The 71,765-nt window shown below is 34.1% G+C and overlaps 7 protein-coding genes and 1 pseudogene across 8 annotated transcripts; all 8 read right to left on the bottom strand.

Moving 5' to 3' along the window:
* Positions 1 to 13,653: 13,653 nt before the first annotated feature.
* Positions 13,654 to 15,092, bottom strand: LOC25496118 (protein ROH1). Its single transcript, XM_013596389.3, has one exon. The coding sequence runs from the start codon at positions 15,003 to 15,005 to the stop codon at positions 13,872 to 13,874; it is 1,134 nt and encodes a 377-aa protein (XP_013451843.2). The 5' UTR covers positions 15,006 to 15,092; the 3' UTR covers positions 13,654 to 13,871.
* A 14,650-nt stretch (positions 15,093 to 29,742) lies between these two features.
* On the bottom strand, positions 29,743 to 33,010 carry LOC25496117 (probable LRR receptor-like serine/threonine-protein kinase At3g47570). The gene is made up of 3 exons (XM_013596388.2): positions 30,385 to 33,010; positions 29,923 to 30,291; positions 29,743 to 29,762 (listed from the first exon to the last, which is right to left on the bottom strand). Exons 1-3 carry the CDS (start codon positions 33,008 to 33,010, stop codon positions 29,743 to 29,745), a joined length of 3,015 nt encoding a protein of 1,004 aa, XP_013451842.2.
* A 3,943-nt stretch (positions 33,011 to 36,953) lies between these two features.
* Positions 36,954 to 42,174, bottom strand: LOC11414201 (probable LRR receptor-like serine/threonine-protein kinase At3g47570; annotated as a pseudogene).
* A 13,235-nt stretch (positions 42,175 to 55,409) lies between these two features.
* On the bottom strand, positions 55,410 to 58,539 carry LOC11419156 (probable LRR receptor-like serine/threonine-protein kinase At3g47570). Its single transcript, XM_003619042.3, has 2 exons — positions 55,911 to 58,539; positions 55,410 to 55,817 (listed from the first exon to the last, which is right to left on the bottom strand). The coding sequence occupies exons 1-2, from the start codon at positions 58,537 to 58,539 to the stop codon at positions 55,435 to 55,437; spliced, it is 3,012 nt and encodes a 1,003-aa protein (XP_003619090.3). The 3' UTR covers positions 55,410 to 55,434.
* Positions 58,540 to 61,913: 3,374 nt separating this feature from the next.
* Positions 61,914 to 64,145, bottom strand: LOC112422890 (uncharacterized). Of its 2 annotated transcripts, none has more exons than XM_024786669.2 (4): positions 63,992 to 64,145; positions 63,133 to 63,408; positions 62,944 to 63,051; positions 61,914 to 62,438 (listed from the first exon to the last, which is right to left on the bottom strand). In XM_024786669.2, the coding sequence occupies exons 1-4, from the start codon at positions 64,082 to 64,084 to the stop codon at positions 61,989 to 61,991; spliced, it is 927 nt and encodes a 308-aa protein (XP_024642437.1). In that variant the 5' UTR covers positions 64,085 to 64,145; the 3' UTR covers positions 61,914 to 61,988. The 2 variants fall into 2 exon arrangements, with proteins under 2 accessions (XP_024642437.1, XP_039690857.1); XM_039834923.1 differs by having other exon boundaries at positions 63,133 to 63,405; positions 63,992 to 64,133.
* Positions 64,146 to 64,209: 64 nt separating this feature from the next.
* LOC112422754 (rho family-interacting cell polarization regulator 1-like) lies at positions 64,210 to 65,303 on the bottom strand. Its single transcript, XM_024786398.2, has 2 exons — positions 64,751 to 65,303; positions 64,210 to 64,552 (listed from the first exon to the last, which is right to left on the bottom strand). Exons 1-2 carry the CDS (start codon positions 65,269 to 65,271, stop codon positions 64,210 to 64,212), a joined length of 864 nt encoding a protein of 287 aa, XP_024642166.1. The 5' UTR covers positions 65,272 to 65,303.
* Positions 65,304 to 65,481: 178 nt separating this feature from the next.
* On the bottom strand, positions 65,482 to 68,319 carry LOC112419484 (uncharacterized). Its single transcript, XM_039826924.1, has 4 exons — positions 66,917 to 68,319; positions 66,528 to 66,839; positions 66,352 to 66,451; positions 65,482 to 66,273 (listed from the first exon to the last, which is right to left on the bottom strand). Exons 1-4 carry the CDS (start codon positions 68,317 to 68,319, stop codon positions 65,482 to 65,484), a joined length of 2,607 nt encoding a protein of 868 aa, XP_039682858.1.
* A 117-nt stretch (positions 68,320 to 68,436) lies between these two features.
* LOC112422547 (uncharacterized) lies at positions 68,437 to 69,331 on the bottom strand. Its single transcript, XM_024785644.2, has one exon. It carries the CDS (start codon positions 69,208 to 69,210, stop codon positions 68,437 to 68,439), a length of 774 nt encoding a protein of 257 aa, XP_024641412.1. The 5' UTR covers positions 69,211 to 69,331.
* Between the last annotated feature and the right edge of the window lie 2,434 nt (positions 69,332 to 71,765).

The following is a 71,765-nucleotide window of genomic DNA, read 5'->3' as shown; positions in this document are numbered from 1 at the left end:
AACAACCCAGATTTATCAAGAACATGAAGAGCATGCAAGTACACTTGACATGAATAAAAGGTCCAGAAGAGTACATCTGCATGGATCTATCAACAAATAAAGGCATGAACAAGGATCTATGTCAAAAGGATCTTTAATGTTCATCCAAGACTATGAACATTAAAGTACTAGGAATATTCCAAAGAGAATATTGTCCTAGATGATGCATTCACTGCACTTCAGTTGTATCTTACTATTAGGTTTGATTACATTAAAAGTTAAGTCTTACAAATCAACCTAAAGTAAGAACAAATGGAACATTCTGAGATCAGAATGTTCACTTCTGCACATGCTTCCAGCCATGAACAGTGTAGTTGGTGGAAAGATGGAAAAGCTAGCAAAGGAGATCTTGCATCAGAGATAACGTGTACTCTGATATGAATCAAGCAAATCTCTTTGAAGCATGGGCCTGAAGATTGCAGATCCACTATCCCCTCTCTCTCTCTTGCACCAAATCCAAGACAGATTTTATTCAACTTTATCCTACTTTTTCAAGCAACTTTTGATGCATATGGAGAAGTAACTTTTGAAGGATAACACTTGAACAAATCTCATGTCACGTATGGAATGGATCCAGAAACTCATCTGACATTCATCCTTGATGAACCCAGATGAAGAACATCATGAATATCAAACATTCTGATGATCAGAATGTTCAAAGCTTTGCACATGCTTACTTTATGAACAGTACAGTAGGTGAAAAGCAAAAAGCAAAAGCAAAGCAGATCTGTCATCTTCAACAAGAGATAGACACGTATGGGAGTTGGTACTGTACAAGAACAACACAATCCCTCAAAGCATGGGCAATGAAGATGCATAATCCCACTATATCTTCCTGCACCGGTCCCAAGGCAAATCTGGGGAAGGAACATTCTGATGTATGAGGAAAAGTCCATACTTTGGTTGTTGCCCAGAAATTCATATGGAAAGCATATGGCACGCCCATAACTTCATGTGTTCATCCATATATGATGAACCCAGATGAAGATCATCATGAACACAACAACATTCTGATGTTCATCAGAGATCAGAATGTTTGCCCAGAATTTCAAGTTAAAGCTTGTGGGACCCAGGACACATGGCATAACACCATTGGACACCCTACAACGGCTATATGAGCCCAAAGACTCTATAAATAGAGATCAAGGCATTAGCAAAACTTGCACCATTGCAAAGCATACAAGAAAACAACAAAGATTGTTTGAAGCTCTTGCAAATTGAAATTGATCAATCTCTAAGGCTTTTGTTTCCTTAGTGCAAATCAATACTCTTTGTTATCTCGTGCAAAGATAACTTTCTTCCTCCTCCTCTGTTTGATTCTCAAACATTCAAATTCCACAACAAATTGCAAAGCATACAAGAAAACAACTTGATTGTTTGAAGCTCTTGCAAATTGAAATTGATCAATCTCTAAGGTTCTTGTTTCCTTAGTGCACATCAATACTCTTTGTTATCTCTTTAAAGATAACACTTCCTTCCTTTCTTCTCTTGTCTGATTTCAATCATTCAAGCTTCAAACATCTTGTAAAGTCTCAACTAGCTTTAGGGGTACTAAAGTGTTAGTTTGAGCTAAAGGTGCAAAAGTCTAAGTGGGTAACTTAGCAAGAAGAAAAGAAAGTCTCATCTAGCTTTAGGGGTACTAAAGTGTTAGATTGAGCAGAAGGAGCAAAAGTCTAAGTGGGTAACTTAGCAAGAAGAAAAACAAAGTCTCATCTAGCTTTTAGAGGTCCTAAAGTGTTAGGTTGAGCAAAGGTTGTAAAAGTCTAAGTGGTTAACTTAGCAACAAGGTGCAAGCCTGCTGAGGCTTAGAGAATACAGTTGTTGTAATTGTTCAAGTGAACAAGGATTGTAAGGTGCAGGATTTGAGAGGTTATCTCAAGCATCATAGTGGAAACTCTCACAAGATTGTGAGGAGTGGACTAACCCACATTGGGTGAACCACTATAAATTCTCTGTGTGTTGATTCTCTCTTCCCTATACTCTTTACTTACTGCATACACAACACACACAAACACATTTACTTTATTAAACTGTTTTTGCAATCAGACATCAGAACATTCTGAAGTCTGTTTTAACTTAACCATTCCAAGTTTCAACTTGAGAATCAATTTTAAGTCACAGGTTTAATTTTTAAAGGGTCACAATTCAAACCCCCCCTTCCTTGTGACTATTTTATCTACTTCACCTAGCACATCTGAAAACTCGGGGCACATTTGTCTTTTCCTGTTATTATTTTTGGGTAAATCCCGCACTTTTAGCCTAAACCTAGGTAGAAACTTTCACTATAAATATCAGCCTTCTTCATTCAGAATTTCTCGTTCAGAACTGAAGCAGTTCAAGAGGAAAGCTACTTTGGAGCTTCTTGAGAGAATTTATATTCTCTTTAATTTTCTAGGGTATGTTTTTATCTTTTATATCTTGTTTTTTAGTTACCATGTGTAGCTAAATCTCTTAGAGATTAGGTCTGAGATGATTCTGATGTAACCCTAATTGAACCATGTTGCTGTGAAGCTCTATTATTGTGAATATCAATCTAGTTTTATTCAATTCAATATTTCTTAATGCTTTTTATATCCTGATCAAATATAAACATGATTTCGTGAGAATGAATGACTACTGACCATAACTTTCAACTTAGACATAATTGAATTGTTCAAATAAACATGGTTAGTCTAGGAATGGATAATCGTTTATTTGTGATATTAGGTTAGCGTTCTTCAAATCTTCTAAGAATATTAGATCACCTAAGGAATTAGGGACTGTAATATGCGAAGAGGGTCCTAAGTCAAGGGATTGATTAGAGCTATGTATGTTAATCATCGTAAAACTAGAGAAATATTCATGAGGAATAGGTGCAGTGTACCAATTACGGGAACTTAGAGGATTCAAAAGACCTAGTCACATCTCTCTATATTTTATAAACAACTTTATTTTCTACTATTTACTTTTTATGCAAAACAAACCTACTGCCTCGGCCACTAAAATAAACATTACATACTACTCCCTCCGGTCTCGAATGTAAGAAACAAAACAAAAAAATTGTTGGTCTCAAATGTAAGCAAAAGTATACAAAAGTCATCCTATTAAATGTTACTATTCCAATTTTAACCTCATTTACTTTATCCAATTTGTTTCACATTCCCATGTTTAACGCATTCCAAAGATTTTTCATTCGTGGAGTTCAAAAGTCATGTTTCCAAGACAAGGGCATAACAGGAAAAATGATATTTTTTACAATGACTCAATCCACTTTCTTAATATGTGTGATTTTTTTTTTTTGTTTCTTACATTCAAGACCGGAGGGAGTATTTCATAACGCTACTGTTTACTTGAGATTAACACGGTTATTGTTGTAACACCCTAATTCCCACATTTTATTTTTATAATAAAATTGCATTTAAAATAAAGAAAACACACAAGGGTGTCACACATCTTCAAAAATAATAATTTAAAAGTACTTCATTCAAATTAAAAATATTGCAATGGAATAGTTTTCAAAAACTATAAAGTACATGTTGTATCACAATTTTTTATGATTGCAAAATAAACCAAATAAAGAAAAGATTACTTGCCTTTTACCTGATGCATATCACGTTTTTCTTTTTCTTTATGTGATAGAGAATTAATTTGTGTACTTCTATGTAACAATTTATCAATTAAGCTCAGAGAAACAAACATAAATCCCAAAGAAATAAATTCAACAAACTATAATCTAAATAACTCAAATCAAATATATATTTACATCAATATCAAACAACACGTATTTAACAAAGTTAGAAAACAAAGAAAATTAACAACTTTTTACTACCCATATGATAATGCAACTCTTACGGTGAATAGAGACTCCCCCCCATATCTCTAGTTTTTTGAAATTGATGATTCCATACGGTGAAATCTCTCTCTAGGTTCTTCTCGCTATCTGATGACAGTCAATCATTCATTATTTTTAGGGTCTTTTAATTAAGTTTTTTAGTCTATTTCTATTAATCTATCATTTAATTTAAAGTCAATTTGAATAAATTCTTATCTTTGATTTATTGAGTTAGTGACATGAGTTGAAAGAAATCAAAGAATGCTTGGCTATAGGAAATATGGTGATGGCCACGTGAGCAACTTTTTATAGTTGGTGGGAGTATAAATAATGAGACACAAATGGATTCGGTGTATTGGTTTATGGATAGTGAGAGAATGGGCTGCTGACCCGAACCAAGCAAATAGAAGTGCCAGAGCCATATAAAAAGAGGGGTGCTACACAACAGCAGGACATTCACGTTTTGGCAGAAAGCGAATTCACGCTTTGGTACAGTAACCTAAAAGGAGCAGAATCACGTTTTGGGATTAGGATTATTTTGGGAACCAGCTACAGCAGCAACACGAGAGATAGAAGAAGGACTGCTATGGTCCAAAATTTGGCTCTTAACATTTTGAACAACAATGAGCAGCCCCATGATATCAACAAAACCTTTTTGGTGCTTATCCCCAAAAAGAAGAATCCTACTATTCCAAAAGACTTCAGACCGATAAGTCTTTGTAATGTGGCGATGAAGATTGTAACGAAGGTGATAGCTAACAGGCTAAAACAGACTTTGGGTGATGTTATTGATATGGAGCAAAACGCCTTTGTTCAAGGAAGATTGATCACTAATAATGCCTTCATAGCTATGGAGTGTTTCCACTGGTTGAAAAAGAAGAGGAAAGGAAAGAAGGGTGTGATGGCTCTTAAGCTGGATATGTCGAAGGCCTATGACCGTGTAGAGTGGCCCTTTGTGCACCAAGCTCTTATTTCTATGGGTTACCCGCAGCAGATGGCAGACCTCATCTTGAGATGTATCTCATCAGTGTCCTATCAAATCCTTATTAATGGTCAGCCTAGCAAATCTTTTAAGCCAGAAAGAGGGTTGAGACAAGGCGACCCACTCTCACCCTATTTGTTTATTATGTGTGCTGATGTTCTTTCAGGTTTAATTCACAAGGCAGCAGCCTCAAAAGAGATCCATGAAATTAAGGTGGCAAGATCAGCCCCCCAGCTATCTCATTTGTTCTTTGCGGACGACAGTCTCCTATTTACTAGAGCCAATTCCCATGAAGCATCCAAATTCCTCAACATTCTTGCCGCTTACCAACAAGCCTCGGGACAAGTAGTGAACCTTGACAAGTCTGAAGCCTCTTTTAGCCGAAATGTGCATTTAGAAGATAAAAACATGATCTGCAATATGATGGGAGCAAAGGTAGTAGAGGCTCAGTCGAGATACCTTGGTTTTCCCATTCCTTTCCGGAGATCCAAAAAGGCTATCTTTTCTTTTGTCATGGACCGGGTTTGGAAGAAGGTGAAGGGATGGAAGGAACGATTTCTATGAAGGGCGGGGAAGGAAACTCTCATCAAAGCGGTGTTTGTGCGAAAACCGTACAAAATCCGTCTGAAATATATTTTGGACGGAATTTGGGATTAAAATACGATTTGTGACGCGGCTTTTTCGGACAACGCCCAATCTGTCCGAATTCCGTCCAAATTCCGTGGGAAAGTTCCGTAAATTCCGTCCCAAAACCGTCCGAAATTTCGTCCGAAAATGACCTTTTTTTAGTAGTGGTAGCTCAAGCAATTCCCAACTATATTCTTAGTTGCTACCGGATGCCTGTGGGTTGTTGTAAGGAGATTGATTCGATGCTTGCCAAATTTTGGTGGGGAGCCAATAATGACCAAAGGAAAATTCATTGGATGAGTTGGGAGAGACTTTCCAAAGCCAAGGCCGATGGTGGGATGGGATTCAGAGGCATGGGGGAATTCAATAAGGCCCTCTTGGGTAAGCATTGCTGGAGACTTGTGAAAGGTGAATCTTCTTTGCTGGAAAAAATCTTCAAGAGCAGATACTACCCCAATGGAAACTTCTTGACAGCCCATGAGGGTTATCAACCGAGTTTTGCATGGAGAAGCATCATTAGTGCGCGTGAGATGGTGGATAAAGGGGGCTTGTTCCTAAATTGCGAGTTGTTCAAGCTTTCGCTGTTTGCATCGCACCTGGGGTCCCATGTCCCAAGACTAATTGATTTACATGACTGGATTTTGGAATGGCTCACGTGTCAAGACTCGTTGGGAGTACAGTTCTTCTGCACTCTTTTGTGGAAATTCTGGGCAGGGAGGAATGCTGCGGTGTTCAAAGGGGTCCCCTTGAATCCTTCTGTGATTGCAGCTGATGCAATGTCTTATGTTCATGAGTACAATGAGGCTAACCCCCGGAGGAATAGTTGAAGGACTGTGGATACTGAAACAACTCATCCAAACTCAACTCTTTTCTCTATATTTGTTGATGCTGGATGCGGTAATGATGGACCTACGGGATGGGGTCTGGCTGTTTATAACCATGCAGGTGTTAATGTTCTAAATATGTGCAAAAGAGAGAATTTTGTGGCGGATCCCCTCACGGCTGAAGCTTTAGGTGTCAGATGGGCTATCCAAGTTGCGATTGAACACGGTTTTCACTCTGTCTCCATTCATTCAGATGCGAGTAATGTTGTTAACTGTATCAATAGGAGGTCAAAATTTGCAGCAATTGATCTTATAGCTCAAGATTGCAGGGAGCTTATGTCTAGTTTGTTAACTGTTAGTGTTAGTTTTGTTAATAGAAATCAAAATTCTGTTGCCCACAATTTGGATTCTTTGGCAAAAACAGTGGGTGATAGATCATGGGATGGTCCTGTACTTGTTAGTTCTTTGTTCTCTGTTAACGCAACTGCTACTGCTGCTACTTGTGTGTATGATGGCTGTGTTCCAGCTTTGTTTTAATGAAAGTTTGTTTCACTTCAAAAAAAAAAAACAAGAAGAAGGACTTCTATGATAAAAGAAAACTTCACGAGCGTAACATCTCTATTTGTAATTTCTTTTATTCATGTTGTTTAATTCTCTAATTATGAGTAGCTAATTTCTTTGTGGTTGAGACCTAGATGAATCTGATGTAGCTCTATGGAAATCTAATTTGTATTTGTATGAACTCCCTTAAATTTTAATGGAAGTCTAGTTTTAATTCATATTACCTTGTGTTTAATGCTGTCTGTATGTTTATTATATTGAGTACTAGCACTAGCGTTTTTGAATATGCAAACTGATCTTAGAACTTGAATGACCACTAGCCCTGACTTTTGACTCTGATCTAGGTAATATGTTTAACCTAAGTAATTAAGCTAGAGATAGAAAATTATTAGGTTATGACACATGGATTAACGGACTGTTAAAACCTCCAACGGTTTCGAATTCACTTAAGAGATTAAGGGGTTGTCACTTGCGGAGAGAATTCAAGGTCAAGAGATTGGGTAGAATTACTTTGTTAATCTGTCGTTAAACTAGACGAACATTGATTGAATAGGGGTACAGATTTTCATAGGAGAACTTCGGAGGATTCGAAGGTCTTGACCATTTTTCTCTTTAATTTCCAGAACCAAGCTTTTATCGTTTTTAAATAGTTTATTTATAAAAACCAATCCAACTGCCTAGGGCAACATTTGAATTTAATACATCCTTTATTTTAACGTTTTTGCTGAGTAGAAATTGAAACAGCCCCTGTGGATACGAACTTATAAATTTTATTACTTCGATTTATTTTTAGTACACTTGCTAAAAGTTCATCACTATCCCTAATTTTTCTTTTGCCGCTTTGTTTCTCTCTTTCTTGATAAACCTTCTTCTCTAATTTTCTTCTCTATTTATAAGCTCTAATTGAGTTTGCTGCTAAAAAGTTTATCTAAGTTTTGCAGCTATGATAGACAGGTTAGTAGACAGGTTACGCCTTTATGACACAAAAGAGATTGTTACGTTGCAGTATGAGAAATATTTGCTATCTGTGAAGATGAAACATTGCGATGATAAAATCTCAAGATTAAATACGAGATGTGATCTTTATGAGGCAAATCAAACAAATAGTGATTGTGAAGGGAAGAAAGAGGTGGTCAACATAGATTATAACTGTCAACTTCAAAATATTTTAGATGATTTCTTGATTTCAAATCAAGTTTCATTTGAGAAGTTTGATGTTCAATGTGGTAATCTTGTTGAGAAAGCAGATGAGTGTGAAAAGAAATCGGTTGAGATTGAGATGAAGCGACATGCCCTCTTGGTGCAAGCTGAACATTTGAAAAACAAAAGTAGCAACCTAGAAGAAAATCCATGGGTGAGGCGTGTCAATTTGTACTTTAAAATGGAGACTCAATCAATGGGGATGAAAGAAAACATTCATTTGCAAGAAAAGACTTATTCTTCTGTATGGTGGGAGGTCACGATGTCAAGAAGCCTATTGGTGGGTGCATGGGAACATCTACTTCTTTGTGCTAAGTTCATGAAATTCCTACCAAACAAGAGGAAGAAGAAGGATGATATATTTTTTTTTGTCATTTTTTCCACCCTAACAGTGGTTGAAGCGTCAAGCTCAATGACGTAAAAGAAAACGCTTGGTGGGAAGCAACCCATCCTTTTTTTTCTTTCATTCTAATTTTATTTATTTTGCAGGTATTTCTATTCAGTAAAAAAAAAAAACGAAGAAAAGAAGAAAAAAAAAAGTGAAAAGATGGACGAAAAAAAACAGAATCCACATTAGTTCTTATTTTTTTTCAATAACTTGTCTTTGTCAGATGTCAGTCGTGTCAGTTCGATTCTATTTTTATTTTTAGTAACTTTAATTGTTTTCTTGTTTTTTATTAATGAATTTTCTTGTTTCTTGAAATTTTTCAGTTTGATAACAATTTGTTTCACCAATGATAATATCAAAGTTCAAAAGGAGGAGTGACTTGTGCTTCAAAGACAAAGTGTACGACAGTTAAAGATAGATAGTCACAACTCCCATAAATCTAAACATTGTAAGGTTCATGGCCAAATTTTATTTTTTCAATTTACTTATATAGAGTGTTCTATGCATCTACATTTCTAGAACTTGCAATTTTTCTCTATTGTCGATTGATCTTTGTCATTAGCACACTGAGGCAAAATTGCTTGGTCCTTGAGCCTTTTTGAAGCCTACCCTGATTATATTTGAAATGTTATCCTCTTTTTAGCCAAATTGAGCCGGTAGGTTTAGATCTTTTTGTTCGGTGACAAACTACATTATAAGCTTAGAGATTTTTAGGATTTATCCCAAATTTTATTTCTAAGTTAGGCATCGTAGAATGTTGCTAAATAATAAGTTTGGGATTGCTATTGGAATTTGCAACCAACTAAGTTTGGGGTGGGGTACTAGAAAATAAAGAAAGAACATTATCATGAATAATATGCCAAAATGGTGTATTCAAAACAAAAACAAAAAAGAGAGAAAATAGAATGAAAAAAAAAGGACAAAATATTGAAAATCCAAGTAACTTCAAACTCGATTGTCCCAATTGTTACAAATAATCTCTAGTTCCCTTACAAGAATTGTTGTTCCAAAGGTGAATAATGGAATGAATTTGTGCTTTAACTTTCGTAGGAATGCCTAACTCAAAATTTTGTATAGCCTACTTATCGAAATATTATCCCACCTTCACCTAAGCCCCGTTATAACCCTTCAAGACCTCAAAGTGTGCATTGACATTGATTTTGATTGATGTTTAGAAACTTTTCAAGCGTATGGTAATATGTAGATTTGCATGTTGATTGAGTGTGAACCCTTATCATATTGTTGTGTGGAGTTGTGAATGGTGGATGCAAGCAAGTCAAATTAGCTCATCATATGGCTAGTATGGAGATGAACTTTGAGATTATCATTGGTTGGTAAGCTGTTATTTTACTGTCATTTTTCATTTAACAAGTTTGTTCCTTGAGGACAAGTAACATTTTAAGTCTGGGGTTGTGATGACAGTCAGTCATTCACTATTTTTAGAGTCTTTTAATTAAGTTTTTTAGTCTATTTCTATTAATCTATCATTTAATTTAAAGTAAATTTGAATTAATTCATATTACCTTGTGTTTAATGTTGTCTGTATGTTTATTATATTGACTACTAGCACTAGCGTTTTTGAATATGCAAACTGATCTTAGAACTTGAATGACCACTAGCCCTGACTTTTGACTCTGATCTAGGTAATATGTTTAACCTAAGTAATTAAGCTAGAGATAGAAAAGTATTAGGTTATGACTCATGGATTAACGGACTGTTAAAACCTCCAACAATTTCGAATTCACTTAAGAGATTAAGCGGTTGTCACTTGCGGAGAGAATTCTAGGTCAAGAGATTGGGTAGAATTACTTTGTTAATCTGTCGTTAAACTAGACGAACATTGATTGAATAGGGGTACAAATTTTCATAGGAGAACTTCGGAGGATTCGAAGGTCTTGACCATTTTTCTCTTTAATTTTCAGAACCAAGCTTTTATCGTTTTTAAATAGTTTATTTATAAAAACCAATCCAACTGCCTAGGGCAACTTTAGAATTTAATACATCCTTTATTTTAACGTTTTTGCTGAGTAGAAATTGAAACAGTCCATGTGGATACGAACTTATAAATTTTATTACTTCAATTTATTTTTAGTACACTTGCTAAAAGTTCATCACTATCCCTAATTTTTCTTTTGCTGCTTAGTTTCTCTCTTTCTCGATAAACCTTCTTCTCTAATTTTCTTCTCTATTTATAAGCTCTAATTGAGTTTGTTATCAATCTTTTTAGATTTCTATATGTCGTCTAGGTTTGTTACTAATCTTTCAGCTAAGTTTGTTACTAACGATTCCTATCTGCACCTCTCGAATTTGTTACTATTCTTTCAGTAACTACACCGTCTTACTATTCACACTCCCCTCTGCTTAAATCATTAAAGCACTACTCATCTCACTAACTACACCTCTTTTCTATCCAATTTTACTAATCCACCTCTGCTGGCACTCTACTTTCTTATTCTCTCTAAAAAACTATTTTCTTCCTAAATATTATTTTCTCACTCTTTAACCGATTACCCAATCCATCTATTTTCCACTTATCTATTCTCTCAATAAATACGAATAATTAAATTAATAATATCAAACAAATAAATACTATTAATAATATTAATATTAATATAATATTAAAAATTGAGGTGTTACACTCGTGGAAACAAACTTAATTGTATTACTTCGATGGTTTTTAGTACACTTGCTAAATTTCTATCAAGTTTATGGCGCCGCTGCCATTATTTCAACAAGGCAATTGCGCTATAATTTAGGATTTCTGTCATTTATATTTTTGTTTATATATTAAAAAAATATATATATGATTTATGCTCTTCATGTGTATCTCATTGTTCTTTGCTACTAAAAAGTTTATCCAAGTTTTACAGCTATGATAGACAGGTTCTGCCTTTATGACACATAAGATATTGCTACGCTGTTGTATGAAAAATATTTGCTATCTCGCAAGATACCGCATTGGGACGATAATATCTCAATATTAAATGCGATATGTGATCATTATGAGGCAAATCAATCAGGTTGTGACTGTGAAGGGCAGATTTTTGATGATTTCTTGATGTCAAATCAAGTTTCATTTGAGAAGTTTGATGCTTAGTGTAGTGATCTTGTTGAAAAATCATACGAGTCTAAAAAAAAGTTGGTTTAGATGGAGACCAAGTGTCACGAGGTTGTAGTGGAAGACAATCCACAAGTGAGGAATGTTAATTTTTTCCCAAAGTCTGAACCAACGACGGTTAAAGAAATCATTCGTGTGCAAATGGATGCATCTCCTTTTCTAAGGTGGGAGAACTTAAATTCCAAAGGATTAACAATGAATGCATGTTAGTATCTGATTCTTTATGCCAAGTTCGTGGAATTCATGCCAAACAAGAGGAAGAAGAAGGGTGATATATTCTTTCTATCATTTTTGCCACCCTAACAGTGGTTGAAGCGTCAAGCTCAATGACGTAAAAGAAAGCGTTGGGTGGGAGGCAACCCACCATTTTTACTTTTAGGTATTGCTTTATTTTTATTAAATTTTAGTATAAAAATATATATTTTTAGCTGAAACAAAAAAAGAGAGGAAAGAAATTTTTCTTGCAAAATCGTGACACAATTTGGGTACACCGTGACAAGATTTTGCCTCCCTCTGAAGCTCTTAATTTTTTTTCTAAGTCCAAAAAGTTATCCTCACGACATTGTAAAATCGGGACACGATGGCTAATTCGTGTCATGATTTCTGGCACTTAAATTTTTTCAAAATTGGCAATCTTGAGCAATTGGGACACGATGATACCCAATCGTGTCACGATTTGGTGGTTTTTCAAAAATGTGACCGTTACAAACCAAATCGGGACACGATTACACCCAACCGTGCCACCATATCACCAGCCTATAAATAAAACCTTCATTCCACCCATTATCAAAACTTCCATAAGTAAAGTTACTCTCCCAAATTTTCTACAAAACCCTAACCTACAAATTTTAACCCCCTTTTACTCATTTTTCTTCACTTTTCATCCAACTTTCACCTTACATTCTTCATCAATCCTTTCCCAAACTCACAAAAATCAACCTATCTTCACCAACACCCACACATTCGACCCACCTTCATCATACCATCCCCAAAACCTAATTTCTTCCCTTTTTCACTAAACCAAGAAAATGGCCCCGAACACCCTAAACAAACAAGCCACCAATAAAACCCCGAACCATGCCCAAACCACCACCATCTGTTACTACCAGATTCTTGAACAACCAAGTCAGGGACCATTTCAAGAACACCAAGTCATACTGGGTGATTCAAGAAAGGGTCTTTGACCTTCTAAAACTTGTGAGAAACACTGAGTTTGAGGCCGCAATAAGGACACGGGGATGGGATTTGCTAAATGGAATGGTGTTCGAACAAACACACAAGACACTCACTTTGGAGTTTTATGCAAATGCTTGATTCTCGAGAAAGAAGTACGAGTCTTATGCGAGGGGCAATGTGATTGATTATAGACCTGAGTCTATTAATAGGTTGCTAGAGTTAACTCCGCCTGAACAATGTGTTGTTCAGAGGCGGAAGGATGAGGGCAAGGATTGGACTGACGGACAATGGGAAGAGTTGCTTCTCACATTGTGTAGATAGGGAGATCTCCGAGGATTTTAATGGAGATGATGCTAGGTCTAGGTCACATTTTGGGGAGGAGTCCTACATGGATACTGAACAGATGGATACTAGCAACCCCAATAGTTGGATTGACCGTGATCAGATGGGTTGAGTGAACTACTGATGGTTCAACTCACTTTTATGTTCCGCCTTATTTTGTTTCAGCACCTTTATTTTGTTTTTATTTTGTTATTTGAACAATTTCTCTTTAGTTTTTATTTTGGTTAACTCAGTTGTACCCCCTGTTATGTAATTGAATCTCTCCTATTTGAACTACTGATTGGCGGTGCAATAAAATTTGCTCACATCCTCTCCCCTCCCCTCCCCTCCCCTTCTAAAAATTGAACCAAACACTTGAAATTAAAAATCTCCCCTTCCCTCCCCTCGAAAATGTTCGAACCAAACGGACCCCAGCTTGAATGTTGCTCTTCCCACTTTAAAAAATATATGGGAGGGAGGTTAATATAATTTCTTCTAATATAAATCATGTCTCAACCCCACATAAAATATGGATATGCTATTAAGATGCATAAATAAAACTACACGTTAAAAACTGAATATTAACAAATGCACATAGAAAATTGATTATCCAGTAACCAAGATCATGAGACAATAAACCAAGAGACAAAATCAAAGAGCATAGACCACGAAGGCCTAATTCCAAACCTAAATTCTATACCTATTTTTTTTGGGTTACAAAATCTATACAATTTATGTATGTTAAGGTTTTTTTTTACATAACTAAATCTTTTATGGTTATTCCATCAAGTTTATGGCATCTAAATCTAATGTTTTTATTACTCTCAAGCAAGAGAATCAAGCCCTTCCATTCTACCATGAACAATTCTATGAAACACTTCTCTGACTTGTATTTCCAAAGGATCCAATCCATCTTTAAAACTTTCACAAACAATCACCACATCTTCAACTTTAACCCTAACTTCCTCTTCTTTCTCTTCACTCAAAGGAAATTCCAAAGAATCAGCCAATTCATTCATCCCCCTAGCACACTTCTCAATCTCCTGAATCTCCTTCAAAAGTCCGCAACAATTCTTCCTCTCCCTCTTCTTCGACTTCTCCAAAATCCGCTCGTGCAATGACATCATTGGAGCCGCCCATTGAAGCTGCCGTAGAACCGAAAAGTTTAGATGTAATCCCCTATCTTGACAAGGAATTGCAGCCACAAGTGACCACATTGTAAACAATAAAATTGAACTCATTGCATAAATAGTCAATGCAAGACCATTTGTAGCAACAAGTTCATTACTCTTAGGAAAACAAAGATTGGTCCCTAGTGCTTGTAGTTGTTTTGCAGCTGACCAATTCCTTGATACACTCCAAGAAAGTGATCTAAAATGACCAAATTGAGATGAATCTTTATCTTTACTAACATTGTTTCTACTAAATGATCTATTTCTATTACCAAAGGAAGAAACATTATTAGAATCTTTACTACTAGCATCAATCATACCAATTTCTAAATCAACAAGAGCTTTCTTAGCGCGACGAAATTGGCCTTCCCCAATGATTCTTTTATGATCCAATGCACAAAGAACAATCTCTAACGATTTTTTCCATTGTCGAATTTGTTCAACACCATCTCTAATAGCATTGCATACATCCAATGCTTTGACACTCCTCTCATAAAAATCATTCACCAATCGATCCAACGGAGGTTTAGAGACCATTGATCTATGGTTGTGTAAAATCATCTTGAATTCCTCTTGGCAACAAAGGAATGTGTCAAGAAGCTTTCTAACCCAAGAAAGAGATAAGAAATTATCATTTGAAATAGATGATAGTTCATTGAACCTATCAGATACATGTTTTTGAAACAAATCAAGCTCTTTGTCTAAGCTTGAATATTGCATTGAATGAACTTGAGTGGCACGTAGATTCAGAATTGATGAACCTTTATATTTTGTTGCAAAACGCATTCTCAAAGAGAAAATTTATAGAATAAGTGATTTTAAGAATCAAATTTGGAGAATGGATTGAATAGAAAGGAAAAAGTGAGAAAGCAAAGAAGGAAGAGAGTTGAATTTGGAAAAAGAGTTATAATAATGATTGGTTTTATTGTGGAAGATTGGACCGCGTTTAATAACGGTTGTTGGATAATATAAAAGGAAAAGAAATAAAAAATAATAAGTACTACTACGAGTCTAACTAACGATTACGGAAACTCGGTGGGAAAAAGTAATTGGAATTTATAGAGAGATTCTAGATAGAGGTCCTACCATAAAAAGGACTATGGCATCATTAACAAAAAATTAAGTACAAAAATATTAAATTAAAGTTGTTGGGGACCCAATGAGGAGATGGACTAAAAGTGTCTAAAACGTACTTCAATCCGTGATGTCTCCACTGTTTTAAGACTTGAAACATAATAGGTATTTTCATTGGAGCATTTTTTTGGGATCTTTTAAGTCTCATTTAATACCACATTCTTAAGTGGACTTCGCAGTACTTTTTATTAAAATAATCATTATATTTTTAAAATGTAAACGATAAAGAGTTAGTAGTGGAACCGATTCAAACCTTTTGTCAGAGAATCTTCGTTTGATGATGACTATTTGATGAATGGTTGATGATAAACATGATTTTGTTTTGGCGTTGATTGTGACGATGACTTGTTGATTGTATGAATGTAAGTATTTGATAATGCAATTGTTGGTGAATAACATAATTGGTGGTGATTATTATGTTAATGTCTAAGTTAGTGAGTTATGCATTGTCGAGTCCTTATTTGAAGTCCATGCATTCATAGCCTAATGAGGTGATTTGAAGAATGTAATTGATGGTGTTTATTACATAGCTTATGCAGAACATAATTGATGGTGTTTATTATGTTGGACGTGGATTCATTAACGGTAAAATTATATCTGGAATCCTATGGTACCACATGCATCTAGAAATGTCTAGAACATTGCATACATTTATTATTTGGTGAATCGTGTCATAATTCAATATGTGACTTGGTGATTATGTCTTGATTATGAATTGTGAACTTACCCCTAGTGATCGTTTGGTTGACCGTCTTCCTTATCCGTATGGATGGGTAGACGGCGTGCATGAGTTGTTGCTTTGTTTTGCTTTTGTGAGTTGCTGGAGGATATAGCTTGGATGCTACCTCATTTACTACTTTTGGTGTCTTAGACTTTATGGCTCTGATTAGGGGTCGGTCTGTTGTTATCTTTATTATGTCTGTTGGAGATTTTTGAAACTATGTATTGATGATGACATGAGTTGTATGATGACATGGCTATTGGTGACTTATTTTATGTTGGATGACTGTTGAGATATTTTATTTAGGTGTTGATGCCATGATGTAATATTCCGCTCCGATGTTTCGAGAAAAATCTTATTTATGCATGCTTGGTGATTTATTGAAGAAGTAACATCTAGATTCTTGATATGCTCGTATCATTAATGTAGTTTATCGCTTTTAGAGTTAGGGTGTTACATCCACCATCGTGTCAAGAAATATCAACTCAATGTGTATGTTCATCTTATCAGCGAACAACGTACACCCGAGAAGATATAGCATAAAACTTCTAACACAACACAACCTCCGCTTATCTCTCTCATGCAACTCCGCCTATGTTTATGCCACCTCCAACTGTGTAGCTACAATAAGGTGTGCCTTCAAAAGTACTAAAACCATAGCAAAAAATATCATATGATGCTCCGTCATCAAAGACATAAAAATGAATCCTGCTTTATGTGATCTTGGAGCAAGTGTAAACTTGATGCCATCATCAATGTTTAAGAAACTTAAAAAGGTAAAGATGAAACCAACAAACATAACTCTCACATTGTCAGACAGTAAAGTTGAAAACCCTTATGGCATCGTCAAAGATGTAATGGTGAAAGCAAACCAATCTGTATTTCCAGAGGACTTTGTAATTCTAGATATGAAAGAATATCATAAATGTTCACTTCTCCTTGGAATAACATTTTCGACAACAACTAAAGCCCGTATCAAATAGATGTTGTTACCGATGATAAGAAAGTAAAGAAAAATTCAACTGAAACCATCAAACATCACTCTAATATATGCAAGTAGGTGAACTAAAAATTCCACATGGAGAAGTGAAGAACATGGTGATGCAAGGATACAAGCTTTCCTTTCCATGAAATTTTGAGATATTAGAGAGCCAAGAGAAGATGCTTTCAAAGAAAAAGTCTCATTGTTCTCCGATAACGAAGTACACAAATTCCAAATGCTTACAAAATGGATCATTGGAACACTTACCTCTCCATGTCAAATTAATGGAACCTTACCAAACAAGTGGAAGATGATGGGTGATTTGTTCTTTCCTTCCTTTAAGCTACCCTAACAGTGATCGAGGCGTCGAGCTAATGACGTGAAACACGTACTGAATAGGAGGAAACCCATAAATTTATTTTGAGTTATTTCAATTTCATCTCATTTATTTTACACTTACCTCTCCATGTAAAATTAATAGAAGCCTTTCCAAACAAGTGGAAGATGAAGGGTGATGTGTGCTTTCTATCCTATAAGCCACCCTAACAAGGGTCGAGGCGTCGAGCTAATGACGTGAACAAGCACATAGTAAGAGGCAAACCCATAAATTTATTTTCAGTTATTTAAATTTTTGGTCATTTATTTTACAACAATTACATCTAACAATTTCTTAGCTTTTATTGTTTGCTAACTTGCAACTAGGCTCGTTGTTTTTACATGAATTGCATAAACTTTCCTTTTGAAAAAATTCCAAAAATTTTGTTTCAATCTTGGAGAATTATTCCAACCACTAACAACAGAGTGCTACCTTATTTTTGAAGTTGAAGAGCACGATAAATGTTAGGGTTTGATGCGGAAGATAAACAAAAATATTCATCATTTCAATTTTGTATAGCATAACCGGTGAGATTTTGAGCCAAATATATATTCCACTTTCTACTTAATTCTTTCATATATGTGTGTTCCATGTGGTTTTCTATTTTTGCTTGAAATTTCTCTCGCTCTCTAGGGACTATCAGTTATATTATCATACACATGAGGCACTTGTCTTGGTACCTCTATATGTGTGTGGTAATATGTATCTTAAAAGTTTGTTTAGAATTGATTCAATCTCATAGCAAGGTACAATCACATGATGATTGGAGTGTGGCAAATGCCTTGACCAGCACTACTGATTTAAGAAGAACATACATGTATCTTGGAATTTCAAGTAGTTGAAAGTAAGGGTATCTTCTCTAAGCCTGCCCCACTTGCATGGAAGTGGTAAGTTAGCCAAGTCTGAAAGTGGGAATAGCAACAATCTTAGAACCATCTACGGAAAGGTATATTTCAATTTTTAAAATTTATGTAAATTCTAACTTGTTGCTATTTTGGTGCTTTAGAAGAAGCAACAATTTAAGTTTGGGGTAGTGATGATAGAACATCATTTGATATTTTTGGCTATGTTTTTAGTTATTTTCTTTGCATTTGAAGGCAACTAAGAGGTCATTTAGAGGAGTTGTCAATGTTTTACGGAAAATTTTGTATTGCTTTCATTCAAGACGTTGTAATTCAGTTGTATCCTAAATCATGCAACTTCATACGTGTTTTGAGTCTTTTTAGGGAGAAATCATGTAAATCAGAAAACCAAGACATAACGTGAAAGATCGATGATATGAAGATTGAAGATCAATGGTTCTTTGAAGGTATTTTAATACAACAGACATTAAAGACAATTCATTTAAACTTTCAAGGCATTGCAAGACGGAAGAATGCTCGAAAAAGTAACGAAAACTGCAAAATTCGTACAGGAGCTGATGCCTGATATTCTCTTGCGCACATACCATGCACCACTGTGCATGAGACAACATCCAAGGCTGCCTCATGCGCACCTGCTCATCATCCCATGAGCCCTGCACATGCCTTATGGGCAGAATGTTTGCTTGTTTTTCAAGCTGGACCGGTGCAAAAAGCCCAGTTTTCTTCCCTTAACCCCTACGTAATGATGCACTATAAATAGAGACCCTTGCAGACTCTTTTATTCATTAATAAAGTTAACGATACAAGTCATGGGTCAAGTATCTTCAAAGAAGACGATCTTCATCCTCCTCTTGTTCTCTCTATGGTATGTTATATTCTATTGTATTGTAATGATGCATGTTCCCATGTGCAACTAAATTGATTCGGGTTCCATGATAAATCCCTTCTTATTTGTTGGATTCAATGAATAAAGTTCTTATTTAGTATATAATTTTGTCCAAACCCGAAAGTAGTAAATTGCTTAATTTGTAAATTAAATTTTTTGAATCGAATCTAAGTCTGAATTTAGGGCTATGACTCGTCTTAAAGGAATTTCACGATTGTAACTAATTGAATTGCGGCGATATTAAAATTAAGCTTCCGCAGATTCATCACGGCGTCATGTTCTACTTTCTTAAATCGAAAGTTAGGTCATAAACTAATAATCAACCGAGTTAATTCCAACAAATAAGGAAGGGGGATTCAAGGATTCTCTAATCGCCATTATACTTCTGAACCACATAACCTATTCTTGTATTTGACAAGTCAATTAAAACCTCACAAACCACTTCATCTTTTCTAAATTCTCTACTTCTAATAAATTCCGCCAATTACCGAGTTGAATGATAATCCCTACGGAGACGATAACTGACTACTATGTTACACGATATATATTGGTACACTTCCCGAATTTTACACCATCAAGGTGTTTAGGAGGTGTTCGGATTGTATAGTAAAAAAAAAACAAGAACATGCCCTAATTTTTGGGGTTTTCAGATTATAAAATATGAGTTGGTGAAAACACATTTTCCCACCCCAAAATAGGGGTAAAATTCATTTCGGATTATAGAATCCGAAAATCAAATGGTCATTTTTGTAAAAAAAAATAGGGCGTAGGAAAAGGGTACAAGGTGGGAAAAGAAATTCTTAATCAGAAAAGGAGATGTAGTGAAAAAGGCCGGCCTTTTCCAAACAAGATATAAGGAAGGATCCCATATATCCACTATGCTTCTTGGACTCGTGAAGCCCGTTAATGAAACCTAACCTATTTACACCAACAATTCCTCAAATGACCTCTTTATAAATGTGTTCCTAGTTAAACAAACTATTACAATACAAACAATCGGCGCTGCTTACATTCATCCTATCTCTCTCTATATATATATATCTTCCCATGTTATGTTTTATTTGGCTTTTTAATACGAGCTCACATGTATTAATTTGTACAGTGGATTTGGTTATGATATGTAAAGGTGGGATACATCCTTTGTGATTTCATTTGAGTCAAATGAATTATAAGTGTGTATTCAATCTAAGGACTTTTATCATATATTGATATATAGTTTTTATTGGATTATTTTCCCTTCTTTAATCTTATGGTTTTTTTCTACTAGATCTACAGCGAGGTTGACAACAAGATCCGTGGACTATATTTTTAGTTTTTGCGATCTCCATGACAAATCTCTGACGGCTATAATTTGACTAGATAGTGTGTATTTTCATTTTTTGTTTTAGATCCATTTTTTAAAATGAATTTCAATATTTTATGTTAAGATCGAACATACGGCTGTGTGAGTTTGTGGTTATCTTGATTGCATATCGAATGTAATCATATTTACGTTTAATTCAAAAGTTTCTAAATGATATAGTAATATTCTTATGAAAAAAATTCAACAGATACTTGCAACCCCTCCCATGAATTATAATCATGAGAAATATGCGCTCATTACTCCACTAGAAGCTCGAAGATGTTCTCTCACTAAAAGAGCAGAGAATTGGAAAATGGAAATGAGAAAACAAGGTGATAATCAAGCTCAAGATGTCGTAAGATATGACTACAAATTAACAAATATGAATTGTGGTAAATTATTATATGGTACACTTGTTGCATAATTGATTGTGTTGTATGAAATATACCTCGAACACAAAAAAAAATCAGTTCAAAGACTGGACTGATTCAATCATACTTCATACTTTCTTTGAAGTATAAATTGATTTATTGTCTTTTCTTTGATGCCAAGTCGTAGTTTTTCTTCTACTTGTAAGAAGTAACTCAATGTTTCTGGTATCCATGCTGAAAGGGTTTTTACCTTCATTGCTGAAAATGTTGGCTCTCTCCAAGACTTGTGCATTCCATGATACAATATGAACAATTTTGCAGTGCAACAAATAAACCGAAAGCTTTCAATGATTTCCATCTTAGATTTGAGACACCGCATCAACATTGGTGGCAATGCTATATAAACAATCGACAAGAACTACAAATGCTTGGAAGTTTTCAGTCACAATATGCATCTGTTAGAAACTTCTAGAAAACCCTTTGAAGATGTTATCTTCAAAGGGTTTTCTCAAAGTTTCTATCAGATGCATATTACGACATAAAACTTCCAAATGTTTGAAGTTCTTCTCGATTGTTTATATAGAATTACCACCGATTTTGATGCCGTATCTCAAATCTAAGATGGAAATCAATTAAATCTTTTGGTTTATTTGTTCCACTGCATAATCAATGAAGGGGAATTTCACAATTGTAACTAATTGAATTGTGGCGATATTAAAATTAAGCTTCTGCAGATTCATCACGGCAACATGTTCTACTTTCTTAAATCGAAAGTTAGGTCATAAACTAATAATTAACCGAGTTAATTCCAACAAATAATGAAGGGGGATTCAAGGATTCTCTAATCGCGATTATACTTCTGAACCACATACCTATTCTTGTATTTGACAAGTCAATTAAAACCTCACAAACCACTTCATCTTTTCTAAATTCTCTACTTCTAATAAATGCCGCCAATTACCGAGTTGAATGATAATCCCTACGGAGACGATAACTTACTACTATGTTACACGATATATTTTGGTACACTTGCCGAATTTTACACCATCTAGGTGTTTAGGAGGTGTTCAGATTGTACAGTCCAAAAAAAAAAAAAAAAAGAACACGCCCTAATTTTTGGGATTTTGAGATTATAAAATATGAATTGGTGAGAACTCTTTTTTCCACCTCAAAATAGGGGTAAAATTCATTTCGGATTATAGAATCCGAAAATCTCATGGTCATTTTTGTAAAAAAAATAGGGCGTAGGAGAAGGGTACAAGATGGGAAAAGAAATTCTTAATCAGAAAAGGATATGTAGTGAAAAGGTCGGCCTTGTCCAAACAAGATATAATGAAGGAGCCCATATATCCACTATACTTCTTGGACTCGTGAAGCCCGTCAATGAAACCTAACCTATTTACACCAACAACTCCTCAAATGACCTATTTATAAATGTGTTCCTAGGTTATCTGTTACAATACAAGCAATCGGCGCTGCTTACATTCATCCTCTCTCTCTATCTCTATATCTCTCTCTCTCTCTCTCTCTATATATATATATATATATATGCTATACCCTGATTTTGGACCTAAAAATACTCATCCAAATTGCTTTTCCACCACTGATATTTGTCAATTTACTTCTGTTTTACTCTGAATCTTTACTTTGTTTCACCTGCATATTTTACTGTCTCTGTCCCGAAGTATTTTCAATCATGATTTTGTCTTTGATTTTCTTGCATAAAACCATCCAAAGTGTCTTTCTTGCATTTTATTTCAAAGCATCTGCAAAAAATCATACAAAAAGGTATTTTGGTCATTTCCTGCAGTGGAACCCATTTTTGTCCCTGTATTTGTCTCTAAGTCTTTTCAATTCGACTGTATAAATCATTGTTAAGTCTTTGTAAAAAAAAACCCATTTCAAAATTGCATTTGAGTCAGTTTAGTCCCTAGGGGCATTTTGGTCTTTTCCTGTTGAAATTTCGACAAAGAGGTATTTTAAAACACCTCATTTTTGTAATTGGTTCATTTTAGTCCTTTTGTTGATTTTATTCTAGGTTTCTCTTTACGTTTTGTCCAATTTTATTTTAATTGCATTTTAGTCCCTGAAACAGTTTCTAAAATTGCATTTTAGTCCAATACTTTTTAAAATTGCATTTTTTGGTCCTTTTCTGTAAATTGCAGTCCAGTCCTTCAATTTTCTTATTTTGCAGAAAGGTCCCCAAGTCCAAATGGTACAAGGCCGAGTTTGTTATGTCCAAATTACAGGTGTCACCATTTCATTGGTCCAGGATCACACTTGGCAGCTTATAAATAGTGCACAGTGCCACAGAGAGCCACACAATACACGCCACATCACAGACAGAGAGAAATTTCTCTCTCTTTTCAGTTAGGATCAAAATCCAAAATCACCAAGAACGTGAAGAACAATCTTCAAACCCTAGCTTTCCAGAACCACAATTCACCAACAAATTCATCAAATTCGCTACAGTTCTCAGAGATTCATCAAGGAATCATCATCATTGAACCGGTTTCTCTGCAATTCAAGGCGCGAATTCATCACCAATCGGTGATAAACTCCAGCACCGATCACAGAGAATCAGTGAAGAAGAAGAGGGAAAGAAGATGAAGAAATTGAACCGGTGAAGAAGAAGAAGGAACAACACCGATTTATTTTCGGTTTTAAAGTAAGAAATCAACAAACAGAATCAGATTCAAGCTTTTTCTGAAGATTCCGGTTCGAAATCTCCGATTAAAACCACAGGTAACACTTAAACTTCACTTTCTTTCTCAAAAACATCAACAAGACTGAATCAATGTAGATCAGCGGAGTTTCAAGAAGTTTCTTTCAAAAAACCGAAAACCTAAAAAAATCTTTGAAAACCGTAAACAAATTCTCCGATCTACATCGATTCCAAGCTTGCATGCAAATTCTGATATCAAATTCGTGTTTAGAATGAAGAGACGAGTGGTTTAGGGTTAGTTTGGGTTAGATCTGGAAACTTAGGTCAACCGGAACCTGGAGTTCTCGCCGGAGAAGATGAAGATTCCGGCGGACCTTTGAAGGTTCCGGCCGATCTTCATCCTCTCCGGCCGTTTCCTGCAGAAACCGGCGAGGAGAGAAAAGAGAAGACAAGAACCAAGTGAGAGAAGGTGAGAGTTAGAGAGAGAAATGGGAGTAGCAAATGAAATAAACCGGTGCCTCCACATATATATAGGCCACTGAACCGGACCGGTCCAAGTCCGGTCCATTTTCCCTTGATCTTGGCCGTTAGACCTAGGGTTTCATCCCCTGGATCAATCCAACGCTCCCTGAGTGTCCAGGTCCAATAGGCTTGGGCTTGGGCCTTTTTTTTCCCTGTGGTTTCCTGCGTTTTTGCTATTTCTTGCTATGTGCACCCTCTGTTTTGCTATGTGAACCTCCTGTGTGCTCAAATTTTCTTGTAAAAATTCCTAAAAATTTCTATGTGTTTCTTGATGCATTTTTGATATTTTTGTGATGTTTTTACATGTTAAAAAATGATAAAAACATATGTGATGTTTTCTTGATTGATTTGCTCCCTTTCTTTGTCTAAACTTGTGAATTTTCTTGCTATAATTGTTCATGAGATCTTGGCATGGTATGAATGATTGATATGCTATTTTGTGATGAATATGCCTCTGATCATGTGTTTGTTTTACTGTTTTTGATGTGATTTGTTAGTTTCTTGTGTTGCAAGTAATGTGTTTCTTTTTTACATTTTGGTTATTGTTGACATTTTTACCGTTTATCTCGTATTCCTTTGCTCACTTGTTCTATCATTTTACACCCCATTTTACTAACCTTTTTACTTCATGTTTCATGCATTTCATAAGCATTCTACCACCTCCATCTCAATTTCTTGTAGTTTAGGCATTTTTACCCTTCAATTTCTATGTTAAAGTTGGCATGTAAATTTAGGTAGTTTCAATTTCTCTTTTTTAATTTCTTGCAAGACCATAGAATGTAAACTAGGGCCAATGTAACGGACAATGGACTCTAATGATGTACACCGACACAAGCACCGACACGCACACACGTTGTATGATGATTTACCGCTTTAGATGTATGCTTAGGGAACGCGATACTTAGGAAAATATTCTTTTTTAAATAAGCAAATTCCATCACTTGAATTATTTTTTTTCATAATAAAGCTTGGAGTCGAAACTCCATTGAATTTTCCCTTCATTTTCTTAAGAAAAACTCAAATGAACTCTAATTCCAACTTAGACTTTTTTTAATAATTGAACCAACCATTCACCATTTTCTTCTCTCATGCCTTTACGGCCTCTTTCCCTTCTTTAAAACCATTTTTTCAAAACTTAAAATCAATTGAAACACACAAAAATATTTTTGAGAGAGAACTACATGGAATTTTGATCCCTTAAAAGGGTATGTAGGCAAGAGGTCAAAACCTCTCCAAGTCCAATAAAATAAAATCTCAAACGTTTCCTCCCTCCATTCTTAAACAAAATAAACTTTCTTTTCAATAAATAAGCATAAAAATAAAGCGTAGACATAAAGCTAGGAAAGCGGTTCCTATAGAATACTATAGTCGTTACGGGTGCCTAACACCTTCCCGTAACGAAAACGACCCCCGAACTTAGAGTTTCTAAAGGTTTTCTCAATTTTACCCTTCCCAAGAAAAAATAGAGAATATCAAAGATTGAAAGGTTCAAGCCTAATTAATGACTTGATACCCCAAAATCGTGATAACAATATATATATACAAGTGTGTATTCAACCTAAGGACTTTTATCTTATTTAGTCATATATTGATATATAGTTTTTATTGGATTATTTTCCCTTCTTTAATCTTATGGTTTTTTTCTACTAGATCTACAGCGAGGAGACAACAAGATCCGTGGACTATATTTTTAGTTTTTGCGATCTCCATGACAAATCTCTGACGGCTATAATTTATTTGATTAAATATCGGAAAAAGGTAAGCCTAAAAGAAACATTATTTGATTTAAATTTTTAATAATTATTAAATTAATATATAATCTCCTAAATCTATTATATTTTATTTTGAATTAATTTATTTTATGATAATTTAGAAATTATGATCAATTTAAAAGCATCAATCCTCTGCTTGATTTATAATTATTGTAATGTTTTTGATCCTATTTTGACTAGATAGTGTGTATTTTCATTTTTTGTTTTAGATCCATTTTTTAAAATGAATTTCAATATTTATGTTAAGATCGAACATACGGTTGTGTAAATTTGTGATTATCTTGATTGCATATCGAATGTGTGAAGGTTCCTAGATCATTCAATTAAGATCATAATCATAGATATGTTTAATTCAAAAGTTTCTAAATGATATAGTAATATTCTTATGAAAAAAATTCAACAGATACTTGCAACCAACCCCTCCCATGAATTATAATCATGAGAAAGATGCGCTCATTACTCAACTAGAAGCTCGAAGATGTTCTCTCACAAAAAGAGGAAATGAGCAAACGGGGTGATAATCAAGCTCAAGATGTTGTAAGATATGGATATAAATTAACAAATATGAATTGTGGTAAAATATTATATGGTACACTTGTTATATAATTGATTGTGTTGTATGAATACCTCGTACAAAAAAAAACCAGTTCAAAGACTCGACTGATTCAATCATACTTCATATTTTCTTTGATGTATAAATTGATTTATTGTCTTTTCTTTGATGCCAAGTCGTAGTTTTTCTTCTATTTGTAAGAAGTAACTCAATGTTTCTGGTATCCATGCTGAAAGGGTTTTTACCTCCATTACTGAAAATGTTGGCTCTCTCCAAGACTTGTGCATTCCATGATACAATATGAACAATTTTGCAGTGCAACAAATAAACCGAAAGCTTTCAATGATTTCCATCTTAGATTTGCAACAAATAGATTGGTGGCAATGCTATAGAAACAATCAACAAGAACTACAAATGCTTGGAAGTTTTCAGTCACAATATGCATCTGTTAGAAACTTCTAGAAAACCCTGTGAAGATGTTATCTTCAAAGGGTTTTCTCAAAGTTTCTATCAGATGCATATTACGACAGAAAACTTCCAAATGTTTGAAGTTCTTCTCGATTGTTTATATAGAATTACCACCAATTTTGATGCAGTATCTCAAATCTAAGATGGAAATCATTGAAATCTTTTGGTTTATTTGTTCCACTGCATAATCGTTCATATTGCATCTTGGCAGTCACAAGTTTTGGAGTGAGCCCGCATTTTCAACAATGAAGGTGAAAATCCTTTCAATCTGGATACCAGAAACACCGAGTTACTTCTTTCAAATAGAAGAAAAACTACAGCTTGGCATCAAAGAAAAAATAGTAAATTAATTTATATATCAAAGGAAGTATGATGTATGAATCGAATCACTTTAGGCTTCCTAAACTTAATTGCACAGAAGTAACAAACAGAGGATTGTTTGAACAATTTTGGTACTTGATCTTGGTTGAAGAACATGGGCTGGGAAGAAGAAAGTTCATCATCGCCATCATCTAGGGATTGAAGATTCAATAGGGTTTTAATTTTGATGTAATGTTTTCTTCTTGTATACACTTATTGCATAAGCAAATCAATATCTCAATTCCATTTGAAATTAGAGGTACATGTACCCATAGCAAATACACTTGGAGAACTTCCTAAACTAATTCTTGTGTTCTTTTCATCCCTCTCTTTTATTTTGTGTTATTATAAATTGTGTAGAAAATTTTATGCAAAAACATAAAATTTGCTGGATTTTGTCATTTAATAAAATCAATCTTTTATGAAATTTGAACAACGAAGTTTGTGTATTTCAATGAAATTATAGCTTTAAAGATTGAATCAAAACATGCTGCAAATTACACACTGGTGTTTGTTGAATTGTCTAAACCATATTTATAGTGTTGAACTAGAAATTGTCTGAACCATAATCACTAAAAACATTGATTCAATAAGGTTATCCAAGGAGGAAGTTAAGTGCATGGGTGTTCACACAAGGCAACAACGAAACTCATACTTTTTTTATTTATTTTAAAACTCGGTAAAAAATGAAAATTGCAAAAGGCCATACTCTAACACTAATAACCCCAACTGGGAAGAACATCCAAATTTCTCATGGAGAAGAAATAATTCCCTTAATCCATCTCAAACATCAAATCAAAAACCACTTAAAAAGAGCTTGGAAGAGATGCTAACCCAATACATTCAAAAAATATAAAGTCAAATTGAAGATATCTCGAAGAATCAAGAAGAAGGTCAAAGAAATAATGATGCTTCAATCAAGAATCTCGAGACACAAATTGGGCGAATTTCTATGCAACTTGCCAACATGTCTAGAGTATGATTCTCAAGAGCTACCTTAGATAACCCAAAGGGATAAAGTTTTATAATGGTGGTTAAGGAAAAAGATGCTGAAACATAGCAAGTGAAGATTGGAGTGAAGATGGTAACTGTTTTAATTCCAATAAAGAAAGGAGGATGGATTCAAGGATACCCTAATCGTCGTTACCATCTTAATCGGACTAACCTTATCTCGCATTGGGAAGGACAATTAAAATCCTACACTTTATCTCTTTTATTTTTTTTACTTTTAAGAAATTTCTCTAATTACCAAGTTGAACGACAATCTTTATGGAGACGGTAACTTATGACTTTATTACTTCTATTTTATGTACTTGTCAAATCGTCCATCAACGGACATGAGTAACACTCATGGTGGTGAGGAGCTCTCAGCTTGTACGGATGTGAGTAACTTTTAGACCATTGGTGAGGAACTCACGACCCGTACCATAACCCAGTAGGTTTAGGGCGTGTCCATCGTACGGTGTCACCCACTTAGTAAACTTGGGTTATACTAGAACTTAGTTGGATTGGGCCTTGGCAAGTCCGAAACAAGTTACGATGGCTGTTTTGATCCTATGTTGGCATGATTAATGGACTGGGTTGGTTATAAATACATTCAATAATAAGAGTCATTTTAGCTCATAGAGATAATTTTTGCAATGCATAATTATAAGGTTGCAAATATAGTCCAAGTGGGAGATTATTCTATTAATAATCCAACATTGGCCTTATATACGAATAATTTTATATTGTTGATTGTCACTTAAATTAGGTCCATTTAATGTTATCTAATAAGGTTTGGCTAAATTGGGCTTATGAGTATCTAATAGAGTGTGAGCCTTTAATGTCTATAGACTAATGGGTAATTCTACATTTATCAAAGGATAAAATAAAAATACCAATAATGAACCATAATTGGGTTCTATAAATAAAGAGGTCATGGTCCCTACGTCACACATACTAGTAGTTGTTGTTGACATCCCATCATCAGAAAGAGATAGAGAGAGTAATAAAGGGTTCTTTCACTGAGAATGTGTATTGATTTAGTAAGACATATCACATCAACTTTATCTGATCATGAATTCAGGTACACTTATGCATATTGATCTACTATTTTTTATGATTAACATTATTGACTTTAGAGTTTAAAATTAAGTTCGATTCTAACTGCGAAGTAAGTAACTCATTCATATTTAGTAATAAGAAGTAAAATCATTTCACAATGAAATGTTTATTGTTTTATTTGGGCAAATATATTTTAAGATACTTAGGAATTGAACAATTTTTATAATCAAGATATGATTAAATCGACACCCATTGAATTAACTACAGTGACAATTCTTATGAGAATGAAGATAAATATGGGAGAATTATCAATTCTCACATTATTTAATTAGAAAGCAATACAAACAACATATATATATTTTTTTTTATAGAGAATGTATGTTGAAATTAGAAAATAACAAAGCATTACCACATGTGATTCCAGCTGACCACCCAAACCATTGAATAACTCCACAAATTGACTTAGAAATTTTGTTCAAAACCTGAAATTAAAATCAAGAAGGTCATTATTACCATTATATTTTATAGTTTGGGAATTTTGAAATGCACAATAAGATGATAAAAATAAAATTCTAATTCCATAACCAATTAATGAGTTAGTTATGATTCAAATAAACAAACATATAAGAATATTCATCTCACCAGCTAGAAAGACCTTCTGGATTGTGGTAAGCTCTCTAGTGACATCGACAATATTCATTCTTTCTTTTGGTGATTCCAATGAACATAAAAGTCCAATCCTAAAAAGTGAAACTAAGCACTCCTCTACAGTTGGAATAAGAATCTCATGATTTCCATCTTCTCTTGCTCCATCTTCAGCTCTTGGTAAAAGATGTGGATCCAACATCTTTATTAGATTATCAGGAAATGAATTTGTAACAAAGTTATGCAGATTTTGACCATCTTCAAAAAGTTCATCAGTGGGTCTTCTACCAGTAAGCATTTCCAGCATAAGGATTCCAAAGCTATACATGTCACCACATGTGGATACTTCTGAACCCATCCCATACTCTAAAACATGTAACAAAAGGTATTATATATAACTACGCCGAAACATATGAAGATTCAAAAAAACAATGGAAGATTCAAGAATTTAAAACATACCCGGAGGAGCATAACCAACTGTTCCTTTTATTCCAATTGTGCTAGTATTCTTATTAGAGGTACCGGAAATGGTTGAGACAAGTCTTGCTATTCCAAAATCACTCACATGAGCAACCATGTCACCATCAAGAAGGACATTGCTTGGCTTTAGATCACAGTGAAGGATTAACTGCTCACATTCTCGATGAAGATAATGTAATGCAGAAGCAACATCGATGATGATGTTTAATCTATGACCAAGGTTCAATGTTGTTGGAGGACTCGCATTCAAAATTTGAGGATGTAACCACTGTTCTAAGCTTCCATTTTCCATGTATTCAAAAACTAGAGCTTTAAATTCTTGACCTTTGTAATTTGTGCTAGAACAACATGTTAAAACCCTAACCAAATTTCGGTGTCTAATATTTTTGAGTGCGTTACATTCAACAATGAAACTCTTGTGAGCTCCCTTTTTCTGGAGGTTCAAGACTTTTATTGCAACAACATTATCTTCTGAAACAATATTTCCTCTGTATACGGAACCAAAACTTCCTGATCCGATCAAGTTTCTATCTGAGAATCCATCGGTTCCAACATGTAATTCTTGGTATGAAACCTTAGCTAGTTGATCAATTGTAGGTGAATCAAAAGATCTCTTTTGATTTCTTTTCCTCATCATGTAGATAGTTATGATAAATGAAAGTATGAGAATAAAAGAAACCGCACTAACTATCACTGCTATCAACCTGAACTTGTGTTGCTTTGCATGTTTCCTACCCTTGATAGGGCATGGTGGTAGATGCAGATGGGAAATACCTCCACAAAGCTTTTTGTTTCCAATCACTTCTATTTGGCTTGCATTTCCAAATACACCATTTGTCGGTACCTCTCCTTCCAATATGTTAAAAGAAACATTCAAATATTCTAAAACAGAGATATTTTGCATACCATCAGGAATTGATCCAGACAATTGATTTCTTGAAACGTCTAAATATTGAAGACCTTTGAGAGAAGCTAAAGAGGACGGTATTGTTCCATTGAAGATGTTCCTTTGCAAACGAATATATTCTAAGATTGTACATTCACCAATTTCTCTCGGAATATCACCAGATAGATGATTCTCAGAGACATCTAAATCTTCAATATTTTTTAACATACCCACTTCTGTTGGTAAGGTACCGCTCAAAGAGTTATGTGACAGGTCTAATACTAATAATGAAAAAATATTTAAAACCTCTACAGGTATGGTTCCTCTAAGCTTATTATGAAAAAGATACAGATATTGTAAATTTTGACAGTTTCCTATGCTTGGAGGAATACTTCCTTGAAACATGTTATGATCTAATTCTAATTTAAACAATTGACTGAGATTCCCTATGAACGGTGGAATATCTCCTGACAACTTGTTTTTCCACAAATATAATACCTGCATCTTTTGGAACTTCCCAAAAGTAGTTGGAATAATTCCCTCCAAGCAGTTAGACTCCATGGTCAATAGAATTAAGCCAATTAGACGTCCAAATTCTGCAGGAATTTTTCCTGATATTTGATTATCCCCCATATACAGTTGAATAAGTTCAGTGGATAAATTCCCTATGGAATTTGGCAAATGGCCTCCAAAATTATTATAAGATATCGAAAGCTTGTGTAGTTTACTGCAATTAGTCAAATATTTTAGAAATTCTAAATCCATAGTTGAAATGTTACCTAAATTGTTTGATTGCAAATTTAGATTGGAAAGGTCTTGTAAATTCCCTAGACTTGGAACTTGTCCAACCAAATTCATGTTGTCTCCTAAGTCTAATATTTGTAGGGCAGAAGCATTTGCAATCGAAATAGGGATTGGACCTGAGAATTGATTTGCTGCAAAATCGAATATTTGAAGATTGGGGAGGGTGTGGAACATGTTGGGTGGAAAAGAGCCATGAAGGTTATTTTGTGTTACCGCAAGGGCAATAAGTGATGAGATATTATAAAGACAAGAAGGAATCTTACCGGACAAATTGTTCTCACCCAAAGCTAAAAATGTCAAGTGTTTGCAGCAACATATTTCTTGTGGAATATCTCCCTCAAAATTGTTACGAGAAGCTGATAGACGTGTTAAGCTTGAAAGATTTCCTATGAATGAAGGGATTCCACCAGTTAACTTGTTTCTCCAAACAGTCATTCTTTGAAGCTTTTTCAAAGAGCCGATTTCAGTTGGTATTTTACCATTGAGATGGTTCCCATTCAAAAACAATAATTTGAGATTGGAGCAATATGTCAAGTTTGTTGGAATCTCACCTACAAAAGAGTTATTGCTGAGAGAAAGTCGTTGCAAATGTAGCAACTGACCCAACTCCTGTGGAATTTCTCCGAAGAAGTTGTTGTCTCCAATGTCGAGAGTTTTCAGAAAAGTGAGATTGCAAACATGGGGAGATAAAGATCCATGTAACTGATATCTTTTTAGGCTCAACTCTGTAACTCGTTCATGCATGGGGCTGCATGTGATTCCTTGCCACTTGCAGAAATGGATGGAAGAATTCCAAGATTCAAGAGCATTGTATGGGTCACTAGAAATTGATTCTTTGAATTTGAGCAATGCCAAATGATCAGTTTGGTTTCCTATTGCAGTCACTGCCGTAATTTTGTTTGGACCAAACCACATTAAATTTAAGGTAAGCAAAAAAAGGAGATGAAGGTATAAAAGTGGAGGTGACAACAAAGAAAAATACTTCATTTTGGTTTAGAAGAAAATGGTTTATGCTATTTAGTTTTGTTTGTGTTCGATAGTTATGATGTGGGTATAGAGAGGGAACATGCATTTAAATACTGGTGTGTGGGAGAGCAAATTAAAGAAATTATCTTTCAAGTCAATTAAACGAACAGACCGAGAAGCACCGGACATGGGAGATAATTAATCACCTTTCGATAATTTTTAAAGCAAAAGTCATTGATTAAATATACATGTTCAAAGCAAATCTTTCGAACTAACTTAATTAAACGCAGCTCTAAGACGGGAAATCAAAAATCACACCGCATAAAAGTGGTAAATCAAAACAAACAGAATCGTAAAAAGACTACGAAATCACAAAAATAAACTAAAAACACTAAAAAAATGTAAAAATTACTTATTTAAGTATAAAAGAATGAAAAACAATTTGGAGGGGACCGAGAAACTTATAGAGTACTAAACTTTATTTTAGGTCAAAATTGATGATACTGCACATGGATAATTTGCTGCTATCGATTCAAATAATAAGGGAAAATTAGTTTTAAATAATAATCAAATTTTAATAAATGTATGACTATAATCATTAATTATGTCCCTCTTAATACGTTCTTGACGATGTTTCTATGATAAAGTAAATACTACCATTACAACATGACAATCGTTTCATTTGGGGTAGAAAACATGACAATCGTTTCTTAATAAAGATAATGCTGATGATGCGATGCGACACTTATCTCCAATTTGGCTTAGCGTCACGGATGGGTTGAGTTGAGACTTCTCACATAATTTACACACACATTTTTTTTTTGTTATAAAGATATATTTTATGTGTCCTTTTTTTTTGGTGTACTTATATCTTTAGAGACTAATTTTTTTTTTTTAACCAATAAAAAATGAGATATATTACCACAAGGAAAAACAGAACTACTCTCTGGTACAAGGTGTGCAAAGGAGAGCAGAACAAGAGTATACAAAGTATCATGAATAATTACAGATAAAAAGAAGTCGACCAATGCCCAAACAGAAAAAATGGTGTTGCCACACCATATATGGTACCCAAAAGGAAAACAGACATTTTTAGCTTTCAGCCAATGTAACATAGTATTTTGGATTTTTTTTTCAAAAGTTGTCTAACAGATTTAGCTTTATTAGAGAACAATATGTGATTTCTTTCATTCCATAGAAATCTGTGATTTCTTTCATTCCAAAGCACATAAACGCCGCATAACCAAACAAGCTGCAAAAACGACCGACGAGGTTTAAAGCTTCCCATGGAATAAGCAAACTGAGTAAAATGATCCAAAATATGTTGGTGTTCCACAAAATTCAAACCAATCCAAGTTTTGACATGATGCAAAAGCACACCGAAAGTAGGACAATAAATTAAGAGATGATCTTCTGTTTCATTATTGCCACAACCGGACACACACAGTTGAGCGTCGACCAGAATGATGCCTCAACGCACCAAATTGTCCTTTGTAGGCCACCTGTTATGAAGATAGACTAATGAAGGTGAGAAAAACACAAGAAGGGGGGGGGGGGGGGGGGGGGGGGTTGGATTGTGTTTTCTTTTTCCTTTTCCCTTAAAAATCTTCTTCTGATATCTCTTCAGAAGCTGGTTGAGATAGCTTCTGATGTGATGTTCAGAATTGGATATGCAGCGGAATAAAACAGAGTAGAGAAAAGAAAGAGAGACACAAACAATTATCCTGGTTCCTTCCACAAACCGGAAGTAGTCCAGTCCCCCTTGCACTTCCAAGGAGATTTCCACTAAGAAATAATCACACAGATTACAATTGCTCAATACTATCTAGTATGAGACTTCTCAAATGCTCAAGCACGCAGGCAAGAGACTTCCAATGCTCAAGCACTAAAGCAAGAGGCTTCTAATCAAACAGAATTACACAAAAATTTGTTTGAATTGAACACTTGATATACAATCAGTGGTGTTCACAATACAATGCAATAAAGACTCTAGACTTAAGAATTTCTAAGATATATCAAATCAGTGCAGAAATTCAAAGTGCTTTTTAGAATCAAATTTGGCAGAGTTTTGGCGCTTTTAACTTGTGTTGATGTCTCTACCAATCATCAAGTCTTCACTCCTTTATATAGAGGTGAGTAGAGAGACGTTGAGATTTTTAGCACGTCTTAAAGAGTCGTTGAGTTCCTTTGATCATCCACCAGTAATCTTTTGCCTGATTTGGGTGTAGTCCTATGAAGGATCAACTTCAAATTCATTCCTATCTTGAAGGAACAATTCTACAGGCAGAGCTGTTATCTTGTATTGTAGCGAGGACACACTCAGGGTCGTGGAGGTAGTGGTTGTACACTTGTACTTTGTCAACTCTTCAATGAGGTACAAGCACCTAGTGCTTTTCAAATGAACGTTGGCACTCCCCTTTTTGATCCTTCGCTCTTTTAGACGAGGTTAACGTAAAGAATCAGCTCTTTGAGGTTTCAGATTGAATCTTCTGATCAACTGTAGCTTCTGGTGATGATATAGCTTCTGATGAAATCTTGCTTCTGATGAACTTTGCTTCTGATGAACTTCTGCTTCTGATGATGTAATCACTTCAGAGGCACTTGAAACTTCAGAAGCACTTCATAGCTTCAGACGCAGTTTTCTTCAGATGCTTTAAATTCCTTTGCTCTCTATTGTTCTTTCCAAGACCTATTGAAATTGAATAACTTTGCCTATGGTCCTGTACACTTGAACAATTATTAGCAAAAATCAATTGACAATTTTTAATACCTTGTTATCATCAAAACTCATTAAGGTTTATTCTAAAACACATTTTATTCCAACAACTAATTCCTTGAACTGAACAGGACCTCAGTCGTTAGCATATTTTTTCCTCTCAATAGATAACTTTGTAAATGAAATGGGAGAATTATAATTTTTTATAGCCTCACTCTTAAAGAAATTTATCACTTATACTATCGTCTAATAGCAATCAATTAAAGTTAGTGTTTATTTTTTTATATCTTCAACATAAAAGTAAGAAGCCATTGGAATATTTTACTTTGTTTAATGTAAGTTTATTTTTCTCTCTTTTTTATTTTATTTTATAAAAAAGTCAAAATGATATAAATAAAAATGACCGCTAAACGCTTTAGCACAAGGAGTGCCAAAACGACTAGACACTAACAAAGTTCAAACAATCGTGTACAACGTTAATAAGGCTATAAAACAAAAAGAAAAAAGAAACAGAATAATAAGCTAAAAAACTGAGTTTAAGCAAGTTAAAGGACTCCGCCGCCACATTTGATAATCAAAATCAAAATTATTATATTTTGATTTCAACCACCAAAATGACTGAAGCTTTACCCTTTCACCTAACGCAAGCAAGTTGTCCTGTTTTCTTTGAAAATTTCTATTATTTAGTTCTTTCCATATTGTCCATACAACTAACAGCCAAATAATGTGCATGGAGTCGGTTGTCTTCTTGGAAGAACCCGCAAGCCACCAAATTGATGCAAATGCTCGAAAAACTGACAATGAAAAACTGTTGAGAGACCAAGCCAACCATCTATATGAAATGAATTATGAAGCATAGTTAGGAAAATGTAAAAGTGAATTAAAAAACAATTAAGAAAATATATACAATCTAGTCATAGGCATACACCACTACTAGGAAAAGCAAAATTAGAGAGGGAAATTTGTGACGGAAAACATAAAATTTCTCACAAATTCCTTGGTCGCAAAATTTAATGACGGAATTAGAGAGGGATTTCATGTTTTCCCTCACTAAATTTCCCTCACTAATTTTTGTTTTTTTAGTAGTGCACCATGTTTACATAGGTTAAATATGTATACAGATTCACAAAAAATAATGACAAGTCAGGATTGCAGCCATTACTTTTGAAGTGTTATTCATGAAATGATGATGGAAGCTAACCTGCGAGGATCATAAATAGTCACAGTACGATCAACCCCACCAACGGCAATATTACCAGTGGAAGAACTGCAAACAGAATATAAAGTATCACCAGGGGTACCACTAATCCGATGTACACAACCACCATTTTCTTTCACTCTCAAGTCCCACATAGTAAGCTGCAATTGAAAAACAGATGAGGAAGCACAAAGCAGAATCCATTATAACCTATGAAGTACAAGCGTTGAAACAGTATGTGACACGGCACACATGTTGTGTCAAACAAGATTTCTAACAAGCAGACACAATACCAAATGGCGTCTCTATGCTTTTATAATTTATCACTATAAATCTAAAAAATTACCCGGCTTCCTTCAGTAATAGCTAACAGAGAACTTTGATCTCCATTTAAAACATTTTGCATGAAGCTTACTGAAGTAGGGTCCCAGAGCCTGCAAGATGACAAATTAACTAAGAAGAATGAAGGAGTCCGGGTATAACTAAGAAGAATGCGTTCATGCTTCAATCTTTTCTTTGGTGCTTTGAGATCGCCACTCCTAAAACACAACAACACCAACATTGGATTTTTTAAATTGGATTCTTTGAGTCTGGGTATAACTAGGTTTTTTCTCAACCGGATCATCATCCGCATTTTCAACCATAACTATAAATAAACAACATAACATTTTTAAAAAAACATTTAATTAATAATTAATTCAAATGAAAAAAATAAAATAAAAATGCTAAAAAAGGTGTGGCTTGAGAATAAAAGGCAGTGGCTACTATCATGCAACGACAATTAACTGCTGCTCTACCAGCGGTAGTTAGTTGTCAATCTACAAACGGTAGTTACTTACCATTCTATCAACGGTAGTTACCTACTGTTGTGAGTATATCACAAAAACATCAAAATATAGCAGAAAAATTTACAAAACTGTTTCTTAACGTCAAAAGTGTGTAGAAGCCTTGTAGCACTCCTTCAATGATTTGAGACTAAGATTGTGGATTTTTTGTTTTTTTTTTTTTTTTGCACTTTAGTGGTTTTGATGGAAGAGACAAAAAAAGTGATGGATGAACAGTGAGGTAGGAGTAGGTTGTGCTGGTTTTGGTAAGTTTCCTACGCAACGGTTGTTAAGTACCGTTGCAAGGAAAATACGGTAGTTAACCATCGTTGGTTTAAGCGAATGGAAATTAACGACCGTTGCAAAGGCCAAATGGCAATTAGGTATCGTTGGGTTATATATTTAATTTTCAGGTGTGCTTGAGCAATTTTTGAAGTGGGAAAAACAATTTTCATTCTATTTTTATGAGGGGATAAAATAGAAATGCCAATAATTAACCATAATTGGGTTCTATAAATAAAGGAGAACATGGTCCCTAGGTCACACATACTAGTGGTTGTCGATCTTGTTGACATCCCATCATCACAAGGAGATAAAGAGAATAACAAAGAGTTCTCTCACTGAGAATGTGTATGGATCTAGAATGACATATCACGTCAATGATATCTGATCATGAATTCAGATATGCTTACGCATATTGATTTACTATTTCTTATGATTAACATGATTGATTTTGAGTTTAAAATTAAGTTTGATTCTAACTGCCAAGGAAGTAACTGATCATTCATATGTAATAATATACCAAGAAGTAAAATCATTTCAAATGAATTGATTGTTGTTTTATTTGGGCAAACAAAGTTTAATATACTTATGAATTAAACACATTTTAATAAAGATTTGATTAAATCGACACCCATTGAATTAACTACAATGACAATTCATATGAGAATGAAGATAAATATGGGAGAATTATCAATTCTCACATCACATTTAATTAGAAAGCAATACAGAAAACATTGTTTATTTATAGCAACTAGTATACTAAGCATTGCCACATGTGATTCCAGCTGACCATTCATTTTCTTAGCAGAGTACATTATGCTGCATAACTTCTCTTTCCACAAATGACTTAGAAATTTTGTTCAAGACCTGAAATTAAAATCAAGAAGGTCATTATTACCATTATATTTTGTAGTCTAGGAATTTTGAAATGCACAATAAGATGATAAAAATAAAATTCTAATTTCATAAGCAATTAATGAGTTGGTTATGATTCAAATAAGCATATAAGAATATCAGTTCATCTCACCAGCTAGAAAGACCTTATGGATTGTGGTAAGCTCTCTAGTGACATCCACAATATTCATTCTTTCATTTGATGATTCCAATGAACAAAAAAGTCCAATCCTAAAAAGGGGAAACTGAGCACTCTTCTATAGTTGGAATAAGAATCTCATGATTTCCATCTTCAGCTCTTGGTAAAAGATGTGGATCCAAAATCTTTACGAAATTATTGGGAAATGAAATTTTAACAAAGTTATGCAGATTTTGACCATCTTCAAAAAGTTCATCAGTGGGTCTTCTACCAGTAAGCATTTCCAGCATAAGGATTCCAAAGCTATACATGTCACCACAAGTGGATACTTCCGAACCCATCCCATACTCTAAAACATGTAACAAAAGGTATTAAATATAACAATTAAAGAATTAAAAAAACAATGGAAGATTCAAGAATGTAAAACGTACCCGGTGGAGCATAACCAACTGTTCCTTTTATTCCAATTGTACTAGTATTCTTATTAGAGGTACTGGAAATGGTTGAGACAAGTCTTGCTATGCCAAAATCACTCACATGAGCAACCATGTCATCATCAAGAAGGACATTGCTTGGTTTTAGATCACAATGAAGGACTAATTGCTCACATTATCGATGAAGATAATGTAATGCAGAAGCAACATCGATAATGATGTTTAATCTACGACGAAGGTTCAATGTTGTTGGAGGATTTGCATTCAAAGTCTCAGGATGTAACCACTGTTCTAAGCTTCCATTTTTCATGTATTCAAAAACTAGAGCTTTAAATTCTTGGCCTTTGTTATTTGTGCTAGAACAACATGTTAAAACCTTAACCAAATTTCGGTGTCTAATATTTTTTAGTGCATTACATTCAACAATGAAACTCTTGTGAGCTCCCTTTTTCTGGAGGTTCAAGACTTTTACTGCAACAACATTATCTTCTGAAACAATATTTCCTCTGTATACGGAACCAAAACTTCCTGATCCGATCAAGTTTCTATCTGAGAATCCATGGGTTCCAACATGTAATTCTTGGTATGAAACCTTAGCTAGTTGATCAATTGTAGGTGAATCAAAAGATCTCTTTTGATTTCTTTTCCTCATCATGTAGATAGTTATGATAAATGAAAGTATGAGAATAAAAGAAACCACACTAACTATCCCTGCTATCAACCTGAACTTTTGTTGCTTTGCATGTTTCCTACCATTGATAGGGCATGGTGGTAGATGCAGGTGGGAAATACCTCCACATAGCTTTTTGTTTCCAATCACTTCTATTTGGGTTGCATTTCCAAATACACCATTTGTCGGTATCTCTCCTACCAACATGTTAAAAGAAACATTCAAATACTCTAAAACAGAGATATTTTGCATACCATCAGGAATTGATCCAGACAATTGATTTCTTGAAAGGTCTAAATATCGAAGACCTTTGAGAAAAGTCAAAGAGGACGGTATTGTTCCGTTGAAGGAGTTCCTTTGCAAATGAATATATTCTAAGCTTGTACATTCACCAATTTCTCTAGGAATATCACCAGATAGATGATTCTCAGAGACATCTAATGCTTCAATATTTTTTAACATACCCACTTCTCTTGGTAAGCTACCACTCAAAGAGTTATGTGACAAGTTCAATATCTTTGATAAAGAAAAAATATTTAAAACTTCAACAGGTATGGTTCCTCTAAGCTTATTATGAGAAAGATAAAGAGATTGTAAATTTTGACAGTTTCCTATGCTTGGAGGAATACTTCCTTGAAACATATTATGATTTAATTCTAAATCAAACAATTGACTGAGATTGCCTATGAAGGGTGGAATACCTCCTGACAACTTGTTTTCCCTCAAAGATAATACCTGCATCTTTTGGAACTTCCCAAAATTTGTTGGAATAATTCCTTCAAAGCAGTTACACTCCATGGTCAAGAGAATTAAGCCAGCTAGACGTCCTAATTCTGCAGGAATTTTTCCTGATATCTTATTACCCCCCATATATAGTTCTAGAAGTTCAGTGGATAAATTGCCTATGGAATTTGGCAAACGACCTCGAAAATTATTTTAAGATATCGAAAGCATGTTTAGTTTACTGCAATTTGTCAAATATTTTAAAAACTCTAAGTCCATAGTTGAAATGTTACCTAAATTGTTAAATTCCAAACTTAGGAAGGAAAGATCTTGTAAATTCCTAAGACTTGGAACTTGTCCAACCAAATTCATGTTGTGTCCTAAGTCTAATCTTTGTAGGGCAGAAGCATTTGCAATTGAAATAGGAATTGGACCTGAGAATTGATTTGCTCCAAAATAGAATAGTTCAAGATTGGGGAGGGTGTGGAACATGTTGGGTGCAAAAGAGCCATGAAGGTGATTCAGTGTTACCGAAAGGACAATAAGTGATGAGATATTATAAAGACAAGAAGGAATCTTACCGGACAAATTGTTCTCATTCAAAGCTAAAAATGTCAAGTGTTTGAGAAAACATATTTCTTGTGGAATGTCTCCCTCAAAATTGTTTTCAGAAACTAATAGACGTGTTAAGCTTGAAAGATTTCCAATGAATGAAGGGATTCCTCCGATTAAATTGTTTTTCGCAACAGTCATTGCTTGAACCTTCTTCAAAGAGCCGATTTCAGTTGGTATTTTACCGATGAGATGGTTCCCACTCAAAAACAAAAATTTGAGTTTGGAACAATATGTCAGGTTTGTAGGAATCTCACCTGCAAAAGAGTTATTGTTGAGAAAAAGTTGTTGCAAATGTAGCAACTGACCCAACTCCTGTGGAATTTCTCCAAAGAAGTTGTTGTCTCCAATGTTGAGTGTTTTCAGAAAAGTGAGATTGGAAACATGGGGAGATAAAGATCCATGTAACTGATATCTTTCTAGAGTCAACTGTGTAACTCGTTCATGCATGGGGCTGCATGTGATTCCATGCCACTTGCAGAAGTGAATGGATGAATTCCAAGATTCAAGAGCTTTGTATGGGTCACTGGAAATTGATTCTTTGAATTTGAGCAATGCCAAATGATCAGTTTGGTTTCCTATTGCAGCCACTGCCCTTATTTTGTTTGGACCAAACCACATTAAATTTAAGGTAAGCATAAAAAGGAGATGAAGGTATAAAGAAAAAGACTTCATTTTGGTTTAGAAGAAAGTGGTTTATGCTATTTAGTTTTGTTTGTGTTCGATAGTTATGATGTGGATATAGAGAGGGAACATGCTTTTAAATACTGGTGTGGGAAGAGCAAATTAAAGGAACAGACCAGAAGCACGGGACATGGGAGATAATTAATCACCTTTCTATATTTTTTGATGCAAAAGTCATTGATTAAATATACATGTTCAAAGCAAATCTTTTGATCTAACTTATCTAAACGCAGCTCTAAGACGGGAAATCAAAAATCACAACGCATAAAAATGGTAAGTCAAAACAAAAAAGACTATGAAGTCACAGAAACAAACTAAAGAAACTAAAAAAATGTATAAAAGAAAGAAAAACAATTGGGAGGGGACCGAGAAACTAATAGAGTACTAAACTTGATTTTAGGTCAAAATTGATGATACTGCACATCGATAATTTGCTGCTATCGATTTAAATAATAAGGGAAAATTAGTTTTAAATAATAATCTAATTTTAATAAATGTATGACTATGATCATTAATTATGTCCCTCTTAATACGTTCTTGACGATGTTTCTATGATAAAGTAAAGGGAAATTCTATGGTGAAGTTGCCAAAATGACTTTTTCGGTGAAGTAACCCTACAGCTAATAAAAACACGCCACGTGTGTTAGTTATGTCATGTTATACTGGCGGATGCATGGTATGCATTGTGTACCTTCAGTCAAATTTAATTGTATTTTAGCCTTTAGATTTTTTAAATCATTAGATTAAGCATTTCACTAGTATTATTGTGTTGCCTTTCACACTATATTTATTTCTTTTCTCCTTTTTGAATTTTTCGTCCTTCTATTTCAAAAAATATTTAAATAAACCTTTTTAAGATAATCCTTTTTATAAAAAAATATTTCATTATTAAAAATAAATAAACCCAGGAAGATTATGAACATCATCACCATGTTCATACCTTCATCATCTTCTTTATTGAACAGAAAACAAAATAGCTACTCAAATTCACCTCCAAAAATTAAAATGTCATGATTTGTGTTATTAAAGTTTCCAGATCTATGTCGTAATATTCAGCAACATAGGTGCAAAGATAGGATGAACGCGACGATAACAACAGTAATCCGGCGATGGTTTAAATGTTGTTTGAACAACACAACATTTTTTCCAAACACCTGATTTTGTGATTTAAATAGATAGGAAGGAAGAGGAGAATTAGAAGAGTATTGAAAACGAATTATAATCATCATTTTCGACCTTGAAAATAAGTACAAATCATCGGGTTCAATTTCGGATGCCAATGGTCTGAATCGGGTTCAAACGACCCGGTTGGAGGTTGAAGACGACTTCCTATTTTTTTTAATCGGACTTTTTATTACAAATAGAAAGGAGCGAAAAAATGAACAAATGGATTGTATGTGTTGTAGTGGTTTTGCGAATTTTCAAAACATTTTGGTCGCGGGTTCGATCCCTGCTCTCTTTAATTTTGTTTTGCAATTGACATGTTTTCCAATTCCTTTCCAATTAATACGGTAGCAAATTTTTTCAAGGAAAGCTAAGAAAAAATCATGATAAAAAAGTTAACATTTGGATTTCTTTCATTATAGACATAATTAAGCATTTATTAGATTTGGTATGCCTATTAATAATAGTAAATACCAAAATAAATGCGTAATTACTTTGGAACATCTTTGACTTTTGATTTTTATAGAAAAAAATACTCAAAATTTGAAAATATTGAAGGCTCAAGGTTTCAAACCGTGTACTTAAAAGTAAATCCTTGAAATACTAACCACTATATCAAGTACTTGTTATATTAATTGGGTGAAATATATTATATATTTATACTACTACTTATTGAAAATTTCTAAATTCAAAAATAAATATAAAACTAAATTTATTGAAACAAATAATGTTAAAATTGAAGTAACCGTTCATTCATTAAACCAAAAATTATTTAACAAATGGAGTGAAATTATTAATGGATAGGATTGAAAGTATTACATAAACGGTCTGGTTGAGATATTACTATGGATAAAATCAATAGTTTGTTGAGATATTTATTTGAAATAAAATATTGATTTTAAAAATAAAAATAATTAAACAGTCTGGTTAATAAAAAGATTAAATAAAATATTTTGTCGATCTGATATTTATTTGTACTACTATATCTTTATAGAAAAAAGTTAATCTAATTAAACGGTCTGGTTAATTATATTTGTTTCTTTTTGTGACCTAGACCCTTTTCAGTCGTTGGACAAGTGTACTTCTCGATTGACTAGGTTTCTGAAGGGATAGTTTGTCAGATCGACTTACCAATTAGATTTTGATCTGAAAATTTCAAATTCCTACTTCCTTCTTACTCTATTAAGGTCATATTCAAATGTTTGATTGATTATATTTGTTTTTCGTTTGTGACCTAGACTCTTTTCAGTCATCGGACAAGCGTACTTCCTAGTTGACTATGTTTCTAATGTGATAGTTGGTCATATTGACTTACATCAAAGATTCTGATTTCCAAAATTTCAGTTTGTGCTTCGTTCTTATTTCAATAAGGTCATATTCAACGGTCTGATTGATTATATTTGACATTGTTAAGTCGATTTGGTCCGTTTTGATCGTTGGAGCAATGTCCTTCCATGTTGACTAGGTTTCAAATGTGATAGTTTGTAAGACCGACTTACACCGAAGATTCTAATTTTCAAAATCCCAGTTCCTACTTCGTTCTTATTCTAATAAGGTCATACTCAACGGTCTGATTGATTATATTTGATATCGTTTGTAACGCCCTCCTTGAATTATTTGATTATTTAATTATTTTTATTGAGTTAGGATATATTTATATAATTTATGTGATTTTAAATAATATTGGTTGATTATGTGGTGTGTATTATTTTATTATATAGTTTATTTTAATATTAATTAGAATAATGTGAGAATTAATATTATTTTGGAGGTTGGAGAGTTAATTAGGAATTAATAGAATTAAGGGGAGTTTAATGAAATAAAGGAGGAGTTATATTTTGGGAGTTAGGAAAAGAAAAGGTTAGAAGCAGTTTTACGTAAAACAAGTTTTGGGAGAGAAAAACCAAGGACAAGGGAGAGAAGAGCAAGTAGAGCCAAGGGAATCCGATCGTTGTGCATTTTTCTTCTGAATTAAGGTAAGGGTGAGACTATCTCTCAATGATAATGGTTATATAATTCTGATTTTGGTTTAGCATAGTTCTAGTTGAAATTGGGAATTGGGGGTTAGGTTTTTGGAGTATGATTCTTGGATTGAAAAGTGTAGAAACGATGGCAATTGTGTTAAGAATCGATGTTCAGATTGTAGAATAAATATAGGTTGAGTTTCCTATCAAATTTGGGGTTTGGGTGGATGAAAAATTGGGTTTTTGGCTGAAAACTGGTCTGTTCCCGTAGGGTTGTTCGTCGCAACTCGCCACAGTGAGTAAACTTACTCGCCTCGCGAGCTGCACAGAGACAGCATCACCTGTTTCGCGTTCTTGCGTCTTTTTCACATGTTTCTGTTTTGAATTGGTCTTTGGTGTAAACATGAAAGTTGTAGATAATTTTGTTAGCTTTCCAATGGCTTTAGTTTGACTCGAAAATGATTTTTGGTTTATGAGATATGATGAAAATACTCCAAGGAGGTCTTAGTGAATTTTTATGAATTTCAGCACAACTTTGTCAGAATTTGAAATGAAAACTGGTATTGATTGGTACATAATTGGTCTTAGGTGTAAACACGAAAGTTGTAAGCTTTCTAATGTCGTTGGTTTGACTTCAAAAGGATTTATAGAACTTGAGTTATGGTCGAATTACTGCACGTAGGTCACAGTGAAGAATTGTTTATGATTGATGAATTAATATATGTATGTATATATTTGTGAATACGATATTGTCAATGATTGATGAAGTGTTATATGTATATATGATGTTTTAAGATGTTGATTACCATTTGATGTTGTTATATTTTGAGATTGTTTGTGTGCTGCCATGTTACTGGTTATTATTGATTAAGATGCATCTGTTGGTTAATATGTTGGTTAATATTTGATTAAAGTGGGTTAATGTTTAATTAAAGTGGGTTAACCTTTGATTAAAGTTGGTTAATATTTAGGCGACGTTGGTTAATGTTGTGGGAAATGTTGGCTGGTGTTGGTTAATGTGAAATATATATATATATATATTATGTGGAAAATATATGGCGTTGAAGTTGTTGTTGGCTATCATTAGTTGTATTATTGTGGTGTAAGTCTTATTCATATATATAAATATATGTATTTGTTGAGGGGTGGTTGTCGTCGTTCATACTGTCGGTGTTTGTAGTTGAGTTGTATGTAGATATACACAGGTGGGTCAGTTGCATAAGCATAAAAGTGGGAGAGCTTCGGCTCTGGAACGCCTTGTCGTTCAAAGTGGTGGAGCACTAGTTGCTCAAAGTGGTGTTAGTGGTGAGGACTTATGTCCTGATGAGAATGCTTTAACCATTCGACAGCGGTGTGGGTCACGGCCCTGATTTTGGTACCACATGCATAGTTTCATTTGTTGAGGAGTCTTAGTGGAGTTGTCATGTCTTGCATGAGTCTTAGCGGTGGTGTCGAGTTGTTGCATGAGTCGTTGTTGTTGGTTTTAATTATCATTTGGTTGATGTTGTTAATGATGATATACTTATATATTGATGAATTATTATTATGACAGGGTGATAGATTTAATTGATGAGTTAGATATTTATTATTGATGATATTGTTGATTATGAAATATATATATATATATATATATATATTGGATAATTGTAGTTATCGTCGTTGTTGGTTGAATTAGTAAGTGTTACTAAAGTTAAAGAAGTAAGAACATTATTGTTAAATATATGTAGTTGTTTATATTGTTATGATGTGATGATTATGTCATGTCGTTTATATTATTATGAGAAGATGTTTATGATATTGATTACGATGTTATGATGACTGTTTATGGTGTTGAATATGAGATTGTTATGATGTTACATGATGGTGATTATGAATGTTGTGATGATGATTATGAGATGTTATCTATGAGTTGTTAAATGTACTTGATGATGGTTATGTTAAGTTGATAAGTTGTCTTTTATTCATGAATTGCTGATGGAATGTTTGATGAATAATTATTATTATGAAATGATGATGTTACGTATAGTTGCTAAGTTGTCCTCTATTCATGAGTTGTTAATAAGGTGCTAGGTGGAGAATGTTAACATGAATTAATGATGTTGTTATGTTGTATATGAACTATGAATATGATGTTGTTACGTTGTTTAGGTCATTGATTATGAAGTTGTCATGTTGTATACGAATTATGAGTATAATGTTATATGATTATGATTAAGATGTTAATTATGAAGTTAAATGATGCTGTTATGATGTTGCTTATGATATCGAGTTATGATTGTTGATATGATGAGTATATGATATGGTTTAGGAGTCGTTAAAAGAATTACTATTACTAATTGATGAAGTTTAAGTTGTTAGATGCATTTGATGAATTATATATTATTATTATTGATTGTGAATCTCACCCCTTCTGCTTGAAAATGTTGCTCTTCGTATGAGTAACTTGCAGGTGATCGAGAGTAGGTTGCTGTGTTTTTGCTGTCGTGAGTGGCTATCCCTCACTGAGTCGTTTAGGTGCTCTGATACGTAACGGGATGGGAACTTTGTTGCATGCTTTTCTATTCCTTACGTATTGTTTATAAATTTACATGATTAAGTTGTTAATTGGATTTTTATGAGATGTTTTGATGAGGCCTTCGTGCCAAGACTTTTTATGTTAATGAATTTAATCCGCTGCAAAGTTTGAATTAATATGTTGAAGGATAAATTAGTTAATTAACTTATTTATGATTTTATGAAGTGTAGCATTCCGTTTACATGTTGAATACTCTGATTAATTAAATGAAATTTTTAAGTCGGGAAAACGGGGTGTTACATCGTTAGTCGATTTGGTTCGTTTTGATCGTCAGATCAATGTCCTTTCATGTTGACTAGGTTTCAAATGTGATAGTTTGTCAGATCAACTTACACCGAAGATAAAACTTTAATATTTCATTATTATTTTTAAAATATCTCCAAAAGAAATTTATTTATTTTGAAAACTCATGACTATTTCAAAATATCAACATTAATAAATATTTTTTATTAAATATTTTTAAGAAAAAAAATTTATTTGTAAATTCTTTAACTATTACCCTAAAGACATCGATTAACAAGAACCTACAATTTTTTTATAGAGACCAACTATTCAACTAAGTCAATTGATTTAATTTAGTTCAATACCCTTGCTGTGTTAATGACATGTCCAATTTTTAAAACATAAGGCCTATGACTTTACTTTAGTGGGTACGGTTAGACAAGTGATTTTATTTTGAATTTTTATGTATCATAAATTTTTCAAAATTGTCTTCAGTCGTACTGTTAGTGTCACTGTTTTGATAGACTTTATGGTCAATTTCCTATTAAATTATAAGAAAAACAATTTATTTATGACATAAATAATAAGAAAAACAATATATATTATTTACATATAAAAGAATTTTTATTAGTAAAAACATTAAATTATTGCTTATGATTTTTCTTTGATATCTTTAAAAGTTTAATAATATTATCAACAAAAAAAAATTATCAATATAATTGTTTTTTTATATAATTTCCGGTAGTACAGTAGAAAAATTGATTTTCTTGCTCGGTGAATTTTTCTACAATTGTATCTTATAAAAAGGAGTAGTATTGAAATTTCTAAAGCATGAAATTAATGATAATTATATGTTCATTCAATATAATTTAAAACCCGTTAAATAAAATCAAAACGCCTAATTTTCCAAAACATAGTGGTTAGTTGGTTGGTTAAGGCAAACATTTTTAAATGGTTGGTCACAAGTTCGATTCCCATAATGTTGAAAGATGTTTTTTTTAATTTTTTTTTATACTTCATCTTCTACCTCTAGACGGGTCATAACGACCCGGTTAAAACCCATGCGACCCAAAACCAAAAAAACATAACTTTAAGACATTCATGAACAAAAGTAACATTTTTTTGCAATTTCAAACAATGTTTTGTAACTTTAAGCAATCAAATTGAAATAAATAAATTTAATTTCAAGAAAAAATACCAAAAATTGTTGTTGATGTTTTGGAATCTATGGTAGGTTTATTGTGATGGATCTATAGCTTCATCTGCATTTTTACGTCGTTGTTGTTGTTTCTATGCAAATGTAATTACTTATTATGTTTTAATTTTTTTTTTTAATTTTGTAATTTCTTTTTCTTCTTTTTTTTCCGATTTTTTTTCACATGAAGACGATGAATGTATGATGAAGATGTTGAAGAGTGACATAGTGATTTGATAAAAATCTGGAAGAAAGGGAATATGGATAAATAAAGAAAGAGAAAGAAATATGAGAGAGATGAATGAGTGATAAAGAGGAAAGAGAATTGGAAAAATAAGAAAAATCATGTGTAGAGGGTGTACCACAATAACATAGAGACCAAACAAATCTAACCGTTAAGATTTTGAAATAAACTTGTCTATGGTGGAACATATGAAGCAAGTGATCCATATTAAAATTTGTCCCAACATCTGACGTGTCATCGCTTAAAATCTGATTGGTTGAATTAAACGACTTCACTAAAAAAGTCAATTTCTCGACTTCTTCATAGAAGACAATCGTTTCTTAATAAAGATAATGCTGATGAGAGAACTCACATTCACAAACTAGAAAAAAGAGAACCTAAAGAAAGCTACCTACCCACTAAAATGCTCCCTTTTGAAATTGTACAAATTCTGTTCCAATTACCGAATCAAATATTTAGGTATTTACCTATAACTTGGATGGATATTAATATTAAAAAACTAATGTGCTCCTTTTTGAAATTGTACAAGGGATATTGCTTATTTTAAAAGAACGTGTTTTACTAAAAACGATGTATCTGCCGTAATAATTGGGGTGAAATTATGATTTAGAATTAAGGGTATAAAGTTGTAACCAAAAAAAAAAACGAATTAAGGGTATAAGTTGGAATACAAATAACAAAGAGTAAAGTTGATATCAGGTAAGAAAAATTAATTGATCTAAGATGAAACTTGCAAGCACATTCATAAAAAAAATTATCTATGCTCTTTCTTCTACATATCCATTATCCCACTTGGTTGGTAATTTATTTATACAGATCCAAGCAGAGTCATGGTTTTTTGGTCTATACCAGAGGGCTCATGACATGAGAGTCATTTGTTTTCATGTTTTTTGTTTTTTATTTAAATGAGTCTCTAAAGAAGCTATTCGAACGTATAATTCATTCAAGAGACAAATATTTATCACAAATCAATTAAATTATTTAAATTATTTTTCTTTATCTTCTTAATAAAAATGATAGCGATTATAATATATTAATTATGTCTACTCTCTCAATCGAATCTCACTAGACTAATATTTAGTATTAAAAAATTTATTAGCAACTTAGGTGTTTTCATGAATCTTGCAACCATTTAAAATAGCACATATAGTAATATTTGTTTGTATCGGCATTGTTTCTTTTAATTATCAATAGCAGTTTATTCCTTGCCTCTATCATAAACAATGCAGTTGTTTCAGGTGTTTATGGTAGATTACTAATCAGTATTGTATCGATCTCAATTTTGGTTGTGTTTTGAGCCTTTTCTTTACGGCAAAAGTCAGCGCCCAAATAGTAGAAATTGGTGTCGGATTTTGCCAGCAGAAAATAAAACAGAATCGTATTTTCGTGCTTAGATTTATTCCAAATTTTTAGGGATACTTTTACTATAAATATATAGACATTGTATCAGATGTAAACCTTGAGATACAGAGGGGCTGAAAACAGGGTTTAGAAACAAACAAAAAACTAGGGTTTAGAGATATTTCTCTAAGTGGTAGACAATAAGGTTGGTATTGTTTTGCTTCCCCTTTAATAAAACACTATTAAGATTGAGTCTCTTAGTCACGAGAATAGATTGAAACTTTTGGTAGAATTAGGTTTGAAGGCTAATTCTTGTAACCATTTAATATCTCTTTGTAAAGTTACTCATCATTATAGTGGAACGGAGGGCTGCTCTCTCCCCAGACTAGGTCTGTTTTGGAACGAACCGGGTAAACAAATTTTGTGTGTTCTATCTTTCTTTTCTCTCGTTGTTTTCTACTTTTGCTTGTGTTTATAATTGTTCCCACGTTGATTACTTTCCTCCACACATAAATTATTTTATTGGTGTAATTTTTAACGAATTCACAACAATATTTGGGCATCCACCATGGGGCAAGGATCAAACGATAATCAAGTACCATGGGTTCAAAGTGGGATATTGAGAAATTTTCAGAAGATAATGATTTTGGCTTATGAAAGGGTGAGAAATTTTTAAAGGGTGAAGGTGCGTTACTGGTCACCATGTCACACGCGGAGAAGACCGATATGGTGGATAAGGTCATGAGTGTCATTGTCTTGTGCCTTAGGGATAAAGTTTTGAGAGATGTAGCGAAAGAACCAACCGCGCCATCGATGTGGTCAAAGTTGGAGTCTTTGTATATGACAAAATCTTTGGCTCATTGGCAATTCCTAAAGCAACAACTCTACTCATTTAAGATGGTGGAGTTAAAGGCCATCATGGAGCAACTTACGGAGTTTAACAAAATCCTTGATGACTTAAAGACTATTGAGGTGCATATTGAGGATAAAGGTAAAATTATACTCATGTTGTGTGCTCTACCGAGAACTTATGAATCATTCAAAGATACCATGTGATCGTACCTGATCAGAAGGTGGCTACCGGTGCTTTCTTTAATGCGGTGGTTCACGGTGGTGAGAGTACTTCGGTGAGCGTTGGACCGAATGAAGGGTGTGCACTTGCAGACACTCCGACGCTCAAGTTAGTAGAGGTTCAGAATGGGGCGTTTGAGAGTGAAAGATCAAAATATTTGTGTTATATTTGATTTTATTTGGAGTATATGACTTAGATGTTGAAACCCATCTTATGAAGTGAAAATTGGTTATGCCATTCCTTTATGATCATGTTTTATTTTGCTATGTATGTTTAATTCATTCAAAGTATGATATATCTTGGCCAGATATAAAAGAAATATTGAAGTTTTAATTGAAATGCATGTTAAATAAATTCATAGCAAAGGTGTAATGATATAAGAGTTTGTCTATTAGTACAATATACTCTTATTGACAATAGTGTCATGGTTTAATGATAGTAGGTGAACACTATTAAGAGTATAAGTTGATCCATATACAAAGCTATGAAAACACAAAATCTATGTGAAGAATTGAATATTCAAAGTTTATAAAAGTTAAACGAACATCTTGCAATTATTTGACGAAATGATTGACAAGGATATGATAAATTCAGATATGACGTTGAAAAATTGAAGATATCATTAGGGATGCGGTATAAGCCCAAATCTAATTGATCACCAATGGTGGAAACTCAACACTTGAGTAACATCAAGTCTTGGGTTCAATGGTGAAGGTATACTATTAGAGTGATTGAAGTACTTGACAATAGATGCATCTCAAGGGATCAAAGTACTTGGACCATAGAAAGAAAAGGGGTAGGATGAGATTTTTCTCTTAATGGACATATAACATATAGGCTTAATTACACTTTTGGTCCTCGTGTTTTGGCGTACTCACGAAACTGGTCCTGCCTTTATAAAACAGAACAAAACGGTCCTTCAATTATCATTTTTGTTACATTTTTCGTCCTACCCCCCATTTTATTCTCCATAAACACAGAGAAATGACAGTTTTAGACCTACCCCCTATGTTCAACCATGAAATAAACAACGAATAAATCACGTGGGTACAAAGAATTCACTTTATTCAACACACTAACCAAAAAAACTCTAATTTCTAAGATATGTTTCAAATTAGGGTTTTTTTTGTTAGTATGCTGAATAGAATAGATTTGTTGTGCCCACATGTTTTATTCCTTGTTGATTTCATGGTTGAGCATAGGGGTATATCTAAAACCGCCTAAAACTGTCATTTCTCTGCGTTTATGGAGTTTGAAAATAGGAGGTAGGACGAAAAATGCAACAAAAATGATAATTGAAGGACCGTTTTGTTCTGTTTTAAAAGGGCAGGACCAGTTTCGTGAGTAGGCCAAAACACGAGGACCAAAAGTGTAATTAAGCCTAACATATATTTTCTGAAATGCATACTTATTGGGCATCCCGATATAGTCTACCTATGTGAGAATGAAGTTTGGTCGCTTCACGGAGTTTCGAGGGTTTTGACTCTTAAGTTCTCATGAAAAAGGATATATAACACAAGGCCTTCGTAATGTGTCATTTTACAGTTCTCTTTATCAACGGTACTGAGATTCTATGTGTAAGTTATGCATACTTGTTCTAATGAAAAGTTGGTTCAAAGCTTGTCTACCATACTCTTTGGGAATGAACGAAAACTTAACTTACTAAGTAATAGTTCAAATCAAGAGATACCATTATCTGAAGGTATGAAATTTCCGGATTTGTGAGATTTAGTATTTTTATAATGGTGGGGGATTCTTGGTGATTTCCAAAATAATGGAATCACTCTAGAACCAAAAGTTGTAACTCTTCACCAAGAGTTGTAACTTTTCATGAGAATCATTCATATACATTGGAACCTTTGGCAAAAAGGTGTTTAATGAACCTTAGCATTGATTCAAATACCGTTATTGGTGGGGGCGAATCGAACATAAAGGTTAGTGTGGCAACCCCATGCGCTTTGAAGTTTACATGCATAATGATTAATTTTTTCAGGTTTTAAGTGCAGCCGCCTCTTCCCAACAATCAAGTTACATAGCAATGTTTGAGTGATGCAAGATTTTTTCTTCATGCGTAAGTAGTATATTTTTTTTCCCGACTCCATTTATTCTGGTGAATGCAGCTTATGATGTAAGTAATGTTTATAAATACTCATTTGCTTGTAGTTTTCTGTTAATGATGACAATGATTATATGCTTACTAACTTGTGTTTGTGGCATCGGTGCTATGTATAGACTAATGTCTTGAATTTGTTTTATTTAGTTCCAAGAAAGTCTAACACCGCATTTAGCAGAACCTAATTGTATCCTGGAATGATTTCAAAGTAATGTTAACAGTCTCTACTACTGTGTAAATTATGAATAGCAATTGATGTATATCTATAGATATCCCAAACTCTATGCCGGATTCATGTAAGAATTCCAAGTCTTATTTTGATTTCTATAAAATTATATTATTAAGTCATGAATATTATTTTCTAAGTTTGATTAGGGGTTGTTAATCAACAAAAAAATAACCACATGCATTCAGGTTAATTAGAATCAGTGAATTGAATGCTATTGCATAGGCTATTTTTCATGGCATCGTCAATTTTTTTTTATTTGGATCCTAATATTAGGGTCCACAATTTTGAACTCTAAACTTTGCATTTTAGTTTTAAATTGTGTTAGCATTCACACTTGTGGATGCTAAATTTAGCATCCACTTTTATAGATGCTATGTAGTGTCTACATTATATATACCTTTAATATGCGTCCAGCTTTAATTTTAGCGTCCGCTTTTGAAAATGCTATTTTAGCGTCAATTGGAAGTTAGTGTTTAGCATCCAAGCGTTTATTGTCGTAAATTTTTTTGACTCTATATTAACTCTAAAAGGCTGTTAGCATCCACAATTTGTCTTTTAGGATCCATTTTTCCTGTTGAATCTAAAACACCATTTTCTTGTAGTCATACTAAGAAGTAAAATCAGTTCACATGAATTGTTTGCTTTTTTATTTGGGCAAACAAAGTTTAAGATACTTAGGAATTGAACACATATTTTAATAAAGATTTGATTAAATATACACCCATTGAATTAACTACATTGACAATTCTTATGAGAATGAAGATAAAATAAATATGGGAGAATTATCAATTGTACATAATTCGAGAATAAAAAACTAGTAAACAAAGTATAGCGACATGTGATTCAAGCTGAACATTCATTTTCTTAACCAAAGTACGTTATGCTGCATATCTTCTCTTTCCACAAATGACTTAGAAATTTTGTTCAAGACCCTGAAATTAAAATCAAGAAGGTCATTATTACCATTATATTTTGTAGTTTGGGAATTTTGAAATACAAAATAAGATGATAAAAATAAAACTCTAATTCCTTAAGCAATTAATGACGTAGTTATGATTCTAATAAAGATATAGGAATATCAGTTCATCTCACCAGCTAAAAAGACCTTCTGGATTGTGGTAAGCTCTCTAGTGACATCCACAATATTCATTCTTTCTTTTGGTGATTCCAAAGAACATAAAAGTGCAATCCTAAGAAGTGAAACAAAGCAATCTTCTATAGTTGGAATATGAATCTCATGATTTCCATCTTCTATTGCTCCTTCTTCAGCTCTTGGTAAAAGATGTGGATCCAAAATCTTTATAAGATTATCAGGAAATGAAATTGTAACAAAGTTATGCAGATTTTGACCATCTTCAAAAAGTTCATCGGTGGGTCTTCTACCAGTAAGCATTTCCAGCATAAGGATTCCAAAGCTATACATGTCACCACATGTGGAAACTTCTGAACCCATCCCATACTCTAAAACATGCAACAAACGGTATTATATATAACTATGCCGAAACATATGAAGATTGAAAAAAACAATGGAAGATTCAAGAATTTAAAACATACCCGGTGGAGCATAACCAACTGTTCCTTTTACTCCGATTGTGCTAGTATTCTTATTAGAGGTACCGGAAATGGTTGAGACAAGTCTTGCTATGCCAAAATCACTCACATGAGCAACCATGTCATCATCAAGAAGGACATTGCTTGGTTTTAGATCACAATGAAGGATTAACTGCTCACATTCTCGATGAAGGTAATGCAATGCAGAAGCAACATCGATGATGATGTTTAATCTATGACCAAGGTTCAATGTTGTTGGAGGATTTGCATTCAAAGTCTCAGGATGTAACCACTGTTCTAAGCTTCCATTTTTCATGTATTCAAAAACTAGTGCTTTAAATTCTTGACCTTTGTAATTTGTGCTAGAACAACATGTTAAAACCTTAACCAAATTTCGGTGTCTAATATTTTTGAGTGCGTTACATTCAACAATGAAACTCTTGTGAGCTCCCTTTTTTTGCAGATTCAAGACCTTTACTGCAACAACATTATCTTCTGACACTATATTTCCTTTGTAAACGGAACCAAAACTTCCTGATCCGATCATGTTTCTATTTGAGAATCCATCGGTTCCAACATGTAATTCTTGGTATGAAACCTTAGCTAGTTGATCAATTGTTGGTGAATCAAAAGATCTCTTCTGATTTCTTTTCCTCATCATGTAGATAGTTATGATAAATGAAAGTATGAGAATAAAAGAAACCACACTAACTAGCACTGCTATCAACCTGAACTTGTGTTGTTTTGCATGTTTCCTACCCTTGATAGGGCATGGTGGTAGATGCAGGTGGGAAATACCTCCACAAAGCTTTTTGTTTCCAATCAAGTCTATTTGGGTTGCATTTCCAAATACACCATTTGTCGGTACCTCTCCTTCCAACATGTTAAAAGAAACATTCAAATATTCTAAAACAGAGATATTTTGCATACCATCAGGAATTGATCCAGACAATTGATTTCTTGAAAGGTCTAAATATCGAAGACCTTTGAGAAAAGTCAAAGAGGACGGTATTGTTCCGTTGAAGGAGTTCCTTTGCAAATGAATATATTCTAAGCTTGTACATTCACCAATTTCTCTAGGAATATCACCAGATAGATGATTCTCAGAGACATCTAATGCTTCAATATTTTTTAACATACCCACTTCTCTTGGTAAGCTACCACTTAAAGAGTTATGTGACAAGTTCAATAAGATTGATAAAGAAAAAAGATTTAAAACCTCTACAGGTATGGTTCCTCTAAGCTTATTATGAGAAAGATCAAGAGATTGTAAATTTTGACAGTTTCCTATGCTTGGAGGAATACTTCCTTGAAACATATTATGATTTAATTCTAAATAATACAATTGACTGAGATTGCCTATGAAGGGTGGAATACCTCCTGACAACTTGTTTTCCCTCAAAGATAATACCTGCATCTTTTGGAACTTCCCAAAATTTGTTGGAATAATTCCTTCAAAGCAGTTAGACTCCATGGTCAAGAGAATTAAGCCAACTAGACGTCCTAATTCTGCAGGAATTTTTCCTGATATCATATTACCCCCCATATATAGTTCTGGAAGTTCAGTCGATAAATTGCCTATGGAATTTGGCAAATGACCTCCAAAATTATTATAAGATATCGAAAGCACGTATAGTTTACTGCAATTTGTCAAATATTTTAAAAACTCTAAATCCATAGTTGAATTGTTACCTAAATTGTTAACTTCCAAACTTAGGAAGGAAAGATCTTGTAAATTCCTAAGACTTGGAACTTGTCCAACCAAATTCATGTTGTTTCCTAAGTCTAATATTTGTAGGGCAGAAGCATTTGCAATCGAAGTAGGGATTGGACCTGAGAATTGATTTGCTGCAAAAGCGAATATTTGAATATTGGGGAGGGTGTGGAACATGTTGGGTGGAAAAGAGCCATGAAGGTGATTCTGTGTTACCGTAAGGGAAATAAGTGATGAGATATTATAAAGACAAGAAGGAATCTTACCGGACAAATTGTTCTCACTCACACCTAAAATTGTCAAGTGTTTGAGGAAACATATTTCTTGTGGAATCTTACCGGAGAAATTGTTCTCACCCAAATTTAGACGTGTTAAGCATGAAAGATTTCCTATAAATGAAGGGATTCCTTCGGTTAAATGGTTATTCCCAACAGATATTGCTTGAAGCTTTTTCAAAGAGCCAATTTCAATTGGTATTTTACCATTGAGATGGTTCCCATTCAAATACAATAATTTGAGATTGGAGCAATATGTCAGGTTTGTAGGAATCTCACCTACAAAAGAATTATTGGTGAGAATAAGATGTTGCAAATGTAGCAACTGACCCAACTCCTGTGGAATTTCTCCAAAGAAGTTGTTGTCTCCAATGTCAAGAGTTTCCAGAAAAGTGAGATTGCAAACATGGGGAGATAAAGATCCATGTAACTGATATCTTTTTAGGCTCAACTCTGTAACTCGTTCATGCATGGGGCTACATGTGATTCCATGCCACTTGCAGAAGTGGATGGAAGAATTCCAAGATTCAAGAGTATTGTATGGGTCACTAGTTATTGATTCTTTGAATTTGAGCAATGCCAGATGATCAGTTTGCTTTCCTATTGCAGCCACTGCCCTAATTTTGTTTGGACAAAACCACATTAAATTTAAGGTAATCATAAAAAGGAGATGAAGGTATAAAAGTGTAGGTGACAACAAAGAAAAAGACTTCATTTTGGTTTAGAAGAAAGTGGTTTATGCTATTTAGTTTTGTTTGTGTTCGATAGTTATGATGTGGGTATAGAGAGGGAACATGCATTTAAATACTGGTGTGTGGGAGAGCAAATTAAAGTAAATATCTTTCAAGTTAATTAAATGAACAGACCGAGAAGCACGGGACAAGGGAGATAATTAATCACCTTTCTATAATTTTTGATGCAAAAGTCATTGATTAAATATACAGGTTCAAAGCAAATCTTTTGATCTAACTTATTTAAACGCAGCTCTAAGACGGAAAATCAAAAATCACACCGCATAAAAAAATGTAAAAATGTATAAAAGAAGGAAAAATAATTTGGAAGGGATCGAGAAACTAATAGAGTACTAAACTTGATTTTAGGTCAAAATTGATGATACAGCACATGGATAATTTGCTGCTATCGATTCAAAAATAATAGAGGAAAATTAGTTTTAAATAATAATCAAATTATAATAAATGTATGACTATGATCATTAATCATGTCCCTCTTAATACGTTCTTGACGATGTTTCTATGATAAAGTAAATACTACCATTTCAACATGACAATCGTTTCATTTGGGGTAGAAAACATGACAATCGTTTCTTAATAAAGATAATGCTCCTTTTTGAAAAAAGAGAACCTAAAGAAAGCTACCTACCCACTAAAATGCTCCTTTTTGAAATTGTACAAATTCTGTTCCAATTACCGCATCAAATATTTAGGTATTTACCTATAACTTGGATGGATATTAATATTAAAAAACTAATGTGCTCCTTTTTGAAATTGTACAAGGGATATTGCTTATTTTCAAAGAACGTGTTTTACTAAAAAAGATGTATCTGCCGTAATAATTGGGGTGAAATTATGATTTAGAATTAAGGGTATAAGTTGTAACCAAAAAAAAAAAGAATTAAGGGTATAAGTTGGAATACAAATAGCAAAGAGTAAAGTTGATATCAGGTAAGAAAAATTAATTGATCTAAGATGAAACTTGCAAGCACATTCATAAAAAAAATTATCTATGCTCTTTCTTCTACATATCCATTATCCACTTGGTTGGTAATTTATTTATACAGATCCAAGCAGAGTCATGGTTTTCTGGTCTATACCAGTGGGCTCATGACATGAGAGTCATTTGTTTTCATGTTTTTTGTTTTTTATTTAAATGAGTCTCTAAAGAAGCTATTCGAACGTATAATTCATTCAAGAGACAAATATTTATCACAAATCAATTAAATTATTTAAATTATTTTTCTTTATCTTCTTAATAAAAATGATAGTGATTATAATATATTAATTATGTCTACTCTCTCAATCGAATCTCACTGGACTAATATTTAGTATTAAAAAAATAATAAAAAATAAAAAATAAAATATTTTGAAGACAAATTAACACAGAGGCAACGTTACCGTATGAGGAGAGAGAGAGGAGCGATTGTGAGAGAGAGGAGCGGCAGCTTTGAGGGAAACCTCAGGCAACCGCGTCGGCACCACTCGCCGGCATATGGGAGGGAAGGGACGCCTGCCGGGGTGGCACAAAGGGGAGGGGATTCAGGGGAATGGACTACGGTGAGCTACAGACGTCGGAAAGCAATCCGACCGGGGGTTCGAGGACAGGACAGACATAGGGTTTCTTCTCGGCAAGGAGGTTATAGGGAGGACAGATTTCAATCTTCAGGAAGACACCAGGAGGTTCACTCTCAGGATTCAAGATTCCTATCTTGTGACTCACGTGATTTTGATTTTTTAGGGTTCCGTCGTTACAACAACAGCAGGCATCAGTATCATGCTCGTACCAGCCATTCACGACCTAGATATCATCATCCTCGGCCAGGCTTCTCTCGCAACCATTGCTCTCGGCCTGCAGCATCGAGACATCACCTTTCTGGGTCACATTACAATCATTATCGACCTGCATCTCTTCATCTTCATCAGAAACACCCTCGGCCTGCTTCTTTACAGCACCATTCTCGGCCTGCATCAGCGCGGCGTGGACGCTCTACTAGTCGACATACTGTACAGTCCAGCGATCATTCCAGCAGGCATGTTTCTATTTCTTCTGCACCCCATGCCACTTCGAAAGGTAATAATTATGCTTCTAGGGCTTCCTTTTATGTTGCAAACTTACCAGATAATGCGCATTATGTTGATATCCGTAAGGCTTTTGAGGTTTGCGGTATTCTTTCGGATGTCTATGTAGCTAGAAATAGGAACGCCCGTGGCCAAAATTATGGTTTTGTGCGTTTTATCAAAGTTAAAGATGTGGTAAAATTGCAGAAAGCTCTTAATAATGTTTCATTAGGCCAGTATAGAGTGTGGGCGAATATCGCACGTTTTGACAGGTTTGGGGAGGTTAGGAAGGAGCTGTTGAAGGAGTTGGAGGATGGTAAAAAATCGGCAGAAGTGGGAGGAAAAAATAAGTCGAAAAATATGTTTGAAGGTAAAATTATTGTTGGAAGGGAAAAAATATTGAGGAAGAAAATTTGCTTGATACAGAGGCGTTGGCTAGAAAGCAGGCTCTTGAACAGGTTAAATTAGATGCTAAGGTTAGTGAGGAGGAAAGGGAGAAAGCTCGGTTAAGTGCCGTTGTTGTTGGTGACATTTCTTGCTCTGTCAAAGAGAATAAAAATCACTACTAGAAAACACGGATTTAGCGACGGCCATATTCCGTCGCAAAAGCGTTAAAATTCCGTAGCAAACGTGTTTCTGACGGATTTTGCGACGCTCCAAAAATCCGTCCTAATAATGGGGGTCGGAGAAATTGACCGACGGAATATCAACTCCGTCACTAATTGCGGCGGCACAGACACGGTCGCAAAAATCAAAATTCCGTCGCTAAACCTCCCACAAAATGGATATATGTAAGCCAGTTTTCCGTCACAAAATACCGACGTTAAAATTTTCTGTCACAAATCACTGAGGGAAAAAACCGTTGCAAATAACTGAGAGAAGAATCCCCTCGCAAAATATCTGGGAATTTGAATAGCGACGCTCTGAAATCCAACGCTACACTGCAAGACAAAATATTTGTGACTTTCATATTTTCCGTCACAATTAAGTTTTTTTTTTTTTTCCCTTAAAATTAGTTTAAAAAATTTCTCAATTATTTCTCAAAACACTTTTGGAATATAAAACAAGATGATGAAAAATTACAAGATAAAATACATTAATATGATAAAATATGATAAAAATCATTGATGAAAAACCTTTTTGATTGCGTTCACAAAAATCACACTACTTATCTTTTGCATCAAAATATATTGAAATAATTACTAAATAATATTAGAACATTTACTTTAAACTAAAAGTTATAATCAAATTTTCAAAATAATATGATAAATAATCAAGTAGGTGGACACAGATGTTAATCCTAACTCGAACGATGAGGTTGATAAGGAGGTAGATGCGAATGGCCTTGTGTAAAAGACTCCATTAATTTCTGGAACTGCTCTCGGAGCAATCGTGAATCCTCCTGTGACTGTTGTGCCTGCTCTCGAGCTAAACGTGACTCCTCCTGTGATGCACGAATCAATTCCTCGTTAGTCTTCAACCATTCCTTGAGTTCCATGTTTTCAGCTGACATTTTAGATATTGCAGTCCTCATATGCTCATATTCAGATGGTGAGATGCCATCAGATGACCTGGATGAAGAAGGCTTGTATTTTCCTGCCTCTGTCCCCAAACCATAAATACGTCCTTTCTTGTCGACTCCTCCAACTACGTCCAAGAAAATGAAGTTGTCTGACTGATGGTCATTAGACACATCATCCCCCTCTGTTTGTTGTGAGTTCCTTTCAAAAATCCGTCTTTCATATTCATCCTACAAAATTAGAGTTTGTCTTAATTCTTACTTACAAAAATATGAAATTAAATCAATTACTACAATTAAATTCATATATAAACCAACCAATAACAAGTTAAACAAATTAAAACTAGTTTTTAACTAATAACCAAGTTATCATGACTTCTTTCCAAGTGAAGAAACATTAGATTATCATGTTCAGATGTCAGAACCTGATGAACAATAATAAGCATGCATAACATTAAAAATTATGGCACAAAAGCATGTAATATACAACAATATACATGATTAGATAACCAAAAACAATTATAGCACATGATGGCAGAGTTATAGTGTAGCAGCGTGCATCAATACACATGAGGACAATTATAAATACTAATTTTAAAGTTTTTCCAATTACCTTGACTTGCCACCAGCATACCAAGTCCACAAAAAGATATAACTAATTCTAGAAAATTTTCAATTGTTTTATGTTCATTTGACAAAGGGCTGGAAATGATAATATCATCGAATTGTAACTTACCGCAACCATTTGAGATTTGGAGGATACCCACTTTGATGGATCACCTTTCATTTTGTGTGTCTTTAGATACACTTCCCAACAACTTGGAGTCATGTTTGAGTCAGTTTTCTATAGTACAAAATAAATAAATTAGTATTATTATTAATTTAAATCACTATGCTTTACTGCAAATATAATTTGTTTACTTACTAATCTTTTAGAATGTTCAATTGTTGGAATTGACCCACAAGTGTGCAATGGACCATTAGAGGATCTTCTATTTTGCTTATTAACTGCTGCTTTGTCCTTCCATTTACTATCTTCCCAATTTTGTTCCAATTTTTCACGCAATAGAGCAGGGATCCATTCGCCTTTGTCCATTCCTCTTCGTACCCGATACATTGTATTTTGGTAACCATCAGATGCCTTGTGATGATAAGTCTTCTTTATGTCTTGATCATGCTCAGGAAGCCACTTATATATCCTCTGCAATACAAGCAATGTAATTAATATAGGATAAACCGGACATCACACTAGGAGCTTTGCTCTGGAACTTGTAACTCTTTTGTGAGTTATTAATATTCACCACTATTCTCTTGTTTCTATTGATTTATTCTGTTTTATTAGCTCTGCCCTATCAGATATGTTCATTAAAACTCTCTCTTTTCACTTTTGAAATTGTTTTTCCTCCAACTGTCGTTGACCCAGAAACAGTTAACCACCGCCGGACACTATTAAAGTCAGTTGAACAATTAGAAAAGTACCGACAATTAGAAAAGTACCGACGACAGTTGAACAATTAGGGTTGTATATATGTTAATTGGTCTAACATTTCATTTTATAATTTTGATAAGAGACTAGTAACAGATTCCAATCCATACCCTCCAAACTTAGGAGGGAGCCAAAAATGATGGTAGGCAGTGCGGTGGAATATAATATATACCAGCAATTCCAAATAAAAAATGGACTAAGATAACTTCAACCGACAATTCCAAATAACAAATGGACTGAGCGACAAATCTAACAACGAGGACGATAAACATAAGTTGGAGGAAGAGAAGGACAGTACCTGAAACTCGTTATACCACAAGTCCGCAAGAGCCGTGTCATTTTTCATTAACTCTCCATAAGTTGCCCAAGTCCCTTGAAACAAACGTTTCATAATCTTTGTAATGTCACGTGGGGGCTTAACAACAGGCTCAAACCTATAAAAATAAAATTAAACAAGTAGTAAAATACAAGGATACAAGTTATTATAGAATTAAACGGAAAATCTTATAAAAAATCTTACATTAACTGTGGTCCCGGACGGATCCATATACGCCTATCAGTAGGATCTGTACTCCCAGCTATCGGATACGAATCATCACATAATGATGATGATGCATGTGGATCACCACCAGATACAACATCATATGGTCTATGTGTATTAGAAAGATGTGGTGGACTAGGAGTAGAGTGGGGAGATTGGATATATGTAGGTATTTGAGAGGTGGGAGCATGAATTGTAGACATTTGTGGACTTGGAGTAGAGAGGAAAGGTGGGAAATTTGTAAATGTTTGAGATATGGGATGATGTTTCAGTTGCCTTGTAGGTTGTGGAAGTTGGATATTTGAAGGTGTGTTAGATGTAAGATGATGTGTAGGTTTCCTTGTAGAGTGGGGTTGTTGGGTATTTGTAGGTATTTGAGAAGTGGGAGCATGGACAGTAGACATTTGTGGACTTGAAGTAGAGAGGAAAGGTGGGAAGTTTGTATGTGTTTGAGAGGGATGATGTGTAGGTTGCTTTGTAAATAGGGATTGTTGGATATTTGAAGGTGTTTTAGATGTAAGATGATGTGTAGGTTTCCTTGTAGAGTGGGGTTGTTGGGTATTTGTAGGTATTTGAGAAGTGGGAGCATGGACAGTAGACATTTGTGGACTTGAAGTAGAGAGGAAAGGTGGGAAGTTTGTATGTGTTTGAGATATGGGATGATGTGTAGGCTGCTTTGTAGATAGGGATTGTTGGATATTTGAAGGTGTTTTAGATGTAAGATGATGTGTAGGTTTCATTGTAGAGTGGGGTTGTTGGGTATTTGTAGGTATTTGAGAAGTGGGAGCATGGATAGTAGACATTTGTGGACTTGAAGTAGAGAGGAAAGGTGGGAAGTTAGTATGTGTTTGAGATATGGGATGATGTGTAGGTTGCTTTGTAGATAGGGATTGTTGGGTGTCTGCAGGCCTAGGTGCTTGTAATCTAGAAGAATGTGACAAAGTAGTTTTATGCTTACCTCCCTTATTTCCCTTAACTTTGTTGATGCTTATACCAGCACCTCTTCCATTGCCCCTTGTAATATCATTGTCTTCCATCTATCTATATACATATAAAACTAGGTAATTAACTACTGTACATAAAAAAAAAAGTTAAAAGGCGCACAAAATTAGACATGGGCATAAACAAGTTAAAAGGCACACAAAATTAAAACATAAGCACAATTAGCATTTTCCATTAATATGCATAAGAATCACACATAAGGATTTGCTTAAAAAATTTAACATAACAATAGAAAGAAAGACTAGTCATATTGTTCTCCTTCTTTTTCCTCTTCTAAATTCATCATCTTCTTCTTCTTCCACTTCTATTTCATCTTCTACTTCTACTTCTACTTCTTCATAATCCTCCTCCTCCTCCTCCTCCTCCTCCTCAAACTCATCATATTGTTCTTCTATCTCTAAATCAAGTTGGTCCAAGACAGAGATTGGTACTACTTCTTCTTCTACACCATTAGTGTCAACAATGCATTGTTGAAAATCATCATCTGAAACAAACACAGGCATTTGTTGTTCAGCATCATCCTGGTATGCATGAGTTGTTTCGGGTACATTTTTTTCCAAAGATTGAATTGTGCTGCGTGCTTTGGTTTTGATGACACCGAGCCAACCTTGTTTCCCTTCAGGAAAGGATGTAAAATACACTTGCTCTGCTTGTTGGGCTAATATAAAAGGATCATAATTGTTATATCTCCTAGATTTTTTTATTTCAACGTTTCCATAGTTATCTATCCTTGTCCCTTGAGAACTAGGATCAAACCAATCACATTGATATAAAACCACCTTTTTTGATGGATGGCATGTGTACTGTAACTCAACAATGTTCGTCAAAACCCCATAGTAATTATTTTCCAAAGATTCATATTGCCCTCCTCGAACGCATACATTGCAATTTGTTGTACTCATCCCTTCATTTTTAGATTTTGTCACAAACTTGTATCCATTGATAAGATAATTAGGCCACTTGGTGACTGATCTACTTGGGCCCCATGCCAAACTCCTTAAAAGCGCATCATCTATCGCATTTTTGAAATCAAGCACCTAAGCGCGAAAAAGTTTTGTTAATTTCAACCTAAGAAAGAAGGTTAATATACTTTTAACGAATAGAGATTCACATACATATCTTTTGAACCATGCTGGAAATGCCGTGGATACTTGTTTGTCCAAATCTGCTTCGTTAAGCTCTGGATCGAGTTCCCGTAACATATCGGAGTACATGCTACATATATAATAAACAAATCAGACTTCAATTTACATATGATAAAGTAGTCATGCTATGTTTTGGAAATACTTACGTAATATAAGGCGCCACCTCGGGACAATTTAAAAGAATATACAAATGTGCAGCTTTCATTTCCTTATCATTTATGAAAGAAGTGGTACATTTTCCATAAGGACGGCCTCGATAGTTAAAGATTGACAACGGAGGATTCATAGAAGATTCTCCTCCATCATCATTCCGTAGCACTCTTGTTCTCCTTGATAAAATATCTAGGGGATGATAATACGAAGCAAATGTTGTCGACTCCTCCAGTAGGTATTCTTTACACATTGAACCTTCAACATAGGCCTGATTTGTTACCTTTTGTTTTAAAGACCGTATGAACCTATTGATCAAATCAAGATTAAGCTTAGGCAAATGAAAAGAAATAAGAAAAGTAACGAGGAGATTGTATATTCTGACCTTTCGAATGGATACATCCATCTATACTGTACGGGACCGCCAACTCTTGCTTCATAAGCTAAATGAATAGGAAGATGTTCCATTGAGTCAAAGAAGCTTGGAGGAAATATTTGTTCTAATTTGCACATAATGATTGGGATGTTTTGCTCCAAGATGCGCAATTTATCTTCCATCAATAACGATGAAGTAATTTCTCTAAAGAAGTTGCTGAATTCAGTAAGTGTGTTCAATATAGGTTTGGGCAAGGCTTTGAATGCTAATGGTATAAGACGTTGCAAGAATACATGGCAATCGTGACTCTTCATACCAGATAACTTTGCTTCCTTCAAGTCAACACATCTACTCAAATTAGAAGCATAACCATCCGGAAGCTTAAGATTTTTGACCCATTCACATACAGCTATTCTTTGTTGTTTGGTTAACGTATATGGTGCCTTTGGTTTTACAATGTTACCATTCTTACCAGGCTGCAGCTCTAGGCCCTTACGCTTACAGTGTGCTTCTAAGTCCTTCCTAGATTTGCAATTATCTTTTGTCTTACCTTTGGTGTCCATTACTGTGAACAAAATATTAAGAAACACATTTCTCTCTATGTGCATCACATCAAGATTATGTCGAAGAAGATGAGTTTTCCAATACGGTAGTTCCCAAAATATACTACGCTTTGTCCAGTTATGCTTAACCCTATAGTCTGAAGGATAATGTTTTACAGATTCCTCAACGCTTGGTAAATCTTTAACTATTTCCCACACTTCTTCACCGCTCAGCCTTCGCGGAGGAGTTGACGTCTCAACTGTATCTTTTGTAAATGCAGTCTTATTCCTTCTAAACGGATGATCTTGTGGTAAAAACTGTCTATGACAATCAAACCATGAGGTCTTTTTACTAGTATCAAGGGTAAATGCCTTAGAGCGCTCCATGCAAATTGGGCAAGCTCGTTTTCCCATTGTCATCCATCCACTTAACATCCCATATGCTGGAAAATCATTGATCGTCCACATTACAGCCGCCTTCATCAAAAAATTTTGCTTCAACAACACATCATAAGTCACGACTCCATCCTCCCACAACATTTTCAATTCATCTATCAGAGGGCGTAAATACACGTCAATTCTCCTCGTTGGGTCGGAAGGACCAGGAATTAAAATGGTCAAAAACATAAACTCCCTTCTCATACACATCCACGGTGGCAAATTGTAAGGAGTAATAATGATAGGCCATGAAGAATAACGCCTTCCTGTTTTATCAAATGGAGCAAAGCCATCCGAACATAAACCTAATCTAACATTTCGAGGTTCTTCAGCGAAAGAAGGCCATGCTTCATCAAAGTGTTTCCAAGCTTCTGCATCTGATGGATGAGACAAAGATCCATTCACCATTGGTTTCTCACGATGCCATCTCATTTCGCGGGCTGTTTGTATCGAGGAATACAAACATTGTAGTCGCGGAACAAGAGGGAAGTACCACATATGTTTTCGTGGAACTAATTCATCCGTTCCCCGTCTTCTGACATGTGTATATCATTCCTCTCCACATATTTTACAACTTTGGAGCACTTCATCCTCCTTATAATACAGCATACATCCATTTGGGCAACATTCAATCTTCGAACATCCCAAACCTAGCTCCTCAATTGATTTCTTCGCTCGGTAATAATTTTTAGGCATAGTGTTACTATCTGGCAATGCATTTCCGATAAATTGCGCCAATGCATTAAAGCAACCCTGGGAAAAACCATATTCTGCTTTTAAACTTAATAATGTTAAAGAAGCTGACAATGTGGAATATTTACTACAACCATCCCATAATGGAGTTTGCGCGGCCTTCAACATTTCAAAGAATCTTTCTGCTTCTTCATTAGGATCTTCTAGCATTGTGTCTCCCTCGTCTTGACCTTCTTGCTCTAGGTAATTACCAATTGTTGGTCCTGCAGCATCCATTACTAATTGCTCATAATTTCCAAATAATTCTCTACGGCCTCTACTTCCATAATATGAGTGACTTACAACCACCGGGGGAATTGGGGGACTCGGTTCACCATGGCTCGTCCAATGATAATAATTACTCATAAATCCCATCTTACAGAGATGTAACTTTACCATGTCTGGAATTTGAAATTTCGCACACTTGCATTTCTTACAAGGGCATCTAATACTCCCTCCTCCAATGTTATCTTTATCATGTTCCAAAGCATACTCAACAAATTCAAGAACTCCGATTTTAAATTCTTCAGTAACTTCCTGATTAGGATCAGTACGGTTATCGATCCACTTTCTATTATCAGGTACTTCCATTGCTGATGCATTATTTACACAACACTACAATATTAGTCATGGACAGTATATCACTTGATAATTTAATATCAAGTGTTAAGAACTTACGGGAAACTAAGATTTTGCTTATATCTTCTTCTTATAAAGACTAATCACTTATTTATAATCTATTAAAAAAAGTACCTATTAAGGACTTAATGACTCCAATGGCAATACACTAATAAGGATTCAAATGAAAAATACTTAAATATGCCCCACTAACTTTGCCTTATTAAACAAAAATAATTTATTAATTAAATTATAAATTACCTCATAATATTTAATTACAATCCTTAAAAAAAATTATAAAATATTTATTTATTCGTATGAACTTAAATTTCTACGACATTTGATAATAATTTGAAAATGGAAAAATTAACATTACAAATTTTACATTGCTTGTTAAAAAATAATAATAATTAAAGAAAGGTTGGATGGGTAGAAAATGGTGCAAGTTGTCCAACTATTTCTATTTATTTTTTATTTTTTATTTTATTTTTATAATAATGGTGTAACGGATATAATTTTCTTTTTAAGGGTTTTTTGTACACACATTTTTGAAGTTTTTTTTTTTGGTCGAACATTTTTTAAGTTTTAATCCCCTATTTTAAAAACCAACTTTTTGATCCCTATATTAAGGAAGTCAACAATTTTTTTTGATCCCCCACAAATTTTGATGATGTCACATCCTCGTTAATGACATGGTGCTGACCGCGTATTAATGAGGTATAAAAAATATTTTCCATGTCATTATTATTGATTAATATTATTATTTATTTTATTTTTATATTATAAATTAATTAAAATAACTGCCTCCATCTTTACCGTCAACATTCAACACTAACACAAGATTAATCACAATCCATCATCAGCACTCTTAAAACTCAACCCCCAAATGTGTATGTGGTTGTTGGTTGTTGAAGATGAAGATCTGTTGAAGAAATTTTTATAATGAATACTAATATTGTAATATATAAGTAAAATAAAAATATATTTTTTAAATCATTGTGCCAAGTCAGCGTCACATCAATGATGTTGTTGGGGGACCAAAAATATCCGTTGACTTTCTTAATAGAGGATCAAAATATTGGTTTTTAAAATAAGGGTATTAAAACTTCAAAAATATATAAATAGGAAGACCAAAAATACATTTAAACCAAATTTAGATTTGAATAAAAAATAAGTAAAAATGAAGGAAAAAAATGCAAACTAGTGAGGTCATGTGTGGAAGAAAAGGAAAGATTTTCAAAAAAAAAAAAAAACCTAAAATAACTTAGTACTAATAAAAATCAATTAAAAAAATCTAAAATAACTTAGTACTAATAAAAAACAATTAAGAGAAATAACAAATGAGTTACCATAGCCTGGTTGTAAATTACATTGATTGCAGATCCAAGGTCGCGAGTTTAAGTCCCATCTCACCCATAAGTTTTGAATTAATTCATATTTTTCATCATTTAATTAAAAAACGCTAAATTCATTGAGACGGCATTCAAGGACGTCGCAAACTATTTGGGGAATCTGCGACGGAATATGTAACGAAATAGTTATAGATGGAATAAAACCCTCGCTAAATCCCTCACAAAACTACGTAATGTCACATTTCTGATGGAATTTATGACGGATAAGTAGCGACGACGTAGACCCTCGTATAATCCGTCGCTAATGACATCAAAAGAGTACCCCTCACAAAATCCGTCACAATTTGCGATGGAAATTAAACCCTCACAAATTTCCGTCGCTAAAAACGAATTTTCTAGTAGTGAATAGTCACGTCGGTAGTGGTGCAAATGTCGCACGCAAGTTTATTTCCGATAATGAAGATGTTGTTTGGGCAAGTAAAGGGGCGTTTGCAAGAGTGCTGAATGGGGACTATATTCCTATTGTGCAACAAAAAATCATTGATGCTGGTTTTGATAATATTCGTGTGTTACCTAGAGGTGGAGATAATGTGGTTCTTTTTTGTCCCGGCAAAGAAGATATGATGTTTGTTTATCACGAAGCTGCTGATTTTTTTAACTGTTTCTTTTCTGATGTGTGTGCTTGGTCCTTGGCTGAGGACATTGTGTCTGAAAGAGGTGTTTGGCTCCGGATCTATGGTGTTCCCTTACACGTATGGCATTCTAAATTCCTTGAATTTATTTCATCACCTTTTGGGAGACTGTTAAAAATTGATCCTTGCACTACTAATTTGGAGAGGTTTGATTTTGCTCGTATTTTACTTAGCAAAAATTGTTTTGATGCCATTAATGTGGTGGAGAATATTTTGATTGATGATAAACAATATTGTATTAAATTTGTGGAGGAAGCAGAAGCGGTTTTTGCTCGTGATGTTTGTTTTGAGGAAGAAGCTTCTGATTCTGTTTCTGAATGCTCGGAATATTTTGAGGAAATGCATAATGAAGAACCATTTGTTGAGGCCCTTGTTGATGATCTCAAGGAGGCTTGGGAGCATTCTATTGATAAGAAAACAGCAGCACCCTCCGCTGCCCTCTCAGCTGCGCAAAACAGCCATGTCTCAGCTTCTTTTAATTTCC

The sequence above is a fragment of the Medicago truncatula genome, chromosome 6 (assembly GCF_003473485.1).
Source record: "Medicago truncatula cultivar Jemalong A17 chromosome 6, MtrunA17r5.0-ANR, whole genome shotgun sequence".
NCBI classification, from domain to species: domain Eukaryota; kingdom Viridiplantae; phylum Streptophyta; class Magnoliopsida; order Fabales; family Fabaceae; genus Medicago; species Medicago truncatula.
Note: the sequence above shows the minus strand (reverse complement) of the source record. Positions and strands in the feature narration are given on the sequence as shown.

Excerpts from the sequence above, each read along its gene's own strand:
- LOC25496118 (XM_013596389.3), bottom strand. The coding sequence starts at position 15,005 with ATGCGTTTTGCAACAAAATATAAAGGTTCATCAATTCTGAATCTACGT.
- LOC25496117 (XM_013596388.2), bottom strand. The coding sequence starts at position 33,010 with ATGTGGTTTGGTCCAAACAAAATTACGGCAGTGACTGCAATAGGAAAC. Across the intron at positions 30,292-30,384 it reads AGTTGGTTATGCTCCTCCGG|AGTATGGGATGGGTTCAGAA; the intron begins GTATGTTTTAAA and ends TACATGTTTTAG. Across the intron at positions 29,763-29,922 it reads CCAGAAGGTCTTTCTAGCTG|GTTTTGAACAAAATTTCTAA; the intron begins GTGAGATGAATA and ends TTTTAATTTCAG.
- LOC11419156 (XM_003619042.3), bottom strand. The coding sequence starts at position 58,539 with ATGTGGTTTTGTCCAAACAAAATTAGGGCAGTGGCTGCAATAGGAAAG. Across the intron at positions 55,818-55,910 it reads AGTTGGTTATGCTCCACCGG|AGTATGGGATGGGTTCAGAA; the intron begins GTATGTTTTAAA and ends TGCATGTTTTAG.
- LOC112422890 (XM_024786669.2), bottom strand. The coding sequence starts at position 64,084 with ATGAAACGTTTGTTTCAAGGGACTTGGGCAACTTATGGAGAGTTAATG. Across the intron at positions 63,409-63,991 it reads TGTGGTATAACGAGTTTCAG|AGGATATATAAGTGGCTTCC; the intron begins GTACTGTCCTTC and ends CTTGTATTGCAG. Across the intron at positions 62,439-62,943 it reads CCAAATCTCAAATGGTTGCG|GATGAATATGAAAGACGGAT; the intron begins GTAAGTTACAAT and ends CTAATTTTGTAG.
- LOC112422754 (XM_024786398.2), bottom strand. The coding sequence starts at position 65,271 with ATGGAAGACAATGATATTACAAGGGGCAATGGAAGAGGTGCTGGTATA. Across the intron at positions 64,553-64,750 it reads AAACCTACACATCATCTTAC|ATCTAACACACCTTCAAATA; the intron begins ATCTAAAACACC and ends ACATCATCTTAC.
- LOC112419484 (XM_039826924.1), bottom strand. The coding sequence starts at position 68,319 with ATGAGATGGCATCGTGAGAAACCAATGGTGAATGGATCTTTGTCTCAT. Across the intron at positions 66,452-66,527 it reads GAGGTGGCGCCTTATATTAC|CATGTACTCCGATATGTTAC; the intron begins GTAAGTATTTCC and ends TTATATATGTAG. Across the intron at positions 66,274-66,351 it reads CAGCATGGTTCAAAAGATAT|GTGCTTGATTTCAAAAATGC; the intron begins GTATGTGAATCT and ends TTTCGCGCTTAG.
- LOC112422547 (XM_024785644.2), bottom strand. The coding sequence starts at position 69,210 with ATGGAAGTACCTGATAATAGAAAGTGGATCGATAACCGTACTGATCCT.